The sequence below is a fragment of the Hemibagrus wyckioides genome, linkage group LG05 (genome assembly GCF_019097595.1).
Source record: "Hemibagrus wyckioides isolate EC202008001 linkage group LG05, SWU_Hwy_1.0, whole genome shotgun sequence".
In the NCBI taxonomy this organism is placed as follows: domain Eukaryota; kingdom Metazoa; phylum Chordata; class Actinopteri; order Siluriformes; family Bagridae; genus Hemibagrus; species Hemibagrus wyckioides.
The window spans coordinates 5,754,415-5,826,503 of NC_080714.1; the positions used below are offsets into that span (position 1 = coordinate 5,754,415).

Below are 72,089 nucleotides of genomic sequence, written 5' to 3' on the forward strand. Positions count from 1 at the left end.
TGTACACCCTATACACTCTGTACACTTTATACACTCTGTACACTCTATACACTCTGTACACTTTATACACTCTGTACACTTTATACACTCTGTACACTCTGTACACCCTATACACTCTGTACACTTTATACACTCTGTACACCCTATACACTCTGTACACCCTATACACTCTGTACACTTTATACACTCTGTACACTCTGTACACCCTATACACTCTGTGCACTCTATACACTCTGTACACTCTATACACTCTGTACACCCTATACACTCTGTACACTCTATACACTCTGTACACTTTATACACTCTGTACACTTTATACACTCTGTACACTCTGTACACCCTATACACTCTATACACTCTGTACACTCTATACACTCTGTACACCCTATACACTCTGTACACTTTATACACTCTGTACACTCTATACACTCTGTACACCCTATACACTCTGTACACTCTATACACTCTGTACACTTTATACACTCTGTACACTTTATACACTCTGTACACTCTGTACACCCTATACACTCTGTACACTTTATACACTCTGTACACCCTATACACTCTGTACACCCTATACACTCTGTACACTTTATACACTCTGTACACTCTGTACACCCTATACACTCTGTACACCTTATACACTGTGTACACTCTGTACACTCTGTACACCCTATACACTCTATACATCCTATACACTCTGTACACTCTGTACACCCTATACACCCTATACACCCTATACACTCTGTACACCTTATACACTCTGTACACTCTGTACACCCTATACACTCTATACACCCTATACACTCTGTACACCCTATACACCCTATACACCCTATACACCCTATACACTCTGTACACTCTGTACACCCTATACACCCTATACACTCTATACACCCTATACACTCTGTACACCCTATACACCCTATACACCCTATACACTCTGTACACCCTATACACCCTATACACTCTATACACCCTATACACTCTGTACACCCTATACACCCTATACACCCTATACACTCTGTACACTCTGTACACCCTATACACCCTATACACTCTGTACACTCTGTACACTCTATACACTCTATACACTCTGTACACTCTGTACACTCTGTACACTCTGTGGGATTTGTTACAAATACACTTACACATAAAAAACACTCATGAACATCTGACCTAACACTTCAGCCTCCAGATATAGATTAGAGAGCAGAGCTGCAATAATCAGGAAAATGTCCAGCTCAGCACTGAGACCAACCGGAGCAGAGTCCAGATCAATACCACACACTGCCACCGGCCTCAACTATCAACATACACACTTTCTCAGTCTCACACATCTCTCTCTCTCTCTCTCTCTCTCTCTTTCTCCCTCTCTCTATCTCTCTTTCTTTTTGTTTGTTTGCTTGTTTCTTTATTTATTTTTCCTTGGTTGTTATTTGTTTAATTTATTCATTCATTTATTTTATTGTTTTAATAAATTTCATTCATTCATTGATTTTTCTTTGCTTGTTTTGTTTTTCATTATTTCTTTCTTTCACCTCTTTCTTTCGTTCACCTCCTTCTTTCTTTCACCTCTTCCTTCCTTCCTTTATTCCTTCCTTCCTTTTTCACCCCCCCCATCCTTTCCTTTCCTGTCTTGTCTTGTCTTGTCCTGTCCCTTTGATACCTTTCCTTTCCTTTCCTTTCCTTTCCTTCTGTTGTCCTTTCCTCTCCTCTCCTCTCCTCTCCTCTCCTCTCCCCCCTTCCTTCCTTCATAGCTTTATTGCTTTATATTTCAGTGAAGTTCAGACTCACAGATACTGCAGGTGCGAGAGGCCAGCAAAGGCATCATCAGCAATCACAGTGAAAGTGTTGGAATTCAGCAAACTGCAGGAAAGAAGGAGAGAGAGAGAGAGAGAGAGAGAGAGAGAGAGAGAGAGAATAGGCACTGGAATTAGAACAGATCTTTTATAGGTCCTGTCCCACATGGCACCCGGAGCCCTGCTGACCCTGTAGCTGCAACTCATTCAACTGATTAACAACTTCTTTACTGTTGCTTGTTATAATATAACATAGCTGAATCCTGCTCACCTTGATCTCAACAAATCCATCACACACACACACACACACACACACTTGTAGCCTGAACAGACCAGCTATTGTTGGTTGAGTATGAGGAGTGTGTAGAGGGAAGGCTGCTGGCTGTGTTGAGTGTAGAAATGACGCTGACCCTGTCACTGATACACACCACACTCCGCACACACACACACACACACACACATACACACAGAGAGAGACTCCCAATTATGCAATGAAGTAAACATTTTGTAGTCTGGAATATAGTTAAATCTAGAAAAGAAAAGCTAATAAAGAAAACAAATCAATATCTGATACCATGTGATACTATATGATGTCTCTAGTGTTTTTTTTTTATTTTTTGAACAAACCCGAAATGGTACTGAGGTTATTTCCCATGAAAACAAAGACTGTACACTGCAAACAGTGAGCTGTGAAATATATCGAGACGTGAAAGCGCAAAATCTCAGAACAATCTATTTAAGCTGATTACAAAAATCTTTATGGTGTTTAAATGACGTCTCAGGGATATGATCAGTGATCAGACGATAGCGTCTCAGTGTTTTTGCATCATTAGGGATGAATAAAAATCTTGTAATTTCTTCCTTGAATTTCTATATTCCCATAAAGCTGCTTTGTCCACGGTTAAAAGCGCTGTACAAATAAAATTGAATAGAATTGAATTGAATTAAAATCTTTTATAAAGAGTATGGAGGCGAACGATATGAGTGTGCAGGTTGTGTGTGAGAGAGAGAGAAAAAGAGAGAGAGAGAGAGAGAGAGAGAGAGAGAGAGAGAGAGAGAGAGAGAGAAATGGAAGAGACAGTGAGTGAGTGAGTGAGTGAGTGAGAGAGAGAGAGAGAAAGAGAGATATGGAGAGAGAGAAAGGGAGTGGGTGAGTGAGTGAGTGAGTGAGTGAGAGATTTTGAGAGAGAGAGAGAGAGAGAGAGAGAGAGAGAGAGATACTCATCATACTCATCCCCGATCTCACTGATCATATCAATCATTACTAATAACAGCAACATCCTTTAGGTTCCAGCCTCATCCCATCCGGCTGCTCGAACCCCTGAGCTCTATTGGCATTTCTCTGTATTATTTGCAGTGTTTTTCTTTTTCCTTCTATTTCTCACTCCAGCAAAAGAATGTTGCAGGGAGAGGAATCTCAGGACCTCAGGATATGTAGGATGTGTAGGATATGTAGGACATGTGGGATATGTAGGATATGTGGTATATGTAGGATATGTGGTACTTACAGGAACTGCAGCAAGTGGAGGTGAGAGAACGCTCCCTCTGGGATCTCAGTGAAGCCTGTGTTCACCATCGTCCTACAAAAAAACAAAAGAACAACATTATATAAAGCATACAGTCAGTGTAAAGCAGTGTATATTTAATATATTGGGCATGATTTTTATAACTGTGCTTTTGCTTTGCACGAGTCAGGTAGTGACTTAAAGACAGATATATATATATACATAATTTTGATAATTTTGTCATTTCAGTTTTATAATTCGTTTTTAATAAATAAATAAAAATAAATTAAATTAAATTAAAAATAAATAAAACTTCTCAGAAATCTCTGTAAACAAATGCTAAAAATAAATAAATAAAAAAAATACTTTCATAAATCAATTCTGTTAATGCAATAAATAAAGTAAAAAACAGATATATAAATATATTTATATTAAATATAATAAATTAAAATTTTAGAAAATAGTTTTTATTGTCTCAGTGTTTCATCAGTATTTTTTTCTTCTTCTTTTTCTGTTATAATATAGAAACATCCCATGTCCTCATTTTCTTTCCCTGAAAAATCTAAAATCTGGATCCTTGTGCTAAACTGTACATCATGATGTGTTTATATATATTACAAATAATAATAATAATAATAATAATAATAATCCACCAGCCACGACTTCCACCCACTCTAGTAATTATTCAAATAGACGAATGCTAGGTTGCTTTGAGGAAGGATTTTAATCTCAGAAGTAGGCCATGCACTCTGCTTACGTACGTCTTTTAGTCTTCGGTATGTGTGGGGGAAAAAAAAAATCTGGACATCTGAACTATATACGTTTTAATTAACGCCAGGATACGGATTGTTCTGCTGATCTCAGACACTGATATATGATAAAGAGACGATGAGATGCTACCGTGATTCGAGGTTTCTTTGGTCAACAGACGCGAAGCATCTACTCATTGTCTTGTGGAGTGGATATAATTTAAACAACGCATTATGGTTTGTGTATTAAGTACATTATACAAGTTGTTAGAGTTCTGTACTAAAGTGCGTGAGGTCATGAGGTTAATCTATCATAATGCATAATGCTGGGAACAACATGTCAAGTGCCTTTCTGTGAGAGAGAGAGAGAGAGAGAGAGAGAGAGAGAGAGAAAGAAAGAAAGAAAGAAAGAAAGAAAGAAAGAAAGAAAGAAAGAAAGAAAGAAAGAAAGAAAGAAAGAAAAGGAGAGTGAGTGAGTGAGACATGAGACAGAGACAGACAGAGAGAGAGAGAGAGCGAAAGACTGAGTGAGTGAGTAGTGAGTGTGTGTGTGTGTGTGTGTGTGTGTGTGTGAGAGAGAGAGAGACACAGACAGACAGACAGAGAGAGCTCTTCATTTCTGCGAGCACTGAGCTGATCATTTTTTAAAGCCCACTCTGTCATACTGCTCTGTGTTTCTGTTAACCCTACTAAATAATTACTCATCACTATAGCTATCACACTCATCCCCGATCTCACTGATCATATCCATCACAACATCGGCTCTTTAACAAACAATTAAAAATCTACTTTACAATACTAACAATTTACACTTGTCTTGTGGAGTAGATCTATTTTAAGCAACACATTATGGTTTTTGTGTATTAAGTACATTATATATGTTGTTATATTTAAGTGGAAAGTTATGGAAAGTCTGTGAACAAAAGCCTTTTTATCAGAAGCTAGTCTGATAATTGAATGATGTTGTTAATCTTTCAGCTGCTCCCTACATGTGTGAGGGGTCACCAGAGCAGACCAACTGGACCACACAACAATTTGGCACAGGTTTTATGCTTTTATCCAGGCTTGGGACCAGCACTGGATCCAGTGGCTGGGAATTGAACCCAGGCCCTCTGCATAGCAGGCAAGAAACCTACCACTGAGCCACCAGCACCCTTGATAGTTGACTGATAAGCAATACAATACAATACAATACAATACAATACAATACAATAAAATAAAATAAAATAAAATAAAATAAAATAAAATAAAATAAAATAAAATAAAATAAAATAAAATAAAATAAAATAAAATAAAATAAAATAAAATAAAATAAAATAAAATAAAATAAAATGAAATGAAATGAAATGAAATGAAATGAAATAAAATAAATAAAATAAAAAATAAAAAATAAAAAATAAAATAAAATAAAATAAAATAAAATAAAATAAAATAAAATAAAATAAAATAAAATAAAATAAAATGAAATGAAATAAAATCAATTAATAAAAAAAAACACCTAAAGTCGTCTCTCCTAATTGAAAACTAAGTGCTGACACTGGAGACTCCTTCCATAATTGTCTCATTGCAGTAAAATCCACACGTTTTTTTTAAATTAATTTTTATTTATTATTTAATCATAAACAGAGAAAAAAGAGACAGAAACAGAAAACAAACACCAATAACAACGCTTCACGATTGACCGAAAGGGGGGTCAAAGGATTAATAGTTACACAATGGACATACCAAACTGACCACTTGAGTTATACAGTTGGACTATAGCAGCTGTCCAGTTATTAATTTTACAAGAAATTTCTAGATAATCTTTTCAGATGCAGTCTGTACCATCACTGATGTTATATTCTGCTGTAAACTAAACGCTATACCTGGATAATCTATTAAAGAAAGTAAACCTGGGCGTAAAGGCATATCGAAAATTCGCAGTATGGAAAGAATATGAGCCACATACATCCAAAATCTCAGGGAAAATAACAGGTTTCGAATCCATTTACTATTAAACGTCAATCACGTGAACCCTCTGGTGTTCAAATCCCTGTTTACGTTGTTACTATAGAAACCATAATGGGTTTTTTCTTATGAACCTTAGATCTGGAACTACTGCTATAGAAAATTAACCAACACCTTCTGACCAATCAGAATTAAGAATGGTATAACATCACCATGGTTGTATAAATATGACTGAAACACAATTTTGTAACGTTGTTTGTTTAGTAAAGTTCTAGTCATGACTTTGTTATGAGTCTTTAGGTATCACGATAAAGCGATAATGGAAGAAAGTCCACTAAAACTCTCAGCTGACTTCAGTGTACACGGTCCACTGTGTGTGTGTGTGTTTACTCACAGTGAAATGATGCCAGGCGGGAAGCTCTTGGGGATGGCTTTAGTGTCCACGCAGAAGGCGCTGTCTTTGGTGCAAGAGCAGGTCGCTGGACAGCGAGGAATTTTGGTGACTCTGCGTCCCTCGGCCGTTCCCTGCGAACACACCAGAAGAATAAAGAGAGAGGCAGCTGCTGATTTGATCCATCTCAACCACCTCTGTGCACTCCTGCGCTCTGATGTGGACATCTTCTCCAGGTCAAGGATGGAGCTTCTTCGAGCAAGTGCAGGAAAAGACTGAGGCGGTCTAGAAAAAGTGGGAGAGAGACGAGGAGGAGAGGAATTCTTTTGGAGGAGAGGAAAGAAAGAAAGAGAGCTGGAGTGAGGCAGAGCCTGACAGTGAGAGAGAGAGAGAGAGAGTGATGCCGTAAGCAAATGACATGCACTCACTGAGATGTAGCGAGAGAGAGAAAGAGTGTGTGTGTGTGTGTGTGTGTGTGTATACGTAGTGAGTGCGTACTCTGCAGCACCACCGGATCTCCCTCTTCTTCCTCTCAGTGGTGCAGTTGTGTTAGCAGGGACTGCAGGACGCTGTGTGAGCCAGCAATTCTGTACACACACACACACACACACTCACGATGACCTACACATTAAATTATTAACAAACATTTAAGAGCACTTCAGCAGCATGGAGCATATGTGTGAGCTAAAACAGTACAAATTTTATGATCTCATATCCCATAGCCATGACTTACAGTCCAGCTTGAGTCCAGAGAGAGTTTGGTCATTTCTTCGCCTCAGATCTGTAGCATGATGTGTGAATTCCCGCTCACAGCATTAGTGAGAAGGCAAATCTGCCTCAGATATAGCAAGCTTTTTAATTTATTATATGTGTATCAGGCTGGGAACATATTTCACATCAAGAATCTTCTATTGTTTTAGAGCTATGTTTTTAAAACAGTGTCTATGGCACATATCCAGCGCTGCATTATTTTTATCTTCCATTACATTGTTGGAAACAACAAATGATTAAAGTTATTAGATGTATTATTGAGATCAATTAAAAAGAAAGTTCTAGCATTTTAAAATCTGGCCACCATTGATCACTGATCACCATTGTTCCAAACAACCAATCACTGATCACCATTGTTCCAAACAACCAATCACTGATCACCATTGTTCCAAACAACCAATCAGTGAGCACTATTGCTCCCAAGGTCCAATCACTGATCAAAATAGTTTCCTAATGACCAATCACTGATTACCATTGCTCTTAACAACTAATCACTGATCACCATTTTCCTAATGTCCAATCACTGATCAACATTGTTCCAAACAACCAATCACTGATCACCATTTTTTTCAAATGACCAATCACTAACCACTGTTGTTCCTACTGACCAATCACTTCATCACCATTGTTCCTAATGACCAATCACTGATCACCATTGTTCCTACTGACCAATCACTGATCACCATTGTTCCTACTGACCAATCACCTATCACCATTATCCTAACAGCCAATCACTGATCACCATTTTTCTCATAACACAATCACTGATCACCATTGTTCATACTGACCAATCATCTATCACCAATTTCCTAACAGCCAATCACTCATCACCATTTTTTCCCAAAACACAATCACTGATCACCATTTTCCCTAATGACCAATCACTCATCACCATTGTTCCCAATGGTCAAGCACCAATCAACAACCAATTTGTCCAACCCCTCACACTTTTTTTTGTTCTCTGTTTTAAAGTCTCTGCTTAAAGATACTTCTTGACAGAAAGTAATTGCATTAATTTAGTTATTAGAACTTTATTCTTTATTCCACATTATTACATTCTATTACATTCAAAATAGTATTCCAGTTATATTATAAATAAATATATTATATTATATATGAATATGCAAATTTGATCTATGACGTCATCTAACGACCAGTCTAGTGTGTTTTAGCTACTTTCTTCTAATTGGTAATTGTGTACACAACTGCAAAACTCTTTACTGCCTGAGACAGAGACGCAGCATCCGTCAGCTAAAGCTAGTCAAATCCTGGTGGTTCGTCTTAACCTCTGAAGATCATAGCATCATTTTTTACAGGAGTTCACTTTAAAGCAAATTATTTATGGTGCTTTGTATTTAAGTCAGATTTAAATTTAAGCAGAGAACCAGGGTTTTAATCAACATCTCTCTAAGGATTTGAACTTTCAACCATCTCTAGCAAAAAACATTAACTGGTGAGTGACCAGTTTATAACACAGAGCTAATGCTAGTAAACACACCCTATTTCTCACTCAGGTAAAAGTTCAGTTACTCATCTGGTAAACAAAGTCGAGATGTGGGAAAACATTAGCTAAGGCTAACTAACAGATTTGTTGCTAAGCTAGCGTGATATCTTATCCCAGACAAACTAGCTAAGTGCTAATAGCGGTCTGTCTTGTCTGAAGACAAAAAGCCTCACATCTGTGATTTGTTATGAATTTCATTTCACTGCTTTTGGGGTGGTAAAGGGTTACATTATGTCTTTATATACATATGATTGTAGAGAAATGTAGTGATGACTGAAAATATAGTAAAGAGGAAATGTAAATTAAAGTAAAAATGCTGGAAGCTAAACAGAGGACCGACGCCATACTGTTAAAAACGGTGCAGTACACAAACGACCACCAGGGGGCAGTAGAATACAACGGTCATATTAGCTTGGCTGTATATACTGACTCATTTCTTTACACACTCTCTCTCTCTTTCTGACTCACACGCACCCCTCACACTGACTCACTCACACACTCACTTTCTCATGTACACCCACACACCCAACCAACCACACACACACACACAGCACTTTCTCTCACTGTGTGTCTCTCTCTCTCTCACACACACACACACACACACAATAGCACACTGGTATCAGGCACAGCCAGTTCCCTGATGTAAGTCCATGAGTGTCACCAGCTGTCTTTTTTACACACACACACACACACACACACAAACACACACATACACACACATACACACACAGGTATTGAAACAGAACTTTACCATTCTCTCACACATTATGTCCCAACAATGGATGACGGATGATGTACGTAATGGATGAAGATGCAATATAGACAGTAAATACATTAAGGAAGGAGGAATCGGAGGACAGAGAGACTTTCTATGAGCCGTACTTGCTCTCTGCAAAGTCAGCACTTTTCCCACAGGCATAGTATTACCAGCTGCGCTCTTGGAGCCGGGCCTCGTGATTCCCAAATCTGCCTTTCCTCCAACATTTTGGGTGCCAAGGATTTTATGCTCCTTTCTGAAAAATTGGCTGAAGCAATGCCACTGGGTAAAGGGCTGCGTCCTTCCAAAAAGGTACTCGCTTTAACTATATATCATAAAACGGCTTTTCATCTATCACCTTCTCCATAAATCTATCTAAAGCGGGTGTAGGTCTGTATATTTATCTTGCTTTCTTGTTCGTCTCCTTTGGCTCCTGTTGATCGCAGGTGTATCCTAAATCACTCTCCTTTCTGACTGCTTTGGAAATCTTCCCATCTTGACTTCCGTTTCGTTCGACGTTCTAGGCCTCCGGCTGCTCCACATCACTGCTGTGCTTCGTACATGCTTATTTGCTGAAAAACAGCAAAATATGGATTCCAGTTTCCAGCCCAAAGCCACTTCCCGACTCGAATCCGAAGCCAGGCACTCTGAAAGACTTTCTCTGTGTGTCTTTCGCACATCTGTTTGAGTTTTTCTGCCTTTCTCCGGGTTTTGGCCTTGCTCGCTGCTGAAACAGGAAGCTCGACGTCTCCCTCCTCTCCTCAGGTGCCACGTTAATGGGAAATTCCACACGCAGTGGCGACTGGACCATGTGCTCGGATGGTGTGAGGGTCATGGAAATGGCACAATACCTGAGTTACCTGAATGTTTCAGAGCAAATATGGCACACAAGGCGCAGGGTGAATGTGTAGTGGTCACAAATGTCTTCGCTATAAGCAGACATATTTAAGCAATTTGGAACCTGGGCCTAGCTGGCTCAGTTTCAGGAATATGGGGGGTAAAAAGTGTAGAAATTTACTTCTTACAGTACTTCTTACTTCTTATTCTGTCAGCTCCTGAAGGAATTCTGACTAATTCCGTCTGCTCCTGAAGCAATTCTGACCAATTCTGTCTGCTCCCAAAGGAATTCTGACTAATTCTGTCAGATCATGAAGCAATTCAAACCAGTTGTCTGCTCCCAAAGGAATTCTGACCAATTATGTCTGCATCTGAAGGAATTCTTACCAATTATGTCTGCGCCTGAAAAAATTCCTATCAATTCTGTCTGTGAATGAAGGAATTCCGACCAATTCTGTCTGTGAATGAAGGAATTCCAACCAATTTTGTCTGCTCCTGAAGGAATTCTGACCAATTCTGTCTGCTCCTGAAGGAATTCTGACCAATTCTGAATGCTCCTGAAGGAATTATGACCAATCCTGTATGCTCCTGAAGGAATTCTGACCAATCCTGTATGCTCCTGAAGGAATTCCAACCAATTCTGTCTGTGAATGAAGGAATTCTGACCAATTCTGTCTGCTCCTGAAGGAATTCCAACCAATTCTGTCTGTGAATGAAGGAATTCTGACCAATTCTGTCTGCTCCTGAAGGAATTCCAACCAATTCTGTCTGCTCCTGAAGGAATTCTGACCAAGTCTGTCTGCTCCTGAAGGAATTCTGACCAAATCTGTAAGCTCCTAAAGGAATTCCAACCGATTCTGTCTGCTCCTGAAGCAATTTCGACCATTTCTGTCTGTGAATGAAGAAATTCCAACCTATTCTGTTTGCTCCTGAAGGAATTCCGACTAATTCTGTCAGCTCCTGAAGCAATTATTTTATTTTATTGTGATATTTTCTAACTTAGTTGATGCCAAAACATACACAAATGAATGAACCAGTTACTGAATCTGAAAGAATGGAGTTGCTAAATAGTTCAAATATCATCGCATGAGCACCCAGTACTCTCCCATGTTAATAAACCTGGCCTTTCATTGTCCCAAGAGCTTCATATCTGACCACATGAAAGTAAAAACCATCGACTCCTGCAGCTCTTTTTGTTGTGTCCCATGGGATCCCAGTCTGGATGCATGTCTCTAGAGGGAAGCGTTGCTACCTCAGTGCTCCAGGGTCCGAGTTTCGATCCTGAGCTTGGGTTATTGTCTGTGCTGAGTTTCGTTTTGTTCAGTAGCTGTCTGGGCTTTCCTCCAGAAACTCAGAGCTTCTTCTTACCCTCTAAAAATATGGTAGATTGGTGACTTTGCACCTAGGTATAAATAATTATATAGACGTCTGAGATGTTCCCAGGATAGACTTCGAAGTCTTTCCCTTAATCTCAAGTATGTATTAAGGATTCTAAGCTGATAGTGTCTATTTTCCTGAATGATAAACCTTTACTGTCTGAATGACGCGAGATTATGGATTAGGTTTAAGTTTAAACAATCAGCTTGGTCTCACAGTTTCATCTGGTCAATTCAATTTAAGCGAGACCGTAGACACATGGCTGTGATTAAAAAGCCGCAGTCAGACGTCTACTGTCTCACATCAGACTCCATGACAAAAGCCGACCATTATCCTCGCTGATGATCCCGCCACATACTTAATCTTATTTAAGCTTATTCATCTTCAGCCTAAATGGCGATCCGGATTCGTAATATACGTCAGGAATATCGGCATTGCGGTTCTAACCGTTTGGTAAATGAGCTCTGTGAAATAAGCAGACCACTAATGGTATTTGCACAGAAAGTAGTTTATTAACTCCACACACACTTATTAACTGTGACAGAAATCAGAAGCTCGATTCATCACACCATATACTAACTATGTGTATGTAAATAAACCCGAAAGAATAAAATAGTGCAATCAAAACGGTGGAATAGATCAGAGAGTCAGTATTGAGGGCTTATAGGGTTTATAGTGTGAGTCCTAACATTATAATGGGAGTCACCTTGAGGAAAATCACACACTCAAGGTCTGATTTCTATTAGTTTCGGCTGACTTGCTGAGCAAAAACACCGCTTTCGGAAAAGAAAGTGTTTACATGGCATCTGCTGTGAGTTTGGCTGAACAGCGAGGACAAAATGAAATCTCTAAAACATTTCCTAACCCAGGATTTGCTACCAGAAAAAAAACAAAAAACGTCTTCGTACAAACTAGGCAATCGCATTTATGATGCTGTACTCACTATTGTTCTCACTATTTGCAGCTTTAAAAGCAAAAGGAAGATGTAGAACATGCCTTGAGCTAAAAAGCTGTGCATGTAAAGCGAGACTGTGACTTTTTTTTGTAAAGGCTGTCTGTTCACACATAATACTAACTTCGCCCGGGGGCTAATACTATTAAGCAAGCTGACAGGCCAAGGCTGCTGAGACTCACCTGTGTGTGTGTGTGTGTGTGTGAGACTCACCTGTGGAGGGAATCTGATCCAGAAAGAGAAAGGGGCGGGGCATTGCCGCACTGCCTGTGGGCCACAGGTGCATTGTGGGGGCTGTACACAGGATGTCTGGAAGCAACATGCTCACACTTTTTCATCTATAGGTCCTTTTTTTGGCATTATGGCGCACACACACACACGCTCCATATAGCTCTAATAAGCACTTTCTACAGTATAAATAATGATTAAATGGTACTTCAGGAAGAAAGATCCACTAGGAAAACCTTACATTAAGTTTTACACACCAGACCAGAACCTGTGCTATGTGAATATTCATTTCATTTCATTTACTTCAAATTAATTTGTATATTAAATTTTTTTTTATTTATTTAAGGAATACAACACATGGGGACACGTGTTACTCATAAAATAATTTTTGGACCATTCAGAAGGCCATTTTTGTCTGATAAAAAGCTCACCAGAAAGTATTTTGTGTCTCTTGTGCTACAGCCAATAAAAAAAACGCATAAACAAATACACATAATACAATAAATACTTAAAAAAATTATTTACATATAGTTTCATATATATAAAATAATAAATAAATAACAAATAAATAAATAATAATTTTTAAGTATTTATTGTATTATGTTTATATGTACCGCATGCATAAAAATGCTCTAATTATCAAATGTAGGAAGTTTTACTAATATTATTCATTTTAATCAGCTATTTTTGGGTTAAAGGATTCATAAAGTTTCAAATTTAGCCAAATTATTCCTTTCAGTTAAAACTGCCCGACTACGCTCGATATCACACTGAATTAATATGAATTTCATTTAAAAAGGAGTTTGTAAAACATAGGGGTTATACAGATACATATCAGATGTTCTGGAAAGTGTTAGGAAGCCGTGTACACGAGCTGCAGGAGCTCAGGAAAAGGACATGTGTTTTCAGGTCTGCTCTCTCGGTCCTGATCGCTTCACCAGATTCGGTCAACTAAAACGTCAGCACTTTTCAAACAGCGTGTTTGCACCTCGCTCCAAATTCCTCGTCTTTGATTTACAAACCGGACCTGTTCCCTGTTCACAGCATTACAAAAAGACCGTGAAATGTGTCCAGGCCCGAGCAGAAATCTGTTCTCTCATCTTATCCGTGTCACGGTCTCGGGTTCGGTTCGTTCCTTTTCTGTCTAATGATTTCTTAAGATTTACGATTTTCTCTCTGGTGAAGGAGAAGTATTAGAATAGAGGGTGTAAAAGGCAGGAAATAAACAATGTAGGAGTCTGAGATTGATTGATGGAGGATGACCTTCAGGTGACCTTGCTCTCCGTTCTACCCTGATGATCCAACCCCATGAAAAACCCTGCCACACACACACACACAGCCGGTGACCCTGAACAGGTCAGAAACTCTTCGTGTCTGTTTGCGTCAGTCACATAAACGTCGTGGTTCATCCCTTAAAGAAAAACCACAAACAACTCCAAACCAATGTGACCCTGTGTTTTTTTTCCCCTCACATGCGATTTCCATTTAGAAACTTTCAAAAACATCTCACTACACGTCACTGAAATTGCACATTTTGCCCTAAAGTAAACAAAGTGCATCATATAAACAATATCTGATAATGAAGAGAAAATGAATTGAAATAATGAAATAAACGAATTGTGTGTAAAAGAAATCAGTGATGAAATAAATGAACCATGTGTAAAAAAAAATATATATATATATATAATCACATGAAATACCACACATAAATAAAATAAAAGTAAATGATTCATGTAAAAAAAAAATAATTTGTAGAATTAAATTAAAAATAAAAAAAATATTCACTTGAAATTAAAACAGTATTGCACTGCAAAAAATGCTACTATTTGGATTTAACATACATCAAAAAGAAGATTTCCAGCCTTTAAAATGTATTTATTTATCTAATTTTATTTAAATTCATTTAATTGTATTTTATTTGTATTTAATTTTATTTAATTGTATTTTATTTGTATTTAATTCAATTTAATTTTATTAAATTTTATTTACTTATTTCAAGCAGGAAATCATCTTGTTCTACTGCCAGATAATTTAGTTAATTTTTTTTTGCATTTGTTATTAAAAATAAATAGAATAGTATAGAACAGAAATAAATGGAATTTGCCAATACAATAAAATCATTTTTAAGCCTGAAATTAGTGGGAAAATATCTAGAAGGATATTTTAATAATCCATCCATTTTTCGTACCACTTATCCTACACAGGGTCACAGGGAATCTGGACTCTCAGTTCTCAGAGGACTCGGGGCACAAGGCGGGGGTACCAATCCATCACAGGGCATAAACTCACACTCACACGAGAGACCATTCAGAAATGCCATTCAGGCTACAACACATATCGTTGGACTGGGGGAGGAAACTGGACACAGGGTACACATGGTAGAGGCAGGAATCATCAAACCCCCAGTCCTGGAGATAAACATGCTCACCAGTAAGCCATTAATTATAACCTAATAATAGAAAATAATAGGAAATAATGAATATCTAAGCCGCTGTATCTAAAAGCCCTGTGAGTCACATGATTATTCACACTTGAAGTTTTATATAAGAAGGATTTCTTGTTAATGTTCAAAATCCTTAAACACGAAGCAGTGACAGAGCAAAACATGACAGAGCTTCCTCCCTCGGTGAAAACATTTCAGCTCGCGGTCACATCGATGTCCATTTCATAAAGAGCAGCGATCCTGAAAAGCCCTAACGCGACAACGTAAACACGGCGGTTGGAAAGTACTTGCGCCACAACCATTTTCCTCTACAGCATATAATGAGCTGCAACCACTAACTGGAACTTTATTCCAAACAAAGAAATGACACGTTTCCTAAAATGGCTGAGCTTGGGAGAAACAAAAGCACCAAAATAAATGCTGGGGGTTTTTATTTTGCAGCGTTTCGAGGTATTTGTTGCAGGGGATTTGTTGAAACATTTCAGTTGAACCACAGTGTTGTGCAAGATGAGATTTTTGTGACTTTAAGAAAACTGAATTCTACAGCATTTAGAGCTTTCTGAAAGTCCAACAGTTACACCTGAGTGATTGGGTCATTACTTAAAGGTTCATTAGACTTTAACTAGTGACACAGACACGAAACGGACAAAGACACACAGGTTTACTCCTTGAAGTAGAAAATAAGAATAAGAATAATTCTTTGTCCAGTCGTCTTTAAACATTCCGTTTCTGTTATTGACTTCTTCTTCTTCTTCAAATAAAACACGTTGTCAGGTCACTAATCAAATCAGACAAAGAAACTGAAGAGATTCATTTGATTTTATCTGCTGAAGTACTTTGCTTGGACTACACACAGACCTAGATCTGATCTAATTCTATTGACATTACAATGACCAGGCATAACATTATGTCTACCTGTCTAATATTGTGTTGGTCCCCCGTTTGCAGCTAAAACAGCCCTGACCCCTCATGAACTGTGACACCTTTCTATCAGAACCAGCATTAACTTCTTCAGCAATTTGAGCAACAGTAGCTCATCTGTTGGATCGGATCACACGGGCCAGCCTTCACTCCCCACGTGCATCAATGAGCCTTGGCCGCCCATGACCCTGTCACCGGTTCACCACTGTTCCTTCTTTGGACCACTTTTGATAGACACTGACCACTGCAGACCGGGAACACCCCACAAGAGCTGCAGTTTTGGAGATGCTCTGATCCAGTGGTCTAGCCATCACAATTTGGCCCTTCGTCAAACTCGCTCAAATCCTTACGCTTGTCCATTTTTCCTGCTTCTAACACATCAACTTTGAGGACCAAATGTTGACTTGCTGCCTAATATATCCCACCCACTAACAGGTGCCATGATGAGGAGATCATCAGTCTTATTCACGTCACCTGTCTGTGGTTATAATGTTATGCCTGATCGCTGTATATAAAAATACATGTTTTTTTTCCACATGTGATTATGTGAGTAACATGCAAAAACATGTGAGAGTGTTTTTCATCATGTTAAAGCCCTGAAATTGCACGTGATTAATGTGATAAATAAAGACACGGAGTCGTACACGAGAATGTGATTGAACTAGAGGAAAAAAAATCGATCGTGTGTGGAAAAAAAAAAAAAAACACAAGTGGAAAAATGACTCATAGATGACAAAAGATTAGAGAAAAAGAAAGAAATGAATCATGTAAAATAAAATCTCATCTTTAAATAAGTGAATCAAGCACAAAGTATAAATTAATCATGAGGGAAAATGGCATGAAAAAATAAAAATAAACTGTGTACAAGTCATATAAAAATAATGAAATGTGTGGGGGAAAAAATCATAAATGAATCAAAAAGAATTGTTAAAGTAATGTTTATAAAGAATAAGAGTAATAAAGAATTGTTTCATGTGGAAATAAATTAATAAATTAATCTGGGAGACAAAAAAATTGCATGTAAGATTAAATAGATTCTGTGTAAAAAAAAAAAACAAATAATCATATGAAGAAAAAAAAAAAACTAATAATGTGGGAGAAAGAAAATACATGTGAAATGAAATAAAGCCTTTGTTTAAAAACAAAAAAACTAAAATGTTTTCCATCCTTCAAAAATTCACATGATTTTCCTGAAGGAAAAAAGCTTCTAAAGGCCAAATTGAAGCGACATGTTCACTTTATCTTCAAAGCGGCTTTCTAAAGACTGGAGATATCCAAGAATAACCACACAAACACAGACACCATGAGGCCTTGAAGACCATCTCTTATAGCAAGACAGATAACAGATACTCCTCTGCTTATTTCAAAGTTTTTCCCAACCGCTTAGTCTGATGGGGAAAGTCTGTGTGTGTGTGTATGTGTGTGTGTGTGTGTGTTGCTGTTACAGTTTATACTCGTCCTGCCAATGATAATGACAATGCTCTTTCCAGTTATCCTGAAGGAAGGAGTTGCATTCTTGTGCCAGGAGTTATCTCAAAACACACACACAAACATACGCACATGCACACACACACACACAACAATGCATGCAGATGTGAGACTAACTCTGACAGGCAGTGTGTGTCTTTGAGGTGAAGGGCAAATGTTCTGGCAGCTACAGCTGGATGAGTGATGGAGAACGCACAGAGTGACACACACACACACACACACACACACACACACACACACTGAGAGGAGCTGCCAAATTAATCAGACTGGCTTGGAGAAATAAGAGGATTGGGCAATGAATCAGCTCCAGCAATGAAAGACGCACAAGATGCAAATGGCAAACAACTCAAAACCTCATTACTGAATATTTCCACGAATTAATCGATAAATACTTTAAATATGTAGAGGCAGGTTTTGGATATGATGAGGAAGTAAATGAATCCCTAAAGGACACAAAAAGGCATATCAGACCTTGGAAGTTGGAAGGAAGACCTTGTGTTGACATCTCATGTTTCGGATCTTCAATAAAGCTTGCAGCACAAGATCGGTGAGTGTGGTGTTTAAAACAGTGAGGGCTTGCAGAAATGAAGTGCACTGAGCATGAAGATCGTGTTAAACATAATCTATCCATCTCAGGGGACTCGAGGTACAAGGTGGGGGGACGTGCTGGATAGAGAACAATCACACACACACACACACTCTACACACTTCGGACTCGGGGAGGAAACTGGGGAACCCGGAGGAAACCCCTGAAGCGTAGGGAGAACATACAAACTCCTAACATGCAGGTTGGAGGTGGGAATTAAAACCCAGGGGTGCGAGGCACAATGCAAGCAGCATGAAGAGAGCAAAGCAAAATGGAAGACGGTGTAGTTCATCCTCCTTGATATTTTCACAGAGCAAAATGTCAGTAGTGACCAGTGGCTTTCTTCCACATGTGACTATTTCCGCAGGATTCGTTTAACTTTGCTAAGTGTGTTTATTGCTCTAGGAAATGAATCATGAGGAAACAGTCACATGGAAATAAATAAATCATGTGGAAAATGAACCGCGGAAATAATCATAGGTGGAAATAAACGGATCACGCGGAAATAGTTACATGTGGAATGAAATGGGGAAATGGATCGTTTGGAAATAAATGAATCATTTGGAAAATGGATCGAGTGGAAACAGTCACATGTGGAAATAAATGAATCATTTGGAAAAAAGAGTCAAGTGGAAATAGTCACATTTGGAAAAATGAAGAAATGAATCATGTAGAAATAGTCACGTGGAATGAAATGAAGAAATGAATAGTGTGGAAAGAAATAAATCGTGGAAAAATGAATCGTTTAAAAATAAATGAATAATTTGGAAAATGAATCATGTGGAAATAGTTAAGAAATAAAGAAATGGAGAAATGAAAATTAAATTATGTAGAAATAGTCACATGTGCAAATAAATGAATCAGGTGGAAATAGTTGCATAAAGAAAGAAATTAAGAAATGAGTCATGTGGGAATCATGTGGAAATAAATGAATCATTTAGAAATAAATTCATAATTTGGAAAGTGATTCAAATGGAAATAGGTACATGTGGAGAATTTTTTTTTTTTTTTTTTTTAAATGGAGAAATGACTCTTGTGGAAAAACAAATTATGTAGAAATAGTCACATGTGAAAATAAATGAATCAGGTGGAATCAGGTTGCCTGAGGAATGAAATGAAGAAATTAAGAAATGAATCATGTGGAAATTAATGAATCATGTAGAGATAGTCATGTGGAAATAGGCACATGTGAAATAAAATGAAGAAATGAATCATGGAAAAAATGAATCATTTAGAAATAAATTAATAATTTGAAAAATTAATTGAGTGGAAATAGTCACATGTGAAATGAAATAAAGAAATGAAGTAATCTGGAAAATGAATCAAGTGGAAAAAGTCACAAAATAAATTGTGTGGAAATAGTTGCATCAAGTGACAACAAATGAAGAAATGAATCATGGAAAAATGAATCATTCAGAAAAATAAATGAATCATTTGGAAAACAAATCATGTGGCAATAGTCACATGTAGAAATAAATAAATAAATCATGTGGAAAATATTTAATGAGTTTTAGAATGAAGAATTTAAACTTACCCGTCCCTCACTTTCTGGCATGCGCAATAACACTCGTAGCATCCTACTCTTATATTCTACTCTTCCATTAGTCTTACAGTTTCTCTCCCTTGCCTGCTACACAAACCTGTTTCTGTCAGAAGACAAACAGCCATTTAACATTCCAGGTTACCAAGGAATACAGGAACCCAGTGTAAGAGGCAGGAGGAGAAAACAGCACCAAAGCTGGAACTGAAGACTAGATGCTTAAAGGAAAGCCATAGCCGTGTTTTGTGAATCTGGTGCTTTTAACAGTTCGGTTGATCCAAATGATGAGATGTTCGTAGAGGACATTGTTCTTGCTAGCACCGGTCACAGTGAAGTACGATCTGCGACAGAATAAAAATGACTAAAGCACTGCCGCATCACTCTCTTTATTTATAGACAAAGCAACGACTACAGCAGGGGGTCAGGCAGCATTGTGGGTAATGTATGAAACCCTAAGCGCCTATAAAAGATGTTCAACTTACAAAAAACTCCAGTCAGAATTTTATTACAAGTTAATGAACAGGTTAATTATATACACGGTGGATTGGTCCTTTAAAAGAAAACTTTTTTTGACACTGAGCGATGTCGAGAGCAACCTCGACATGCATCCTTTTTATAATCTCCCTCAACTCACCGGCCAACAATCCCACAGAGAGCTACTCCGATTTTATGACTATAGATTATATTATACAGCCGGCGTCCAATAAAAGACGCTTGTATTTGAACCTCACAAGGATTGACACATTAAATTTAAAGGCACTTGTTCAACCTTCATCCGAATCCTTACAAGCAAATAGATCAAGCCTCGGTGGCAGCCCGAAGCATCCGAGGCTGTAAAAGTTACTGTGGACAACGGGGCAGGAGCGTGGCGCGAGGCTGAGGTGCGTCGGCGCGTTGCTAAGGATGGAAGCAGTGCATCAGGGGCTGGTAGGGAGCCAGTCGTCACCGGTAAAAGGGCCCTCTGATTGATGGATGTGCAGAAGAACAGCAGTTATCCGACGTGCTATAAATAAGACGCTAACGGCTAGCGATGATGCCGGCCAAGGAACGACTTTTACATTAACATATTTAATCGTCGTGGCAGATTAAACAAAGACAGGATCGAAGCGGCTGCTTAAGTGTCCCTAATGTAATTTACTGTTGTAAATTCACCCTGGTAACGGATATTTATGAGGTTGTTTATGAAGACTGTTCCGAATTTTAAAGGCTCTGCTTTGCTTCTCCCCCCACCCCAGCTGCATTTATTTTCAGAAGTATTTCTATCAATTTTTTATAAACCTACAACATGGGAGAGATTTCCACTACAACAACCTCTCATCTTGAGAATGTATGCAGTGAATGCAATTCAAATGCTAGCAGCAACCCCAAGCTACACTACCAATTACGCATGTTAATAGAAGTCGTTTCTCAGCCAACGTCATTGCTAGCCGTTAATATTTTATTTATAGCATGGCGAAAAAAACGTGCTATCCGGCTACAGATCCATCAATCGGGGGATCGAAGTGGCCGCTTTAGTGTCCCTAATATAATTTACCCCCTGGTAACGGATATTTATGAGGCGGTTTATGAAGTTCGTTCCAAACTTCGAAGGCTCCGATTCGTTTTTCAATAGCTTTTTATTTAACATAATGCTTTTACAGTGACATAAGTGATCCGCGATTCCTTCCCCTTCGAGGCGGGAACGGCGGCTTTTGCTTTTATACACAGTCAATCTGTTACATGGAACATGGAAGTTCGAAACATCTTACAGTTCCCAAGGCACATCTTAAATTCGCAAATTTCTGGGGTGTGTGTGTGTGTTTTTTTTCTTTTAAATAAACCTCAAGACCATTAAAAGAAGTACCATTCTGTGGCTACTTTTAATACAGAAGCAGCCGTTAACACATGGGAATGATTTCTACTAAAATAGCCTATAATTACGTAGCTTAACTAGTCTTGAGGATGTAGTGAATGCCATTGAAAAGCTAGCAGCGGCCCCGAGCTACATTAGCTTACCACCATTAAGAGTATACAACAAAAAGGAAAAAAAAAAACACAACAACAAAATCAGTACAAAAAAAAAAACTGGCCTGCTATCAATTCATAGAATATTAGCATATATTTTTTTTTTTATGTGGACAAATGCTTTGTCCCTCTTCCAGAAATGCCCCTACATGAACCACTGGACATTGAGATACAAAAAAAAAAAGCCACAAAATCAATTAATGTAATAAAGATAAAAGTAGCGTGTAAATATATATATTCATATTTATAAATTTCTAACTGTATTTACAAGGAAGTCATTTGAACCAAATGACTTTTTGCTATTGTAACAATCCGTCTGTTTGAATACTTTTGGACAGTCCTGTAGATTAAGTACGTTCTCAGAAGGAATTCTTTCTCGACGGAGAGAGACATCCTCGTTCATTTGAAATGAAAAACATGATCCGATGTGTGTAACAGTCAGCGTTTACGTCCCGATTCCACTTCCTTCGCCTTCTTTTTTAGGTCCAGAGATGATGGAAGATGGATCCCCCACCCCCTAAAAAAAACAAGTTCAGTCCCAAGTGCCCTATAGAGTGGGTCTGTTAATAATGAAATGATGAGTCAATGCTGTGAAGTCTTAACATGATCCACGTCCTCATGCACTCTGTAGCCTGCAAATGTCTTTAAGCATTATCTTCTACGGTCCTTGAATGAAGTCCAGCTCAGAAGCAAGCTACGGCAAGTGAAGTGTGCTCAGCGCTTTTTGAACGCCACCATGCGGTTAGGATTTGGGGGAAATTTAGGCAGGCAGGGTTCGTCAGCGCTGGGCTCGTGGGAAAACACAGAGTCTTCCCCGGAGGAACAGGTGGAGCTGCGTGTGTCTGGGAAACTGGGAGAGTACTGGTCCAGACTGACTGACAGGTCCAGATATTCCTGAAACAGAAAGAGTAGAAATGTTCCAATCAAAAAGCACAGTATTTGGCTTTGTTACTTAAAACACTACATTTATCTTGAGGATTTGAGCTGAAAGAAAGGCTAACTAATCACTCTTTACAATCGTGGTGAGCAGAAAAGCATATATAATCCTGCTTTGTCTGTCTATCTGCTTTCTTGTCTGTCTGTCTGTTAACATGTCTATCTGTTTGATGTGTAGTTGCAGTCAGGTAGAAAAAGAGACAAGATTCGTGGCCCCTCATTTATATCTCTTCCCCCTCCCACTTGCTAGATGGGATACTTGGAAAAGAAAGACTGTCTATGGAGACCAGATTTTAAATGACCGAAAAGAAATGTTATTCCCAATACTAGCAGGTGATAGCATCGAAGTCTCACCTGATTCGACGTCATCGAGAGAGTGCGATCCAGGTCTTCCACAAGCTGTTTGAAGGTAGGTCTCTGAGATGGTGCAGCATGCCAGCAGTCCCTCATCATCATATATCTAAACAGAGAATAAGCGAAATAAAGAGAAAGTCACACACATAACGAAAAACAATACCTCTCCAAAACTTCTCAGTCATATAATCTTAAACCCTCACAGCTCGTGGGTGCACGTGGAGGGGCGGTCCATACGGTGACCCTCCTTCAGCAGCTTGAACAGCTCCTCGACAGGGACACCGGGATACGGAGAGCCACCCAGAGTAAAGATCTCCCAGAGCAGCACCCCGAAAGACCACCTAGACCACACAAAGGGAGACGGTACATCATTTTACCATTATACTGCTGTGTCCACTGTGCATACTTAAAGAGTACAAAGCCGTGTGACTTACACATCGCTCTGGTGGGTGTAGATTCGGTCAAACAATGCCTCTGGAGCCATCCATTTTACTGGCAGCCGGCCCTGCGGTGAACAAAAGCCAGACACGTCTTTGAGAGCGGATCAATAATGTTGAACCATGTCTCGGATGCAAATTCTTTTGCTTTCGGATTCACCGCATCATGTGATTAAAAAAAGCATTCGAGAGCAGGGGAAGCAAAAAAAAACTTGTGGTGAATGTGAAGTGATATTCGGACTGAGAAACAGTGCTGTAAGGTAAACTGTTGTTTTTCTACAAGAACAAATAGCATCGTCTAGACAGTAACGTGAGAGACGCTCGGATGTCTGAATCCTGTGGCTGAATTCTGGAACACAGCCAAAAGTGGTTTTTATTTACTTTCTAACTTCACCTTAGCCAACTTCCTTTAAAAAATAAAAACCATCACATTGGTCAAGGAGGGCAGTTTAACAAAACGCAGTGACTAACAATGGCTAAACCCTTGATAGACACTGGATTGCTAAAACGTAGAAAAATCCAATCAGTTAAGTAAAGAAATACCAGCTATCAAGTTGTCATGCGCAAAAATGGAAATTAAATCTTTAAACGTAATTTTCACTTTTAGAATTGTGCAAAGAAATAAAATACAAAAAAAATCCCTCGGGTGAGTAGCAGTTCATGAAAGAGGTCAGAGGTGAATGGACATGCTAGTTTAAGCAGACAGGAAAGCTAATAACTCAAACAACTACTCTTAACAACCACAATGCACAGAAAAGCATCTCAGAACATGCTACATTGTCAAACCACTTCTGTCAGCTCAAGCACTGGAATCCAAGCCTACAGTGGGCACAGGCTTAGTTATATTTTATTGTAACGTCTGTTACATACTATACACCGATCGGGCATAACATTATGACCACCTGCCTAATATTGTGTTGGTCCCCCTTTTGCTGCCAAAACAGCCCTGACCCATCGAGGCATGGACTCCACTAGATCCCTGAAGGTGTGCTGTGGTATCTGGCACCAAGATGTTAGCAGCAGATCCTTTAAATCCTGTAAGTTGTGAGGTGGGGCCTCCATGGATCCCACACTTGCAACTTACAGGACTTAGACACTTGATAGATACTGACCACTGCAGACCGGGAACACCCCACAAGAGCTGCAGTTTTGGAGATGCTCTGATCCTGTGGTCTAGCCATCACAATTTGGCCCTTTGTCAAACTCACTCAAATCCTTACGCTTGTCCATTTTTCCTGCTTCTAACATCAACTTTGAGGACAAAATGTTCGCTTGCTGCCTAATATATCCCACCCACTAACAGGAGATAATCAGTGTTCTTCACTTCACCGGTCATTGCTCATAACGTTATTTGTGTATGTGCTTGAAAATGTCAATATTTGACCGTTTTACGTGTTTTCCCAGCATATAGAAACTGCATGTTTGACCGTGACATGGTCACGTGACTCACATTGGTGGTTTTCTTGTAGTAATCAATATGGTGGATGTCTCTGGCCAAGCCAAAGTCTGCTATCTTCATCACATTGTCCTCAGTCACGAGAACATTACGTGCTGCCAGGTCTCTATGGATACACTGAAAACACACACACACATTAATATAATAGTGTAAAGACAGGAGGGAGAGGCTTTGAATTAGTTGAACTCGATTTAACAGACTTAATGGGACTTATACCTTTTTGGATGCGAGGTACTCCATGCCGCGAGCCACCTGGTAGGCGCAGGACACCAGGTCTTTGATGGACACCGTCTCAACGGGTACCTGGTCTGGGTTGTAGCAATATTCCATACCAGGAGGCCGACGGGCCCTCAGGTACTCGCGCAGGTTCCCTTTTGAGGCGTACTCCACAATGACATAAAGAGGACCTGAAAGAACAGCATGAAATCTGAATCATAAATATCAGACCCTGTTATAGTACACGGTTCAATGCTGATAAAAGATTCAGTCACTGCAATATCCTAGACCCCAGAGGAAACGGAGCATTATTTTGGCATCTACCGCTGATGATTTAATTTTAGTCTTATAAGATAAACAACATGACTCATGTGATAAGATAACATTAAGAGGAAATGGCACCAAAAACCCCATCACAATGTCCATCTCAATTCAGTAAATTGACCATCCCCATTTTGACGCATATGGACTGAGTCACCCGTGATCATGAAATTAAACTCTCTCTCGCTCTCACTCTCTCTTTCTTTCTCTCTCTCTTACCATCCTGTGTGCAGGCCCCCAGCAGGTTGATTATGTTTTTGTGCTTGCCGATTATTTTCATCATCTCCATTTCAGAGATCAGATCGGACAGGTCCTTCTCTGTGGCGTCAGCTGTCAAAAAAGTAAGACAGGAAGAAAAAAAAATAAGAAAGAGTGCCAGTGATTAAAATTTTCATTATAAAGTGACAGGTGGTGCAACATATTTTATCAAAAATATTAAAATATTAAGGGGTTAATATTAAAATAAAAAATATTAAAATATAAAATATTAAGGTGTCGATCATAAGTTATACCAGAGGTGCCAACCTTGCTAACAAACACAAATCTTAGCAATCCTAACCCCTTAGACCCCGCACCGCCAAACTGCCACTGTTGGGCCCTTGAGCAAGGCCCTTAACCCTCTCTGCTCTGGGGGCGATGTTTCATGGCTGACCCTGCGCTTTGACCCTAATCACCAAGAATGGGATATGCGAAGAAAGGCTATTTCTATTTTTTCTATTTCCTAGCAGAAAGAAAGAGCTAGCATTGTGCCAAGAGGCAAAAGTCAAATGTGATACTACTTATACGAAGCTCCGCCCCTTTTCTTACCAACCACAGTACCATCTTAAAGTTTTTTACTGCCTCACAAAACAGAATAGTGAATTAACAGGCCAAGGATCAACTAGCTTTCAGGTTTCTCTCATATCATTGTAGCAACAGGGTGAAGCTACTAGTAATCTGTAAATCATAGTATTTTTTAAAATGAAGGAACTTAATAAATACTTCATTCATTTCATCCCTGCTCGCGCACAACATAAGGATTCGCATTATATGAATTGACTTTTTTCCTTGCTTTTTATAAAGCCAGGCATATGTCAAAGCCTTTGTAAAAAAAAAAATAATAATAAAAAAAATCCACCTCTCTTTCCCCAGGGCACCGAGCCAAAAGCAGGCCAGGACATGATGTGCATAAAGCAGATCTAAAGCTGGAATGAGATTCTAATGCATGAGGATTAGGGCCGATATCCGAAGGTGGATATCAATTCTCTCACAGCAGTTCATCAGCGGAAGCCTTTTTACGTCGCTACCATTACAATTCTGTTTTGCAATGTGAAGGGACGGTCTTCAGCTCTGCATGCAGAAAGTAGTAACTAATGAGCGTGTCCTGAGGTCTGGCCATTATCAAGATAAAAAAATGTAAATTAGCATGGGTGTCCTCGAGGGTGAGGGGTATTCAGGATCTGCGAAATCAGCACATAGAGCATAGAGGTGAATGAAAAGATCTTCTTGCACTTGGGAAGAGTGCTAATTAAGTGCATGCCCTCACACCTCATCTAACCGTATGCAGAGGAATGGTATCTGTGCCTCAACATACCCAGACTTCATTTTATTTATACCATGGTGCTGTTTTCTTCTACCAGCATTGTGTTTTATTCCTTCCATAACAGGTCTTAAAAAAAAAAAATCACTCACATTTGAGCATCTTGACAGCCACTTTGGTGACACGGTTGGGTTTGTCTTTGTCCATTCCCAGAACCTCTCCCATAACCACTTGGCCGAAGCATCCTTCTCCCAGAGGCTTCCCAAGCACCAGCCTAAAAGACAAAGAGAAGCTTATGAATATCTGGATTTTATTCGCTTGGATTTTTCATGAAAACAAAATCCAGGATCAGATCTCACACGGCACACAAGTCTCAGGCAGAATATTTCTCAGTTAAAGATAACTGCCAAGGTTTAGAGATGAATGCCGAGTTCCAGACCCGGGGAAATATTTTCTATGAAAGAAGAATCAAGCCCAAAAGATGGGAGTTAAATCAGTCTTGGCAGAATGATATCAATTACATGTTTCATCCATATTGGGGGGTATTTTAGCCTTTGAGGATCTTGGTAGAGTGTAAAAATCTGTAACTCCCCAAAAGGTTTTATCAGACATAGTTACTCTGAGCTCATCTACACACTCGGCTTGAAACACATAACATTCTACATTGAAGTCTACATTAAAAATAGCTTTAAATGAAAAAGTCTATTTGACTGGAATGATGGCATATGAATGTATGTGTGTGTGTGTTTACTTGTCTCGAGGCAGCTCCCAGCGTGGGTCTTGAGGCAGCTCATACTCAGACACTCCAGACAGCATCGGGGAGCCACTTGAGGAGAGACGTGAAGGTCTGACCAGCATCACCCCGGAGTGCATGGACGAGCTCGAGTCCACAGACACCTGCACAGAGAAACTTACAGCTTACTCTCCACTCGCTAGCACAGCATCACAAAGTGTGAACACTGATGTGTGTGTGTGTGTGTGCTAGGTTGTTTTAAAGAGAATTTTCTTTTGTATACTCACAAATACGCTTTTTCAGAGTAATCAAAAACTCTACTGCTACAAAAAAGAAAAGTCCTCCGAATGTTTGAAAGGACAGTAGCTAGAGTCATAAACTAACATTTACACCACAGCACTTCTCAAATCTTCTGAAAGCTTGTTTTTGTATGTGTAGAATAGATCAAACCCCCTATCTACTTTCTGTTACCTGTCTGCGCAGTGGGATGCTCTTGGCCAGCTTGTGCACGGCCATCTGGCTGTTGAAGTCGCTCTTCTTGGCTGAGCTGTGCATCTTGACCAGCACAGCGATCACTATCATGACACAGATGAGGAAGAATCCCACGCAGTAAATCAGCACCTCCAGGTAGGTCTGGCTGGGCAGCGGGGTCGGGGGCAAGGCTGCTCAGGAGAGACGCGTCATGTACAGGCGGCACAAAAAAAACGTGAGACGGGTCTATGGGTGACGGGGGGAGCAGGGAAGATGATATGTGCTTTATCCTTAAACATATCCTAGTTACAATTTAACACACCTCCCAAAAAAAAAAAAAAAAAAAAAAAAAAAACACCACCCAAAAAACAACACTCCACACGCACACAAACAAATGTAGAGCAAACACTGACACACGGCACAGAGCACAATCTCCTATTGTAGCGCCATAATCACGTCTTTCAAGCATCGGGTTTCAGACTGCATTCTTCTGCTTATGTGCTGGGAGACGGAATGAAACTACTGCTTGTGACATTTGGCAGCCTTCACCTACTAAAACGTCCTGCGTTAACGGCCGCATGAGACTCGCATGCTGCGACCGAGGAGGCAGCTTGATTTTAAAGCGAGCAGACTCTAGGGAAATAAACTGCATTTTGTTTGCATGTGTTGGCTGAGAGGAGAGGCTCTGTTCTAGCCCAGATGGTACATGTCAACAGTGCATAATCGGAGAGCTAGGTCATGGGGTAATGTTACAAGATAAATCTGAATGATAAAGCTGTTTCTTACTCTAAGGAAGCAATTTTCTCTAGCCTTAAGGCTCGAGTTATTAGAGTTGGATGCATGCAGTCGGGTGGAGGGGGGGGGGGAGTACAATGAACAAGAAAGATACATTTCTACAACACGTATAGAAATCTGTAAAATAATAATAATAATAATAATAATAATAATAATAATACATTAAAACTGACTGAAATAGTGACTGAATCTTTTTCCTCAATGTGTATATATTTTAATCTAAAGGAATTGTTGAAAACCCTGTGTAAAAGAACAGCGATAAGAGATCTTTCATGCTGAACACCAACACCGAAACCGAACACACACGTTCCAAGACGCCAGTGTTAATGCTTTGATTGACAAGTGACTTGATAAACGCCATCCCTCCAGAGATCGGAGTAGATTTCGGTTTATCAAAGTGATCCCAAAGAGCATGCCAGGAATTCATTTCACTGGAAGAAATGACGCTGGCAAAAGTACACTCTTTGGAAGTCTTGTCAATTTTTTATTTTCGCCCGACACAGATATTAATATGAAACAGATATATTAATGAGTAGAGTAAAGAAAGAGAAGCCAGGGTTAAAAATGGACCGTCCATAGCCTTGTCAAATCACAACCCACCTGTCTACAATTTCCCCTCAAATCTGTTGATTAAACAGCTAAATTAACGTGCTGTAAACTATATGCTTCAATTATAGTAGTCCGTAAACATTAAACCAAACCTCATAAGGAGGAGGTAATTAGAAGCAGCCCTCATACACAATTTTGTTGATTGTGAGGCGTTTGACTTGGCTTTCCACTTCCATTTTAACCCAGAGAAAAAAAAGAAAAAGTGGTTCTCCTTCCTTCTATACATCACGAAGGAGTGAATGAACCACACAGAGGAAGCAGCTTCCACACAGGATGGGATCTTTTCAGCCGCAATAACCACCAGGGATGTTTGCGAAATTTGTGGATTTGGCCAAAAAAAAAAAAAAAAAAAAAAAAAGGGCTATAAACAGTTTACTTTCGGTGACACATGATAAAAACAACCTCTGTCTATTTAAATGTCTTCATTAAAACCGTACAGTAATCAGAATATTCCGGAAAAAACGTTAGGTCCGGATGCTAACAGCCGATATCGATTTATAGTACTGTTTCTTTAGAAGATTCAGTTTACAGCAACGTGATTGCTTGTGGTTGTATCCGGCCAATGGTAACAAATCCCAAGTTTGTGTTTAATTACGGTGAGATCAGTTACAATGTGGTGCGGCTGAACGTGACCCTTTGTGCGAGGGCGAGAGGGGAAAAACCGAAAAATAAAGCACCAAAAGAACCGTAGATACCTTCATAGACAGTCAACCATGCAGAGTGATGGGAATGGCCGATAGAGTTGCCAGCCAAGCACGTGTACACCCCAGCGTCGTCTAAAGACACATTCTTGAGCTGCAGCACCTCCATCTCCTTATCCGTGGTGTTGATGCCTGCCGTCTAGAGACAAGAATCACAGGATGAAGCAGGAGAGCACCGGAAATAAACCCAGAGGAGATAGAGAGAGAGTGGTTTATAACATGAGAGAACAGGACAGTTGTTTTTTTTTAATTTTTTGAGAAAGCACCCAGAAGGAAAAACAGATATGAAAATTGATCATGGAAGGAGATAGAGGTCCACATGGCTATCAAACGTTCTTTAGAGAAGAATCAACGGTTGTTCTCGCAGCTCCAGCGATGACCCTGCAGATAAACTGGTGATTAGATCTTTGGTTAGTAGAAGAACAGCGCTCCACCTGCCAGGGAAACCCACACCTGGGGACGAGGAATCAATTTGAGGATGGGGGGTGGCTATTAACCAACCTCTCCACCCTACAGTCCATCTCTACATGCACGAGATGGGCCACATGGAACTCCACCCAGCAGAGAAGGAACTCAGAAAAGAGCTGGACTGATGAACACGAGACAGGCAGTGGAAAATATCACACAAAATTAAAACAGAAAAGGGAGGAGAAGGAAGCACTGAAAAATCAGCAAGAGGGACAGACAGAGGTGGCCAACACTACTGGAATCCTGTGGGCTAAAATTCCTAAGGGAGAGGGGTGGGATAAGTCAGAATTCCTAGAATTCAGGGAGTCGGAAGGATTGGTCAGAATTCTTACAAGAATAAGGAATATTGGGCAGAATTCCTATGGGAGTGGGCAGGATTTATCAGTCGTCCTATGGGACTGGGAAGGGTTGGTCGGAATTTCTTTGGGTTTGGGAAGGATTGGCTGAAATTTATTTAGGGATGGGGCAGGACTGGTCAGAATTCCTACGTGTGTGGATGAAATTGGTCTGAATTCATATGGGGAGGGCAGGATTCATCAGACTTCCTATGGGACTTGTCAGAGTTCCTTCAGGAAAAGGTAGGATTAGTCAAAATTCCTAAGGGATTGGGCAGGATTGGTCAATTATCCTATAGGATTGGTCACAACTCCTTTGGAAGCAGGATTGGGATTTAAAAAATTAACCCCCCTACACACACACACACCTCTAGACAGAGAAGAGAAACAAGACGACAAAGTAAGGAATGAAATAAAATCAGGTAAGCAGCTAAGAGGGGGAAAAAAAACAATGCCTGATAAAGACTGAGGCATGCCTGGTCTCTCGGCTCAGTGGAAAAGCCTTTGAAGACCAGGCAAGCAAAGCTAATTTGACAGAGAGTAAGAAATGTGCCCTTATTAGGAGGGCACAGGGTAATCATGAGGTAGACAGGAGAAAAGGAAGGAGTCCAACGTGAACACTTAAAGCTGGCTCTGCTGGGTTTTTCCATGGCGTCAATAACAGTCCAGGGCACCAAGGAGAGGGGGAGGAAAAGGAGGAGAAGAGGGAGATGTCTAAGAGTTGTTTCCTAACTGCCTGTTAGCTTCTTTGTTTATCCATCTGTATTTCTGCTTTTTATCTCCCCGGGGCTCCTGTAAGTGGTGCGTTACCTGTTAAGGCGTGTTTAGTGACGGTGAGCCACGCTGACTGGTTGGCTTGGCCTATATAATTGGACACTTTACAAATATACTCCCCACTCTCCTCCTCCGTCACGTTGTACAGCGTCAGTACCTGCGTGTCCGAGCTGTTGACCCCAGAGTGCTGCGGAGGTCAAACAGAGGTCAGAGGTCAAAGTGAGGTTGCCTGAGCATACAGAGAGCGCAGCTGTCACGCCGCGAGTTGCCATGGTGACTAAACGGGGATGAGAAGGTACAGATCGGCCGTTTCCGCTGGCAAAGTGAATTATGAAGGACTGGGGTTACATTTTCCTCACACACACTGTTCATGGAGGAAATTTTCACCTCACAATGTTATTTGGCAAAAAAAAAGGGGAGGGGCAATGAAAAACAACAACAGGTCAAAACCAAACAAGTGACAATGGCTGGATCAACAATAAAGATTTCCATGAGTGGTTACTGAAGATTATAATAATAGTTAAAATAGATAAGATGAAACATTCTGATGACAACCTACAATATGATTCGTTATGATACAATATGATACTTTTCCTAATTAGAAGTAACTTTCATGGACTCCATTACTCTGGATTTTTACCTAAAGCATGCTTTTTTTTCTAACCCATGAATTCAATGAAAAACGTCACTGCTTAAGGGTACGAGGGGTCGATGGTTACCTTTAAGACTTTGACGTAGGGCAGACCGTCATCTCCAACTTTACTGCCGTTGACCTCGATGTGTTTGAGCCACTGGATGTGTGGTTGCGGGTCACTAAAGACTTTGCACTCGAATTCCACATCGCTGCCCACCACTGCTGTTCGATTAGCAGGCAGACCGGCTTGGAGGATGGGCCTGTGAGGTGAACGTTCTGGAGAAGGGGAAAAAACCAAAAAAAAAACCCAACATGCACACTGAGAAAAGAGAAAAACTGAGAAGCTGAGAAACACTCATTAGTAAGGATGTGAATCTCCTTCTTTCAGACAGTATGATACACATGATACACATAATGCTTCTAGGGCAACTTGAGAACTTCTGTTAAATCTGGGCTGTAAGGAGGAGGTGGTCACGTTAACAATACCGAGCACACCAGTCCCTGCTTCCTTTAGCCATACGTTACGCTAACCGCTCATCTTATGATAATCTTATCAAGCAAAACGTCCAGACTGTAACTGTAGGGAGTCGAACAAAGTTGACGAGCACAGCTTGTGCTGAAGGAGGGGCAGCTAATGAAGCGCTGCGTCTGGAGCGAATGCGTGCCAGCATGGGATAAGAGCGCCTGTTCACACTCTCGCTGAGTACGGTGGCGCCGAGGATTAGTCTCGAGGCACAACCCGAGTGCTTATAGAAATGTCACTGAATCAGAAGGGGTGTACGAGTGTGTGTCTCCATGCTAGGCTATTTGTGTCGGATGATCCCGTGCTGAATGAAGTCTTCACTGGGTTGTGGCTTTGATTTATAAACTGCTTGCTCCGTGTGTAAATACCGTCCACGCTAGCCAATCGGCAGCTTCGTACTAATTTATTCCAAAAAGCTCTGACTTCATCGCGAGAGCGCATTTCACACACAGACGATTTAATAAACACTTTCCAGTCCCTCATCAATAAAGAAGTGTCTGTTCTTGACAGCTACATGGCGTTTGCACCATTTACTTCAACACAGCAGGGTATTGAACCAAAACCCAACATTTGCATATGATTAAATCCAGTTCATGTAAAGTGTATACATTCTCAGCCGTTTCTTCAAAAAACCACACAGGAAATAACAAGATTAAACATAATTACAAGCTTATAGTGAGTACCTCATTAATCCTGCAGCAGGTATGTACAAAATAAACCAAACTAAACAAGGAAATGAAAGGCAGCGAATAGATGCAAGCTTACCAACAACGTCCAGCTGATAGGTGTGGTTGATGCTGCCGTACTTATTTTCCACCACACAGGTGTAGTTGCCTTTGTCTGAGGGCACCACCGAGTCCATTATGATCGCCCACAAGCTCTCTCGCACCTGCGTGTAAAGAAAGCCATTTATTTCTTTCGCGCTCACAGCTTATTATTTGCGACTTTAATCTCCGTGAACTTTTCACAGACTGAGCCAAAAAGAACACCTCTGTGTATATGCTTTCATACGCCGTTATTTACGTCGAGCTTTTAGAAAAATCCCAGAACGAACTTGAAAGGAAAGGGTTTAGCACAAGAGCTGTCGGAAAGGCTGGAGAAATCAGCGAGCGGAGATACTGCGAACGATAGAACATGACAAATAGACAGGAACAACCCTAGGCAGAAAGGGAATATGTTTAACAGGAGGACATTGGCAGTAGACCTTGATGCAGTCAGTTTAACATCCGACAAACAGCACATGCCTAAACTACACTACACTGGAAAAATCATTTCTACAGACACAGAAGTCTATTCAAATTCAGAAGAAGAACATTTATTATTTCAGATGTTACGGCACTCACTGGCTGCTTTAATAGGAACACCTGTATTCCTGCTCTCTATCCTGAGTAATTATCCAGCACTACACAACACAATGCATGCAGGTCAGGATCAGAATCTTCCAGTATATTCATGCACAACACTATCAAAATTGTTGCAAAACAAAAGAAAAATCCAAAAGAGAAGCAGATTTGAGAGAGAGCAAAACACTTTATATGAGTTCATGAGTTCTTGTCAGCTCCACCTCTACTCACTAATCACTTGTTACAAACATGGTGAGCAGAAAAGCATCCCGATACATTAAAAACTAATAATAATGACATGGTCTTTTGCTCTCGTCTCCCATCTGCCCTAAGGTTCGAATGTGCTCATGTTTGTACAGCCTGGTCATTTGAGTTGCCATAGATTTCTTGAACCAGTCCACATGCCGCATGACTGGCTGATTGGATAATCGCATGAATAAGCATGGGGACCGGGTATTCTTATTAAACTGGCCGGCGAGTGCATAACGTCTGTTAATTATCCTACTAGCCGTTTCAAAGTGGTGGCAAAGATCAGATCTGCAGAGCGAAAAAGGAAATTTATGACTTTCTGTTCTCGTTACCGAGTACTTAAAGGGAAGAAAGATAAAGGGTTCTTTTTCTTTTTTTTTTTTTTTGAGGGTTCTGTTTAAATGGGAGTTCCAGCTGCAGGATCCCAGATGTGGTCTGTTGCACAAACACACGCACACATGGTCTGCCTAACTTCCTCTCAACATATGCTTAATGTAATTGAACAATGAAGCTGGACTCTTGTTAAAACCAGAAGAAAAGGGAGGCAACTAGAAGAAACGGCGTGTGTGTGTGGGGGGGGTTCATTCATAAAAGCAAACTGCCTCCCCGAGCGGCGCCCCTGCCGCCAAACATCTTCAAAAAGTGCACATGGTTGTCGTTGCGAGATGAAAACGCATGCATACGTCTATTAAGGTATATGCCGCATAAGTATGTGCGTAAAAATCCAGGAGTGTGTATGCGCATGTGTGAGAAGGTGAGCGTTTGTGTGATGGACTGTGGCAGGCTGAAACACTCTCCAGATGGTAAAGTGTGTATGGTGTGGGGTTGAGCGAGAGAGGAGGAAGAGGCCTAATGCCTCCCAGCTGGGGAACACCTCAATGAGAAACAGAGGCACGCCAAGTCCGCTATAATGCGGCACCACCATCGAGCCAGGCTTCTGATTGGGCTAAACGGAGGAGCAGCCGTAATGTTCCTGATTAAAACGAGACCCCGATCTCGCTCCAACTCTACCCAGTGGAAAACATGACTAATGTCTGACTGACTATTTTATAAGGGACTTTAATAAAACTGTGTGGGATCTTCGTTGCTTTCAATAATGTGGTTTTCAATAATAACAACAACAACAACAGTGAAATGATGCCATTTTCAGGGACATTTCAAAGTTGTCCCTTACAGCCACCCAGAATCCGACACGGAATTATGAATCGCAAGAAAAATAGTATTGCAATTTCAGTTTATTTCTCAAAGCAAACTGATTGCGTAGCATTTTTGCACAGGGGAACGACTGCCTAGAACACTTCTCCTCCTCCTCCTCCTCCTCCTTTACCTTATTTGACCAGTGGCCATAGATGTACCACATAATCTCACACACATACGCATGGAAAGCTGTGACTGAGAAGGAACAAATTTGACCTAAACAGACGATGCGATGAATATTAAAATGCCGTGAAATGAAATGAATTAAATGAGGAGAGCGAGTCCTGGTGCCTGGTGATGCATTACACATCGAGAGCTGTTCTCATAGTCTTATCTCATTACACTTTTGTGCTACTGGTAGAAGAACAAACATTGCCGTAATTACTTCCGTTCGAGTGAGCTTCAGGCACACGAATATGATTACACTTTTACGGTAAAGAGGATTCTCGCTAGAGGATTCTGAGGGTTTTCTAAATATATATAAATGTACCTCTCTGTGTTGAAATGGAAAAGCAGTAATTACGGAATTAGAAAATGAGCCCAAACACCATGGCAAGCAGCAGAAAAATTGGTGACTTAATACCAAAAAATATTAAAGTGTATTGTTTATTTGCGCTGGTTTCGACCTTAAGCACAGCACATTCAAATGAAACAAAAGAAAACATTCACACATCCTTAATTCGCTGTAAGGAAGCAATTGAAATAATACCTTAAAGCCTCCGATGCGCTGGTCTTTCTTAAACTCCTTGCCGTTCTTCAGCCACTTGAGCGTGGGAGTCGGGTTACCGTTGGCCGGGCAGCGGAATCGGACGGTCCTGCTGGCTGGAACCGCGTGGAGCTTCTTCTCCATCTTATCAGGATGAGCCCACTCCGGTGCTGTGGCTGAAAAAGGAGAAGGGGAGAGATACAATGAAATGAAGCCGAAAGAATATTCGCAAGAATGTGAGGCACATTGTGTGCTGTTTAGGAAAATAGTCAATGGGGTGAAGAAGCAGCTTGCAAATTTTCCCGTTGTTTGGACGAACGCAAAGTCATGGCGTGTTTTGACCAATCATAAGGGAGAATCAGCAAGCAAATCAGTGGATTAAATCAATGTCAACATACAAAACCAATGCATCATCTGCACCAGCAGCGCACGATTTATGATACGTAATGACCATTAGAGCTGGGCGATTAATCGTTATTATCAATTAATTCGAATTTATGGTTTATGTCGATGTTGAAAAGCAGACTTCGGCTCCTCCTCGTCTTTCAGCGCGTTCTTCAATCCGACTGAAGAAACCGCGGCGTCGCAGAGCGAGGATCAGAGGACAAGTGTGTGTGTTTTCATGTTGTACTGATTATTGTTTTTCTAAAATAACAAAAAAAAAAACTTGTCAGCGAAAGTAATTTTGCACTTTTAGTCCAAATTAGCAGTTCATATGTTCATATTGTTTTTGCTCAAATTAAAAAATTAAAAAAATCTATTCTATAGTCTCTAGTGTTTTATTAAATAAAAATAATCGTTTTAAAATCGAAAATAGAATTTTGTTTTAAACAATCGGAGATTCAATTTTTTGGCCATACCGCCCAGCTCTAATGACCATCCTTCAGCACATCAAGACCAATCCACCAAATGGAAGGAAACCCTAGACTAGAGACTAGAGCTATGGCTTGATTGGTCTAGTGCATTCCACAGACCTGCTATAAGCATCTGAGGTGAAATATCCTGCTGGAATACTTCAGGACTGCTTAGAGGACGAGTCCATGAGTTTCCACAATTACATTATTACTTGCCTGACTGAAAAATACTCCATGCGAAGAGCTTAGCAAGCGGTGTAAATGCATCGCCCAGGCTCAGTAAATCAGCTTTAGAGTTCATTCATGTTACAGTGTAGATATTTATGGGTCTACAGAGGCGACAGGCACACTCACGCGATAGCTCTTGGCTGTTAGAGAGTAACTTCTGGCTGCTGGACTGCTTCGTTTCCTCTGAAGAAGACTCGTCGTCGTCGTCATCTTCAGATGAAGCCAGGGCATCTAAAACAAAACAAGAAAAATTAGGCAAATGAGTTGCTTCGTTATATGACAAAACTGGCCATATTTACTTTGATCTGGAATTTTTTTTTACCGCTGTCTTGCTTACAAGTGACATTGACGTTAAAATACTCCGTGTGGTTGCCTAAAGGGCTTCGGGAGAAGCAGCCATAAAGGCCTGAGTCAGCTAGTTCCACTCCTTCGATCTCCAGCTGACCGTTGCGTAGACGAGTGTGTTCCCCGTCAGCGAGGGAAACTTGGTCCTTGGTCCAGCTCACCTCCTGAGGCTCTTCTTTACACCTACACTTCAGCTCCAGCTTATCTCCTTCGTACAGGGTGTACACTGCGGTTTCCAACAGGGCGACTGCACAAAACACACAAGTGGACATATAAAACGGTGAACATTGAAGAGGAGAAGGGAAAAAAAGCCAGCATGACAGGGAAACTAGACCTTCTTTTCGTTTGTAGGGATGAACAGATCTGAGCAAAACCACTCTAATGGAATTTTCACAGGAGTACGATTAAGCCCAGAACGATTTCAAACCGCACTTGGGACATTATCTTGGCACGGTTAGCTAGACATAAAAATTTCACAAACCCTTTCCACTGGACGCCGTAAATCATACGAAAGCACCTTCTGTTTGTTGGCAAAGAGATGTGAGAGCACTGAAAACCCTTACCTTGTAATAAGCTTCTTTTGTAAATACGTTACGTTTGTAATCTCTGAGCATGTTTATAACTAACATACATGAAAGCTCTCAAATGTAAATACAAACTGGGGGGGGGGGGATAAGGAACAAGATCATAAGGAAAAGTTGTATTCTATATAAGAATGAAAACCAATTAGAGATTTTTGCTTCCATTGGTGTGTTATATATATATATATATATATATATATTTATTTTCTTTATAATACTGATCTTTGTAAACTGGGTTATTATACATGCAGCAAACATTTCAAACTCCAAAACCTCTAATCATTCAAAAAAGTGGAAAAGAAGCTTCTGTGAGCGAACTACTTATAAAAGAGTCGCAGGTTCCTGCTTCAATTCTAAGCACATATCATATGGAAACTTTTAGTAAGAGTCATATGCTTTTATTTTTCTATATCTAGCTCTTCATAAGAATTCCATACACAAGATTAATCCAAAACACCAGGTCCTCACACAACACCGACTTCCTTGTGATAGAGGAAATCTAATAAAATATACATTGTTTTGGTTCTACACATCCTCCTGATCTTTTATCAAATCCCACATTGTTGGGTTTCCTGCCATCAAAACTTTACTCGATGCTCTGATCCAGCACAATCAAATCCCAGCTTGAATTAGTCAACGGCCAATTGTCAGGTCAATCATGAGAGGGAGCTGAAATTGAATTGTGGGCTGGATGTGTATGAGGAGGGGGGAAAAAATCACGGCCACCTGAGCCCCTGTCGCTTGTGACGACGGTGAGTGGAAGAGGAGTGAGATTTTCCACTTTTCATGTGGATGGTAAACACAACACCGATTCAACAACAAGCTATTTTTTCCCTTCCAAATCTCTCTGGCTAGTGAGGCGATCCAGGGGGGGTTGGGTGTTGATGAGGCAAATGGTCCTTGCAGGGGTACCTGGCAGGAGGTCTTCTGGTTCGGTGCTCTTTATAAAAGTCTAACTTGTAAACTAGAGTCACATGCTAATTGTTCCGCCTTGAATCACAATAGGCCAAGGTGAGATCTCAGAAGAGCTCAGATGCCAAATGGTTTGGTATTGAAATGGAAATTTTAATACTTTTTTTTTTTAATTCAATTGCGGTGCCTTGAGTTTGTTGAATGTAGTTAATGAGTTACAAAAGGGACAGAGCTCGCATTGTGAGTTGACGTTTCTTCAGAAATGCCCGCAAAACTGCTAAGGAAGGCAACGTTAAACCGAGTTAATAGGATGATGTTTATGATGAAAAGAGGCTTTCCCTTCTCCCTAACGACACGTTGCAGAGCTTGTACTTTTTCAACATATGTCAGGTCGAGTCCGATGAAAGACGACGTCACGCCTACGAATCCAGAATTCCCTGCTGGCTAGTGACAATGCAGCGGTCCTGCCCCCTCAGTCAGTACTATTAACGCTGCAAACAAAGCGTGCAAAGGGTGAGTGCGAGCAAAGCAGACAGACTGAGAGAGAAAAGTCTAGAGGCCTGTAGCGGCAGGTTCTCGGGCAAAGTAACCATGGTGACCCCAGTAAGGCCCGGTTAAGGTATTTCCTGCTTGTTGAACAGTCTACTAATCCTTACAGGAACAGAATGGTTATGGGGCTCAACTTCACCCTGGAAAAACACCAGAGACGGGGAGAAAGGGGGAAGAAGAAGAAGAAAAAAAAAGTGAGGACACTCAGGAGCTGAAGCTGAATGACGGATCAAGATTGTGTTGTGTTGACTCCATCGCTCGTAACTTTCTTTAAAAATGTTTCATTCCATCCCTCTTTCCTTTTAATAACCTTTTTTTTTTCCTCCCTCCCTTCAGTTGATAAGCCTATGTCAACATTCATGCTATTACTCCAGGTCACAGGCAGGCCATAAAAGAGTCGCTGTAAAAAGCAGTGTCACTTTGAAGTGCTGCAGAACCCAGCCACTGTGGTTTAGTTCTCCATTTTGCCCTACACACACACACACACACACACACACACAAACCGACTGCTAGCAGCCGCAAATTCCTCTCACCGTACACATTTCCATCACAGTGCCACAATGAGGATCTCTCTCACTTCTTTATAAGGTCAATTACTAAGCACTCAAGAAATGCCCCATAGCGCTATCAGTAGCCATGTGGGCAATAACCGAGGACGCAATAACCCTCACACGAGAGATTTTCATATTCGGTCATCCTGATGGACGCACGGGCGTTTTATTGACACAGGAAACTATACGGTCAACTAATGACCTTTGTGCCAGAGCTGCAGAAATGAAAACGTTATGAGCAGGAGAGCAGCTGATAAGTGAGCGTTAACAGATACGCTTCCTTCCTGGATCTCAACGCAAATATAATAACACGAGAAACAACCCGGTATGAAACAAGGTAATATAGTACAAGCGTCACCAGACAGATGTCGCTAACTTTACATTACTAGCTAAACCAATAAAGGAAAGGAGATTGCTGGAAATCTTAAACACTCCTCGCTGTGTGTTCTGGATCTCAAACAATAACTGATTATAACACTGTAATGGAAAAACTGACTTTTTGGAGATTCTCTTCTTCTTTCTCCAAGGCCCTTTCCGAGCTGCATGTCTTCTCCCTGACTTAACCGATCCTCCAGATTCCACCGCAGGATTAAGTCGGATCAAAGGCCATATTTTCAGGGAAAAAAAAGCTCGACGGGAACGGCCGATCTCCTCGTTCCCACTTCAGTGACTGAATAAACGATATCCAATCACGACGGGAAGGGTTTTTTTTCTCGTGTATATTATATTATTTTGCTTGAAGTACATCAAAAGGTTCAGAGAACTTTTCAGCATTACAGGCTTGATTGGTGTCCGAATAGGAAGCAATAGCACAAAGAACACGAGCAAAGGGATTTCCTTTAGGAAGCTGAACTCGTTGCCAAAAGACAAGGAAGGAAAAGGATACAAACAAGACACCAAGAAATAGAGAGATGCCTCTTATTTGAGTCTGGTGATGGACTGGACTTAATGATGCACTGGGTTAGAAAGCCTGGCTTTTGAATATTATATCAGTAGAAAAATAATTTGATTCACGACTGATTCGAATCGATTCAGCACATATGATTCAATTCATGATCGGTCCAAAATGATTCAGTTCTGTTAAAAAGAACATGCACTGACTTTTGATTCGGACAGATGGACTCATTTTGTTTCAGATTTTCATTATACTGCTAAAAACGAATCATGAAACAAGAATGAAAGCATGTCTATGTGAATTCGATTAGCAATTCTGATCATCTCCACAGGTCCACCTATCACTTGCTTTGATTAGTGGAGATCTCTTCTCACCATGAGACAATAAAGCAAATGGGGGCGAAGGCTCTCCCAGCCCCCGTTTGCTCATGCTCCCTCACACACACACACACACACCTCTCCATCAAGCCATAGATGCTAATGACATTTGTTCACAATGGCTGCAGTTCTACAAACAATCACAACCCAAGCACGCACCAGCACACACACACCAGTGCGCACACACACAGGGTAAAAGGGGTATGGGGGGGGTGAGATCAGCCTGTCCTGCTGAATCACACCTATTGTTCCCTCGGTCTCCACCCGTCCCCATCTCCATAGAGGCCGAGAGACTGTGTGTATTAGAAAGAGAGAGAGAGAGATATAAAGAGAGGGATAATTCCAAATAAAGGGGGAATAGTGGAAAGGAATGTAAGCAGGTCGCTATGCACAAATATGGATGAGCCCCACACACATACACACACTCTCTCACACACTCACAAAACATTCCATACACCGCTGCCAAATCAGGCATCAGTTTTCTACACTGAACTGCCATCTTCAACTAATCTGTTCCAGAATTAAAAACAAAATGAAAGCAGGACCATCGTAACAGTCCGAGCAAAAGCAACTACCTGTTGCTTCGAAGATATTTATGCGGAGTTAGACTGAATACTCGGAAGTGAGAGATTTCTTGTGTCATTTTAAGCTTCTGCATGTTTACAAGTTAAGAAGTGTATACGGGTTCAGTAAAAACACGGCCAAAGAACTAGCGGCAAGTTAAAGTTAGCTAATGTTAGTGAGAAGTGAGTACTGTGGTGCAGGACAGGGCGAGGTGTATTGTGCATTTTGTAACTGTTCACAAGATCACGTTTCGTTGTTGTGATATCGTATTACTACACTTGTATTTATTTATTTATTTTATTATATACTCGCTGGAATCAGTGGATATAAAACAAAAATATTTAATTAATAAAATAAAATAAATGAATAAATCCTAAAATAAATAAACTTAAAAATGTATATATTTTTCCTTATTTCAGTGTTGAATTATTTGTAATTTTGTTAATTTTTATATTTCCATTCTTTATAATTTATAACATAATTTAACAATTTAAACATTCTTTATAACATAGTTTTCAATATTTTTAAAGAGAGGTAAATACATTTTGTAGCCATTAAATATTCATCGTTAAATGATTTTGATTTTTATGACTAGTATATTGTGCATGTCACAGATTTAACCAAGTGTCCGCTTGGTAAATTAATAATGAACATTGATCTTAAATCAGTTTAAACTCAAAATCATAGTTGTTATTGCATAAGTTGTGCTTCTCACGAAGCATCTGTGAGCATCCGTGTTGATGTAACGTCCTGTGAATAACTCGGGGTTGATGCCCATTCCTGACATTCAGTCTAGCAATTCCACACTGAGACGGTGTTTAATTTTGTGTTCCCCCCCCCCTCTGGTCGGGATTGGAAATTCTGAGCTGTGAGCTTTAGCTAAACAGCGCGTTAGTCAAATCAGTTAAAGGAGCAAACCGGAGACAAGCAGGCTTCTCATTACTAGCTCTTAACTCTACTCTTCAACCTTCAGGAAAGTCAGTTTAAGCCAGCATCCACACAATCATCCTCCTGAACCGCCAGGAAAACTCATACAGGAGTGTTAGGAGTGAGGCGAGCAAAAAAAAAAATATTGATGTTCCTGGATGTTTAGGAAACACTGAAAAAGCCTGTTGACGTACAGGACGGCTAAGCCCACGGTAAACTGTTGAAAAGCCGCGTTGTCTTTTCGTTAATTCACATCACCGTCACCACAACGGAAACACAAACACGCCATAAGCCCTGCGACGGCTAATCCCTCCACTTCTTCCTCCTTCCTTTGACTGAGCTCCAGTCTCAGAAGGAGTAAGCCGAGATTCAAAGCAACCTATAGGGGATTGATCCTCAAATGCTGTTGAGATGCAGTAGACCCTGTATACATGCACGGCTCCGCCGGCCCACGTAAAGTGGCTCCGAATCTTTCATCTGTGGAAGGGTTAAAGCCTGCACACACCAAACCTCATCTACAAATGTAAACCATTTACATAAGCACAGGTTTCAAAGGTTAAAAAAAACCCTAGAAATCGAAGTAAACTTCAAATTCAAGATTCTTCTGCCGATAGAAAGAAATGGATTTTCTGGATATTTTCCATTTATTTTCCAAAGGAAATGAAAAGCACAAGCTGCTAAGATTACAACTGCTGATTGCTTGAAGATGGTATTTCGACGGCACTTGCCGAGGTCCTAGTGTTTGGTTTCGTTTGTTTTTTCCTGGAGAGGAGACGGACAAGCCGCACAAATGCCGCAGCGTCAGGCCACTCGTCGACAGCTGAAACTATCATTCACTCCACAGGAAACGAGGGGATGGGGAGGCGGGGGGTGGGGTGTATGGGGGATCGGGAGAGGAGCGGGACGAGACTGCCATTTACCGTGACGGGAGAAAGAAGGGAGGAGAAGAGAGGAAAAGGGGCAAGAGGGCCCCTCAGCACGCCTGACCATTTGGTGATGGAGTAGCAGAGAAGGTTAAAAGCTAATCTGTCACATTCAGACTCTTCTTCTAGCTTTTCTACTCCTTCTTCCTTTTTTTTTGAGTCCCCGAAGGCGCTGGACAATCAGCAAGAGCAAGACCCTCATCACGCTGAATATATTTCGGCTTTTATTTTCTCGTTGGCTGACCCAGCGTTAACCCTACCTGGACTTCCTGAAATGTCCTCGGTGTGTTCAGAGGATATATCTAGGCCTCGCTTATTCATATATCTCTCTGCTGCGTATCAGAAAGAAAATTGGGTCGTCTTTCCCAGAAACACGATCTCCGCTGTGGAATACCGCCACAGGGTGGAGTGCTCGCTGTCTCCTCTCCTTTTTTAAAAAAAAAAAATGCAGTAATTTATAGCTTTCCTGGTAGTCGAGTCTTCCCTTGACAACAAATACCTTTTCATTACAAAAGGAGTACAGAGAGACAAAAAGGCGAGGGGGAGAGATATTTTTGCGTACCTGGAGGCTAGAGATGGCAACAACTACACGCCCCTGTATACTGGCTCCCTCCCAAACCTGGGTTATTTAAAGCCAGACAGAAGAGGCAGCGAGACAGATAGACAGATAGAGAGTTAGATACACAGACGAGTGAGAGAAAGAGAGATATACTGCACTTTATCACAGTATGGCAATAGTAACGTGTGGTGTTTGTCTTGCCCCAGGGCCACACTGGTTTTCCCAAACAGAAGTGCAAAGGTGGAGCACGTTTAAACCTGCGAGCGAGACAGCAGCCCTCACCACCGTGGAATGTTGCCAAGAGACACATTTTTCAGGATTTTATTTCATGGTGCTCGCGCTCTCTCCCTCTCTCTCTCTCGCCCCCTCCCTCGTTCACTTCTCTAGCACCGTCTTTGTGTGAAGTTTGGAGTTTAGGTTTAACCTGCTCCTTCTTTCAGGGATCCACACAGGTCTTGTTTTGGAAAAGCACATAAAGACACAAATCATGCTCTCTGGACATTTCAACTTGAATGATGTCCTCACATAAATTGGTAGATATTCTTTAAACCTAATAAAAAAGAGTATTAGATGTGAATTTCTAGTGGCTTGCTATTCACTAATGGACATGAAAATGACTATAAGACATGAAATTCCATCGGTGACTCGCTCGCTGTTCCACTTGCTATTCAACTCCCTACAGTCAAATGATGTCTGGACCTCAATAAAAACAAGTATTAGACTTGAACTAAACATTGAACTCAGTGGCTCGTCACCGATTTACTAACACACCGATTATGCTTTCGGAGCCTGACAGCGAGTATTAGATGTAAACTTTACTCGTCATTCGATTCATTAGTACATGGCTCTTTAAACCTTAAGGAATTAGACACAAAGTTCCTTTAGTGTCTTCTCTACGTGACTCACTCAAAGAGGAGCTCTACCTTAAAACTGTATTTTATTTTTACTAATTGACTCATCAAAATGATTCACTATATGACTCACTATTTGATTCCATGCATTTTTAAAGAGCCCATGGCTACTTTTTTTTTGTAATAGCCGGGACTACTAATCCCAACCCAGTGCTGCTGAAAAGGCATGTCTATTGTGTTGTCCGTTCCTTTTCTGTGTTAATAATGAAGTAAACATATACAGGAATAGAAGAAACTGCTCAGGAGCACTGCAAGTTTGGCTGTAAGGAAAAAAAAAACAACAACCCGCAAACAACCTTGTAAAGACTTTCCTCATATCCAAAATGGCCGAAACGTGTCGGAAATCCGAGGCTCGGATCTGCCGACTGTCCGGAAAACTTTCCAAACCGAAGTTTAAATAAGGCTATAGTCTGTCATTTAGATTTTAAAGTGGTCATTTAGCTCAACTGTTTCTTTGCTGTTCTTCACAAGAACACTATGTGCATGTGGTGAAGAGGCAGCACGTGTATAGAAGAGTAGGGAAAAAAAAAAAGAAAAGAGTAAAGTTTCTCACCTTGCTCTGGGCTGGCCGGCCTGGTGTGGCCCTGCAGAGGCTGGGTTAGAAGAACCGAGAACAGCAGCAGCATGACCTTCATTGTGTTCTTCATCATGCTCCTCTACAGCAGAGCTCGTTGCCTGGTGTAGCTCTCCATACACACAGCTAGGACATCAGGTCTAACACAAACATGCACACACACACACACACTGTATTAGACACTATAGGAGAATTCAATGACACAGCAAACAAGAGTCATTTTTATTAAACACAAGTCACTGGGTGAGTGAGAAAAAAATAAAAATAAAAATGTCCTTCAGTCTGGACAAAAATCCACACTGCCAGCTTGAGCATTTCTCAGCCCGGGCTTGAAGCCAAGACAACAACCACAGTCCTGGAATTCCAGTAAAATCCAAAACCGCTCTTTCGGAAACGGCGCTGTAGCTTTGACGGTGCTTTGAGAACTTTGTGCAGCAGAGACAGAGTGACTGAGCATTTACGATGTGATAAAAAAAAAAAAAGAAAGAAAGAAAAAAAACCTCGTGCAACCTTTACTGCGGCAAAAACAAACTCTTACCGCGTGGCTATATAGAACAACACATCCCTAAAGCTCTCAAGGATTCCAGCTCGCGCTCTGATTTGCTGACGTTCCAGTGACAATAAGAAAAAGGAGTGGGAATTTTTGGTTCTCACGTTGGAAGCTGAAGAGGAGATATTTTGTCTATATAACTAAGTTGCACTAAAGGCTGCAAGTAGGGAATAAAACACCTTGGGACATGCTGTAATGCTGTCCGAGCATCACCTTGGTGAAGCTGGCATTTTTATCAATTTGCCTTAAAATTACAAACAAACAACACCGAGTACTTTTTATCCATTTACAGTTACGTTTATACTAGTCAGTTCTTCTAATTCCTTACAAAACAGAGGCTATAAAATGTTTTTCTTCTCTCTCTCACGATTACATTACATTTGCAAAGCAAAACACGCCTCTGTCCTAAAGCCTCATGTGCTGGAAAAAAAAAACAATGTTCTGAAGCTCCCACAAAAGCCTTATGTAAACGTCTACTTGTATCAATACGCGTGTTTTTAAATAGGTTTAGATTACCTGAAGCATCAGCTATACGAGTCCCTGTGAATTAGCTGTTACTATAGATACAATTACATACTAGAATAAGTGCCACATCAGAGCTTACAGAAAATTATCCAACACCTTCTGACCAATCACAATTGGAGAAAAGAGCAAACTCGACCACCTTTATAAGATGACGAGAAGTTGAACGTTACAGTAAAAGTGTATGACTAAGGTTTCCTACATGCTGACTCAAAACCGAACACAGACAGAGACACAAAGACACCCAGTGCTAGAGTGCATCCCATCCCCGCATGAACCCAACACACCATTTGTCCTATTGATTGCCGGAGCTCATTCACCAAATGTTACTCACTCTTATACTAACACACCCATTAACTTGGAGGAAGGGTGGAGAGAGAGAGAGAGAGAGGGAGGGAGAGAGGGAGAGAGCGAGAGCGAGAGAGTGAGAGAGTTCTGTGCTCGAATCTGATCGTGCTCTAAGGCAGCTGAAAGTCTCATGTTGTCCTTTAAGCAATCCCAAATTACTCTGGAAACCAAAAGCCCCAATTTTGTATGCGGCAAAAGTCATTTGTGTATTAATCACTGCCTTGGAGTTTATGCAAATTCTCTCCGTCGGGCATTTCGTCACCTTTCCAGCTGCTCCTCACCGGGACTGGGAGGACAATGCTGGCGAACAAATGCTACGACTGCAGGAGAATGAAAGAAGAGGGGGAAAAAAAAAAAAAAATAATGGCACCCTACAGGGTTTGCCAAAGCACCCTCTGTGAGCCTGAGGGTCAAACGACTGAACGCAGGAGCCTAGAGAGAGAGAGAGAGAGAGAGAGAGAGAGTAAAAGGATGGTCCCTACAGGAAAGTGTGTGTGTGTCTGTGTAAATCAGAGAATGAACTTCCTTTCCAGCAGCTCCTGTCTGCTGCCAGACACTCGGAAGTGAGAGGAGCTTACGGCCAGTCACGTTCGCACCATCTCAGCCAAACACACACACACACACATACACAGCACAGCTAAGGACAGCTAACCCTAACCCAACAGGCAGCATTTTGACCATCAGGTCTGATATGCATCATGTAATTTCTTTCCTCTCCAAAACAAATTTGCTCTAATTTTCTGTTCCAATATGAACATATTTTACTCCGAATCGAAGCTCAAATCTGACACGGATTTTCTCCGTGCCTCTAAAAACACCCCGAAGGCTCAAAAAAATACGGATGTTTTCCGACCTAAACATTTTAAAGGTATTTGGGGATTAGACAGAGAACATGATTATTCTACAAGAGCCAAGACAGGAGACTGCAGAAAAAGTGTGTGTGTGGGGGGGGGAACAAACAAACAAACAAAACTCTACATTATCTTGAAAGCACTGCTGCTTATTTGAAAGAGTTCCCAACACATTCCCTTACACATTAGAAAGCAGTACAGCTGAACACATATTTGTAGGCAACAATCTTTCCATCTTTCCATATCTCGCTTGTTCCTGGCCCACATGCGGAGAAAACTGCAACCGATCTAAACGGGCGCAGTTCGGGTTTCCTGTTACCGTCTGTGTAAACAAACAAGTGGCAACTCCTGCAAGCTGTGGAACAGAGCGGGCTATTCATTAAAAGCACACGCCGATGCAGGATCGGAGCGGAAGAGTGAAAAGCGGAGTGGTTGGACCCCTAATTAAACGGAGCCCAGGATGTCGTCTCACTGTGATCGGCGGAGGGGAACGGGGGCCAAGGCGCACACACCCTCATTATCGCTGCCTACTAGCCGTGCGGAACAGGTTTTTTTGTGTGTGTGTTCCTACAGTGTCCGGCAGCAGTAAAAGTCACGGTCCTGGTGCATTTGCGGCGATGTTCTTGACTTTCACTTTTCTTTCACCTCTCGTGCCTCGTGCATAACTGATTTGCTTTTGAACTATTCCAATAAGTTATTCTGCCACTCCTGTATCAGGCCTGCACTACTGCCATGTGTTTCATTTGCTTAATATCCAAAGCACAGGCTGATCCTCTGGGTCACACGGAGCGCCTGCTATTTACGCGTTGTATCGGAAGAAGGTGGACGTATTTTTAAAGGGTTGCCGGCCGCTCCATTCCCAGGCAGCCCCAGAAATTAGAGGGTGGATCGTTCCTGTCCTATTCTACCACACACTCCATTGCGCGGTTCCACCCAAAAGAATGTTCGGTGGGAACGTGGCCTTCTGGTCAGAATCTCAGACAAGAAGATCTGACAGATATAACCACGGACTATATGAGAAGAGAGACTGGGGCATGAAGTCGTGCAGTAAATGTGGCGCTGCCTGGCAGCTGATCGCACTTGAAGGAGAGCGCTAACGTGAAATTACAGGCACTGTAACTGGCTTGTGCTATGACTGACAAGAAAGGAGGGTCCTTCCCACCCAGAGGGAAGAGCCAATTATGTGGTCTTGGACTCTCAGCCAAATCATAGCCTCATGTTCCCGATGGTAAAGCAACAAGTTGCTTGTGTCATTTCTTTATTTTTTTTTTCTTTCAAAGTTCAACTACACAGAAACGTAACTCTGAGGAAAGCGTCCGTTTATCTACCCTACTACAGGTTCTAGGAGCTCACAGAGAGCTTGTGTTGCTTTGATTGACAGGTGATGACAGTGTACCATCCATTTCACCCAGACAGCATGGCTAAATTTCCTCCACTTTGTGGGATTCAAATATAGCCTCTTGCTGATAGGGTGAATCCTTTTCTAGTGCACCGTTTGGACGCCTCTGTAAATCTTCTCCCGTAAGAACAGATGTTAGACGTCTCATGGATTAGCAAAGCAAGCTAACTGAACTAGCTCAGAGAGCCATACGTTCACGTCACGGCTTGCTGTTTCATAGATCTCAGAATTATTTAGAACTGTTCTGTTCTGTTCTGAGACTGCACAAATAACAAATAACTAAAGGCTCGAGTGCTACAAAAAATAAACTTATCCGAAAAAAACTGCATCACTTTGTAGCCAATTGTCCTTCCGCACACCAATTAAAAATGAAGCTGGCTAGACCTGATTAGCATCGAGTTTACAGGAAGCTGTACAGTTAGCCTAGCTCTACCCTAAGGTGAATCACGGAGCTGTGGAAAGGCACACCGCGAGTTGCTGCAAGACAAGCTGTTGTGCCCTCTGAAATCCACCCTTCTGCTGAATGTCTGCTATGAATGTAGACAAAGAAGGTGGCCATGATGGATGGCATTTAATTATACACTACCATTGTCCTAATTCTTCTTTGAAAAAAAGAAAAAGACAGTAGAGCTAGACTTTCCTCAATTTCCAGGTCGAGAGCACCGTTTCGGTGCAGCGCCTGTGAACTTCTGACCCGCTTTGAAGGTGCCGCTGAAGAAACACTGGCCAAATCCTGCAGGACCAGCTAGTGCAGCAATCTGCCCTCCAATTTCACTAATTGATGTAATTATGGCCTTAAACGGCTGTGTTTTTACAAGGCTAGCTCCAGTTCTCGGTTTCAAAGGTCAAGATAGAAAAACAACAAAAAAAGAAACAGTCGAAACTGCCGAAAGAATTGAAGGTCATTAAAAAATATCAGATATTGAAAACTTTTCATCTGCCCTTCGTGACTCAGATAAACTGAAGCAGACAAATGGCAACTAGTTTAGATGCTGATGATTGTTTGTGGTAGATGTAAGAGCTGTTAACACCATCTTGGAAAACAATCAACAATTAGTGTGGAGGTATGATATAGCCTGATATCATGCTAGATTACTGCGACACCACAAAGCTGATTAGTTACTTTTAGTAACTAATAGCTGATTAGCTTTCCTCCTTTTACACCACAGCAGTTTGGCAGTCTTTTAATGAACTCATACTTTTTATCCATTCACAGCATGTTGATTTATCGGATCACAAGATAGCAGTTATAGACGCAGACAGACTCTGATCTTTGCTTAAAGTTAATAAGCAAAAAATATGTAGCTTACACAAGAGTCTTGAAGGCCAGAAACGCGTACGCTCTTTCCATATACGCAAGAATTAAATATTTTTGAGGCAGAAATGTATTTTGCATGGATCAGATCACATGCATTAAGAGATTGGGATTTGAATCACAGCCAAAACTTCGGTCAAGCACCTTCTGCTTCGACTGACAAAAATAATGCCGATTTTCTGCGCACTCTGTCTTTCGGCCCTTCTTTGCATTAGATTGAGATCACGTCTGGGGGCGTTCAAGCTGTTTTGCTTCCGAGGCACAAGGTGGAAATTGACCATGAACGCTTTTACTGCGCATTTCAATGGACACTCATCGGCAGCCAAAGTTTTTAAGGACACTGAATGGGGAGATGGGGGAGGGTGTATGTGTGTGTGTGGTAGTGAGGGAGTAAGTGTGGGCACATAAGGGAGGGAGATGATAGTTTGAAAATGCACAGCCTTTAACAGAATTAATCCGAGATGAATGTGGATGAATTACAGGTTGCGTTCTGTGACATGTGGAAGTCTACAAGTCTCTGCAGGCCTTCAAATAAACACGGCGGCGTCTCTGTAGCCGTCGCAAAAAACGCACACAGACGGGGGGAAAAAAACAAACCACTCTAGCGTGAGAAAGTTTAGCCCGGTCGCACTGTCTGTATAATACGCCGCCATTAAGGGAAGAACACTTAAACCACATGTCGGATCTCAATGAACGAAATATCCATGTAGAAAATGTTTACTTATGTACATGGTATAATTAGTTGAGAACAAATTGATGGAGGTAAATGGAAACCAAAATCATCAACTCACTGAGAGCTGAATTCAGAAAAAAAAATATATAAAAAAATAAAAAAAATAAATAAAAAATATATATATATAAATTACAGGCTGATCCAACTTGCATGGATTTCATCAAGGTGACTCAGTAGTGTGCATGGCCCCCATGTGCCTGTGGACAACGTCTGGGCATGCTCCTGACCAGATGGCAGAGGGTATTCTGGGGGATCTCCTCCCACACCTGGAACAGGGCATCAGTGAGCTCCTGGTGCTACTCAGTGGCTTTGGATGCTCTGATACAAAACTTCCCAGAGGTTCTTAATTATATTCAGTTCTGGGGAACATGAGGGCATCAATGTCTTCATTATCCAGAAATTGCCTACATACTCCAGCCACATGAGGTTGGGCATTAGCATGCGCCAGGAGGAGCCCTCACACTGGTCATGCTGGATGGTGTTGCATGTAGCTTAATGTTCCCCAGGACAAATCCAGATATGCCACACGTGCTCCCATCCGTAAAGAGAACGAGATGCGAATGTCAAACCTGGCAATTCTGGTGCTCTCTGGCACATACCATTTAGTATCATCATGGTGCTAAGCTGTGAGGGCATGAGTCTGTTTCTGACATTTTTGGTCAGAACCAAGCACACCACTACTATACGTTCTCCTCCTGTTGCTCCTTACACAAAAAAACAGATACCGGTCTTGCTTCTGGGCTGTTGCCCTTCTACAGCCCTGTGTAATTGCCCATCTCCTGGTATCTCCTCCATGCTCCTGTAACTGTGATGGGAAACACACCAAACCTCCTGGAGGATCTGGACTACCACTGTGAGCAGGTACTGCCTTATGGTACAAGTAGTCCCAAGGACCCTAACAAAACTCAAAACTGAAGACAAATCAGTCAGTAACGATAAGGAGAGAGGAATTATCTGTGCCTGCAAACCCGTTCCCTTTTAGAAAGTGGTCTTGCTGTTGTCTCTCCAGTACACCTGCTGTCACTCTCATTTGCACCAAACTGTTTCACAAATCACATCATGCTTCCAAACTACACAGACTGACGATGGCTCTATTATCTGGACGGCGAGAGCACTACCTAATCTAAACAAGAAAAGGTACTAAACTCCGATATCCACGGCTGCGTTCTGTACCTGAGGGATTTTATCTGTGGATGCTTGAAAACTAATCCAAGACCTGAAGCAGTTGTTCATCACGACTTTTGTCAAAGTACGAGGGTGAACTGGACTCCAAATAACAAATGCAACATTCGTTCAATATTCAGGACCAAACCAGAGTCGTGCTACAGAACATTCCAGACAGCAAGCTTAGAGAGAGACACTCTGTATTAAAAATCCCAGCATAAACATGAAGAATAACCACATCTATGGAGATCATCATCATCATCAGCATCAAGTGTGCAACAAAGTTAGTAACATTCTGTTTAGAACTCCAAAGGATGCACAAAGGCTTGGGAATGGAAATGTATTTGCTTCAAAAAAGGTAAATAAACAAAACAAAAAAAAAACTTCCCAAACATTTAACAATGCCAGTGAAATATTACTTTAGCTGATTTGTTCTGGCATAATGAAATAAAGAAAAATACGTTCATAGATTTTTATAGACCTCCAGCCTGAGGGGGAGAAAATTTAGAAAAATTAGCTCAAGTTCTGGCAGCGTTTCCTTTCGAGTCTGAGTCTAAACTACTCTCTATAGCACAAAGGAGATGAAGTAAACACACACACACACACACACACACACAAGCCCGTGCTCATTTTTCTACTTCACCAAACGCCACATGACAGTTTGTGCACTGAAAATGTATCTCTCGGGCATGAAAACTAACCAAAAACAACAGTATTGCATCAAATAAATAAATAAATAAAAACAAAAACAAACCCAGAGCATTTAATTAGTATAAACATGTCCCGTGGGGTACTCACCTTTCCCTGGAAGGTAATAATTTTTTTTCCTTCACCGGCGTTGTTGATAAATAGTTGAAGTGACTTATTTCCGTATTACTTTTTGTTCTCTATTCGGTTTCGAAGCAAAAAAACAAATAAACAAACAAAACCCCGCTCCACAACACCAGTGCGTTGTGTATCTGTTTTCAGAAACTCTCTCAAGCAAAAGAGCTGAGACTGAAGGAGAGAGAGAGAGAGGGAGAGAAAATTCTTATCGCAAATCCAGAGTTTTTGGATTTAGAGACTGGTTTAAGATTTCCCAACAGGAGTCTCGCGCCGCCAGGTTATACCTTTCCACTGCTAAGAATTCCACCCGTGCTTTTTTTTTTCTTCCTTCCTCTTTTCTTTTCTTTTTTGCTCTGAGTTCAGGACGCGGTTTGCTCTCCGCGCGAGAAGGCGAGAGAAAAGGAGGAGGAGGAGAAAAAAGAAAAAAAAAAACTTTTACCGCTTCTTTGATCGTAAATCCGCTTCAAAGTATCCGGTTTTAAAACTAGTACGCAGATACATTAAAAAAAAAAATAATAATAATAATGATAATAATAATGATAAAGAAAAGTCTTCTTTTCCGTGTTCGGTGAGACTGGAGAAAGCGAAAAACTCTCACGTTTGCATCCCGGAGTGCTCTCGTGCTCTCTCTCTCTCTCTCTTTTGCGTTACTTTCCTCCTGTCCGCGTTCCTCCCCCACCGCGGTGCGAAAAGAGGGGAGAGGGGGGGGGGATGGTGGGGGGTTAGACGGCAAGAAGGAAGGAGGAGATTCCAGAGTCGCGCGTGCGGCTCCACTACGGCGCTGGGAAGAAGAAGCTATAGAGCGCGCGCGCACGCCCGCCCGCTCGCTCACCCGCTCGCACGCACGCGCGCGCGTTTGCTTTTGCAAAGCTTTGATTTAAAAACCTACGCCCCCCACCACCACCACCACCCTCCTCCGTCACACTAACCCCAACCCTTCCCTCACCTCAGCGCTTTTTCTTCACCGGCACAGGAGGTGCATTATGGGATTGTAGTTTTGTAGTTGTAACACTGTGTGGTATTTCGCGGGCATTTGATTATACAGATACGGTGCTAATGTTAAATGTGGAATAATGCGCATATTACATGAATGTTTTGTCCATTTTAAATCTGCTGTTGTTGTTGTTGTTTTTCCTGGGAAGGTAATCATCAACATTAGAGATGTTTCTAAAGCTTACTGTAAACTAGCCTAGTCGCTATTGTCAGCTGCTGTTCAGTAATGTGTTGCGAACGGGTTTTAAGTTAGTAGAACAGCTTTAAGTAGCTTTGTGTGAAATATGAAATTTGACCGAAGTATGACGAAACGTATATTATTTATACGGCAGGTATTTATAATACTGTCCTTATAATACTACTAATAATATAATGGGTTGTTTCGCACATGCGCAGTACAAATCTTGTCTCCGGTAGGGATCGAGTGGTGACACACTTTGACAGAGCAAGCTAGTCATATTCCAAATTCAGTTCAGTTCAGTTCAGTTTATTTGTATATTGTCTCAAAGCAGCTTTACAGAAGTATAGAAACATATAATAAATATGATAAATTATCCCTAATGAGGAAGGCTGTGGCGAAATGACGTCATCACACCTGGCAAAATACCACTTTCAAGGAAGCACCAGGGAGGCAGCGTTTATATACTGATGCAAATACAAATGTAATGTTTTAGGGGTTTTAACCCAGAAAGCTTGCCAAAAAGCAACATGCCATCTGGTTGAGATCAGAGGTGTGCATCAGGACCGATATCCAAAAAAGTCACACTAGCAGGGAGGTTTTTATTTTCATGCAGCACAAACAAGCAGGTCCTTAGTAACTGGCTAGTTAGAGTTGAACCGGTTTAAATTAAATTAGTGGTTTGTTTATATTTTGGAGATATAGCTCGGGGTTAACAGTGCTGACTTTTCTTCATTTCTAGAGTTTTCTTGCAGCACAGTTGTCTGTTCCTGTTTAGGCCACACCCACTTTGGGTTTGAAATCCAAATCCAAATATCTAGAGCAGTAAATAAACACAGATACAGGTAGTGGCATTGTGGTACAAAGCTATTAGAAACCACGGGGCATGTTATCCAGCTACACTGAATCATAGAGGTGTGTTAACAGTGTGCAAAAATAAATAAAACGAAAGACATCCTTGTTGAGGCGGCTTGCTTGTTTCTTTACTGGCTTTCCTAAAGTCAACTCCAAGAAATCCTTGTTGAGGCAGCTGGCTTGTTTCTTCACTGGCTATCCTAAAGTCAACTCCAAAATTATTCACAGCCTTCATGAAGATTACCAAAACTGTTTATTACACACTAATTCTAAAGTTTCCCTCAAAAAACATGCAGGATCTCTCAAACAACAAACAATTCTTTCATAAACGAAGGTGTCAAGAATGTGTTTTTGCCCTAAATCAGCAATAACTTGTCATATAATATATACGATGAAGCTCCTCTAACGGTAGACCCGTGACTACATACAATAGCCAGATTCTGCTTACGTCTTTAATCGACGGTTGTTGCTTTTGATTCAAGGTAAAGGTTAGACAAATGTAAACTCTTTATCAGATTTATAGACACGTAGCTGTTGACCTGCAGAATTCAGGATATTAAAAAAAAAAGGCATAAGCATGAGCATATTGAGTAAAGAAAATGAACAGTGTATGCTCTAACAAATTGAACAGATCTTACATGTGTAAAACCCAAGAATATAAAAAAGCTTATTTGTGCTTTAGCTTAAAACCTTCAGATACTAGACATTTCCAGGAAGAGGGTCAAGCCAACAAAGCCGTGTCAGATCTCCAGCAGATGTAGCCCCATGTTTTTGTTTCAGACACCAATCAGACTTGGCTTGAGCCCAAACATGGATGTAGTTTGCAATCATAGTCTGAACCATCAAGAGAAGCTTTAATCATTCGCCGCTAGGCATTTTGGTACGTAAACTCTTACTAGTTTGGATGCTTGTCATGAAGTCACGTACACGATCGTTCCTCATTTTGTCGTTTTAATTAGCCAGCAAATGTTCTCAGCCCTCTAAGTCTGCGAATCTGGATTACAGTAAAGGTTGAAATTGTAGCCGTAATGCCTTTCTGGGTTCGTGAATATTTTCCAGCGTTGGGAGAGCAGCACTTACGACAAGCTGTAGATCGCCCTTGGATTAGATGTTTGCCAAATGGGAGCCGGATAATTGGCAGTAGTGTTCCAAGCTGCATATTGTCATTAGGAAATGGGACTAAGATGACCTTGCCAACATACACAAGCAGGAGGAAAGTGATATTGTAATTAATAGACATGGACATTTTAAATACTGATGAAGGTTATGGTGTAATTGGTGCTATTTGTTGCCTGGATTCCTTATCAGATGAACAAAGTTATTTCATGTGTGTGTGTGTGTGTACGAATTCAACACATCCCTAATTCAGTTTGTGTTCACATCATAAAAGTTCTAAAAGCTATTAAACCCACACTGGTGTCTGAACAAATTGCGCATCTTGCCCCGGGTTTATAATGGATTTCAGGCATTTTACATCGAACGAATGGTGTGTTTAATGCTAAAAACACTCTCACAACAAGTCGTTAAACAGGAAGTATGAAGCCCACCCGCAAGACAGAGAAAAACAGGTTGTTTTTCTCTACTCAAACATTATTTATTTGTTTTCCACGCTTTTTCGTGACATCACAGGCTTTCTGGATTTGGCGCTCACAACCCAATTAAAACTCAGCTGACATCAAATTTACCTCCCGGACAACACCGTAAAAAGCAGAAAGAAGGAGTCTGCCATCATACAAGCAAAGCTGTGTAACACTTTACTCACACCTTAAAAGAAAAAGCCTAGGGGCTTGTTTACTCAGAAACGGAAACGCAAGGATTTCCAGGCAAGACTTTCAATTATTTAAACCAAATTGTTCCCTAGAGGTGTAAACAATTGTAATTTTATTTTATTTTTTAAAGCAGCTCAAACCATTTTGTGATAACACACAAGCTGAAAGCAACCCCCATACACCCCCACCCCCCACCCCGCTTTAACACATGACCAGATGCTTGACAAGCCCAAAAGGTGCATTTTCTAAGAAGAGGAAGTGGTTCCTGCAGCTTATTATGTCGAATGGCAGAGCCTTGGAATAAATCTAACTAATTGTCCATTAGCAAGAGTCTTAGTCTTTGGGGAGCAAGCAGGCGGACCAAAAAGGGTCCCATTGACCCTCTAAGGGGGCTTATCGCCAAATACAGGAGTGAATAGAAGTGGCAATGAGGTGTGAACCAGCCTTACAGGAGACTAATGAGGGACAGGCTGGAAAACAGAAGAGATGGATGAGGTTAGAGAAATGGAAAACTAAAGTTTTCGGTTGTTTGGGTTAAATTGTCTCCAGTTAAACCTGGCTGCAAAGTTTAAAGGCGATGCTTTTTGTTTAATTTGGCACAAGAACACCTCGGCGAAGCCTGATTCGGTCATCCCATCGGATCAAAGGGAATCGTCTGGGTTATGTTGTCATTCCTAATCCCGTCAAGATGAAGATCACACGAACGTTTTCTGAATCTGAGCGGTCTCATCTGTTCAGCATATTAGCCTGTGAATCATATGATCCATGAAGCCATTGAGAAATTCTGGAGTTCAGCACTTTGATGCTGAACCCCAGAAAGGACTGTATCATCTTTGAATATGTGTATAGAGCAGCGAGCATTACACGCGTCGTGTTGTGATGTCGCACAATGACGACTGACGATCTCTCAATTAAATGTTGCCTGGGTTCTGTCGTCATTCACAGCTTTCGAAAACCGCCTCAATAAGTTCGGTTTCTGAAGTTCTCTGAAGCCGTTTCTAAGGCCGATGTGGCTTACATTTGGTGTACGGCATCATTCTGCTGATCTATAAGTAGATTCCAAGTTATGAGTGGATTATAATGATCGCAATATGGCCACCATCAGCCAGTCGGTGTTCTACTACAAGTTTAGCTCTAAACTACAGTCTCAAACCTTGAACAATATGGTTATCTATAGACTCTCTGCCATTCTATATACATATTCCTGTGTGTATTGGCAAGAACTGACCACTGAGTGAGCTATTTTTAACAAGTGCCACTTAAGCCTTTATATTTATTCTCATCCTTATGTACTTTGCCACGTTTTTAAAAAGACAAACAAAAGTGAAATAGAGTAAAGACTGTTTGTTTTGAATGCCAAATGGTTGAGAACTCTTCCTGCTACAGGAGACCATTTGTTTCTCACCCTTCTCACACTAAAACACACTGAATTGCCATTAGCTGATTGGGTGATCTATTAAAAGGTGCTTGGACCCCACAGATCACTGAGTGTTGCTATATTTTGTATAGTATGTTATGATGAATGGAGTCAATATGGTGCAAATGGTGCAATTTAAGGGCTGTTGTATATGTTAATACCTAAATATGAAATCTTTGCTGATTTGCTTCATCGCACCATTTAATTATTTAGGTTCAGGTTTTATGTCTGCACTTGCAAGGCGTTTTTGTGTGTGTGTGTGCCTAAGATAAAGACTGTATTAGACACCCATGAGAGAATTTCATTTGTTCCACAACACAGATCGATCGAGTGTATCGATCTCCACATGATCAGTGTAAAAGCAAAAGCATGTCTGAACTGACGTTCGGGTCTCGGCTCTGCTGTAACGACACGGCAGAGGAGTCAAAGAGCTTTCCAAGGTCAAGCTAAATCATTTTAACAGCTTTGATGTGAATATATGGGTGCATTAAATGCATCATATTGTCAATTAATGCAGACAAAAGATCGTATTAGCTTCACTTCAATGCGATTATATTCTGTCACAAAGTGCCTTTGCAGAAAAATACTTATACTTAGATCGCTAAAAAGCAAGCCAGAGGTGACAAACTGCCTGAAAAAAACACAATGAAGAATCCATGAAAGGGAAGCCATCCTCTATTGTGTATCTATAGTGAAGAATAACAAGACTATATGTTAAGGATGTTCAGTTGAATCAATAATGTTAGGAGAAGTAGGGATCATTTTCAGCACTGTGTCCTGAATCACAGGCCTAATGATTTAATCTCATTGTCATACAGCTGGTAGAAGACCATGAATCAGATTCTGCTTTGTCACCAGATGTCACAGTAGTGATTCATCGGTAGGAAATGACTAGCTCTGGAATACGTATCTCCAAATAAAGACTTCAAAAAGTTGCAATCACGAGACATACACAAGACTATCATTTGTCCAAATGTGTGTAATAAAGGTGGTGGTGGTGGGAGGGGGCTTGTGTGTGGAATCTGACTCTGGGTTTATGTATAACTATTCAGAGAAGATCCAAAGCCAAATGCTTGCTCTCTGTGAGTCATCTCCTTACGCTTTGGTCTTCGGGGTCAAGAGTACATTCTTTTGGAATGAGTAAAATTGCATCGTTGCTCCTGACCTAGTGACTTGCGGATAGAAAGTGAATGGTGACATGGCCACTGTGAGAGTGTTAAGCCAGATGTTTAGCCGAGACAAAACAAGCCACGAAGCATCGCTGGCTAAGAGTAAATAATCTCAGACTGATTAGACTCGAACCAGCACATGGGGGAGAATGGGGGTAGGTAATACAATGCTCGCACCAGGTGTGTGTGCATGGACGAATGACCAGGACCATGGGGGTGCCATGTCAACAATAATGAGAGTGTTCTGGGTGGCACAATGAAGCGATGGGGAATTTTCTGGAAGGAAACAAAGAGCACAAGGGGGTCTTTACGAGACGATGTGGAGGGGGCCGTTAATCAGAGATGCTGGTGAATTCGCAAAGCTGACTGGTTAAAAATTGATGTTTAATATTCTATAGCAGCAATTCTGGTGGGGGTTCAAAGCACAGGTTTATTTTAACGGACTCTGAGTTGATATTTGACTAAAAAAAAACTATACTCACGTCCACTTTATTAAGAACACATGTACACAGATTTATGCAATGCTTCAATCAGGCAATCATCTACCAGTGGAGCAGGAAACAAAATCATGAAGGTACCGGTCAAGAGCTAGAGCTAATGTTCACATCAAACATCAGAATGGGAATCTCAATATATAGAATATTTCATTTATATTTTATTTATACTCTTGTGTAATCTGAAGTCTCTGGCAAAAGAATTTCCTTCGGAATTAATAGAAAGTTCTATCTCATCTCATCTCATCTCATCTCATCTCATCTCATCTCATCTCATCTCATCTCATCTCATCTCATCTCATCTCATCTCATCTCATCTTTGACCAAAGCATGGTTGCTGGTGTCAGTCTGGCTGGTTCGAGTATGTTTTTCACAACGAACTGTTTATAGACACTAAAATGTGCACAAAAAAACAGCTAATGAGAAGCAGTTCTCAGATGGAAACATTTTTTTGATGAGAAAAGTCAACTTCTGGTTCAAGGTAACAGGAAGGTTATGGTAGTATAAATAACTACTCTTTACAGCCGTGGTGAGCAGAAAAGCATCTCAGAATGCACATCACATCAATATGAGGTGGACGTCAGCTAAGAACAGGGGCATGAGGCTACAGTGAGCACTGACCAAACTTTCTGAAACCATATTTGGACTTATCACATGCTCAAGAAACAGATGTTGTGTTAACAAATGAGTCTGATTAATGACAGTAAACTCCAACTGACATGTCCTAGGATCATGATGTCAGCAGATAGAGCTGATTCATATATAAACAATTATTGAAAATACACTATGTTGCCAAAAGTTTTGGGACATCTGCCTTTACATGCACATGAATGCATTATGGAGTTGGCCTGCCCTTCAACTTCAACTCTTCTGGGAAGGCTTTCCACAAGGTTTAGGAGTGTGTTTATGGGAATTTTTGACCATTCCTCTAGAATGCACATTTGTGAGGTCAGGCACTGATGTTGAACAAGAAGGCCTGGCTCGCAGTCTCTGTTCTAATTCACCCCAAATTTGTTCTATCAGATTTAGGTCAGTCAAGTTCCTCCACACCAAACTCACTCATCCATGTCTTTATGGACCTTGCTTTGGTCACTGGTGTGCAGTCATGTTGGAACAGGAAGGGGTCATCCCCAAACTGTTCCCATAAAGTTGGGAACATGAAATTGTCCAAAATGTCTTGGTATGCTGAAACATTAAGAGTTCCTTCCACTGGAACTAAGGGGCCGAGCCCAACCCCTGAAAAACAACACCTGAATTCAATGATTTGGAGGGGTGTCCCAAAACTTTTGGCAATATAGTGTATATAAGTGTCTATTACCTACTTACATGATAAAGAATGTATTCTGTAATTAAAATCGTCTGAGCCAAGATTGACGTCATTACCTTTCCACTGACGAACACCTGTCACTAAACGACCGAGTGACTATCAGCATGTCTTTTACCTCACTTTCTTTTTTTTAAAAAAAAATCGGTCTGTTGACTTTGCTTTGCCTCATAATACCTCCAGCTGGAGAGCTACCTTTTCATTTTCAGCGTGAGGACATTCTCCGGATGCTAGTAGAGGCAGGAAAGCTCTCATCTGTGGCGAGAGAAAGAAGGGAAAAGCCACACTCTGTGAGAAGCACAAACAGGCAGGCCCATAACGCCTCTCGTGAACAATGCTGCTGCGGGACTGCAATTTGCATGACGATTTTCATACTTTGCTTTAGTGAGCAACTGCTTTCTCGCTTTCTCCTTCTGCTCCCAGTGTAACAAAGTGCGTAGGCATCAGGAGCTTTTGGCTGAGATCCTACTCTCACTTTCTTTTTTATTTAATATTAGAATGGGTTGCCTCGGAGCGCCATACTGTTGGCGAATAGTTCCCGTGGATCAGGATGAGGTTCTTCTAACGTCTGCTCGCCAAGTTCCATCTACAGCCAAGCTAATCACTTCCTTCTCACTGAATCTTGCTTGGGTTTTCCATTTTGTTCCGCTGGTCAGATGCTAATTGGGAGATTTGATTAAATTAAACTGAAATATGTCCGGGACAGTGGATAGCCTTGTCGGCTCACAGTTCGAGGAAGGGTTTGATCTGGAGCTCAGGTTACTGTCTGTGTAGAATTTCTCATGTTTTCCTTATGGCTTTTTTCCAGTGAGTTTCCTCCAATTTCCAGAAAAAACATTAGAACTTCAACTCTACTGGGAAGGCTTTCCAACAGATTTGGGATTTGTGTTTATTTAGTTGCAAGAGCATTCGTGAGATCACTAACTGGGATGTTGAGGAGGTCTAGTGGTCCAAGTTCATCGAAAAGGTGTTCAGTGGGGTTGAGTCAGGGTCACTGCTTTGACTTGAGTTCTTCCATTCCAACCTTAACACACCATGTCTTCATGAAGTGTGCTCTGTGCAGGGGTTTGAGTCTCTCAGTTCCACTGAATGATACACTACATTGCCAAAAGTTTTGGGACACCCCTCCAAATTACTGAATTCAGGTGTTGTTTTTCAGGGCTTGGGCTTGGCCCCTTAGTTCCAGTGAAAGGAACTCTTAATGCTTCAGAATACTAAGCATTCCATGTCTTTATGGACCTTCAGCATTCCATGTCTTTATGGACCTTCAGCATTCCATGTCTTTATGGACCTTGCTATGTGCACTGGTGTGCAGTCATGTTGGAACAGGAAGGGGCCATCCCCAAACTTCAGAGTAAAGTTCAGAGTATGAAATTGTCCAAAATGTCACATTAAGAGTTCCTTTTCCTGGAACTAAGGGGCCGAGCCAAAACCCCTGAAAAACAACACCTGAATTCAATGATTTGATGGGGTGTCCCAAAACTTTTGACAATATAGTGTATGTTCCTACTTCACATCTTGAATAAATATCTTGAATTTGGGCAACTAAATCAAATATTATATTATTCAGTCTATACATTCATACATTTTCGCTGTAGAATTTATTTCATGTGTTTGGAAATAAATGCTTAAAATCATGCCTCAGAAAATGATTGGTCAATGGAACAAAACAATTTCAAGCCTGAAAATTCTAGAAAGAGTTTTAAAAATCATGTATTTGGTTCATTGTAATTTTAAAGGAAACACGTAAACTAAGATATAATAATAATTTTAATTATTATTATTAATTATTAATTAGTATACTTATTATTATTATTTAAAAAATGTATGCACTATTTACATATTTCATTTTAGATTAAAAGGAAGAAAAGTAATTATTATATACTAATAACTCAGTGTTAAATATCATCATCCTTTAATGCCTGGAACTTCATATTCACTCGATTAGTATTGATTTTCATTCAGTTCTTATCATTCATACAGCATTTAGTCAATAAAAGCAATTTATCAAAATGATGTAAATGACGAATGCTACAGTCATGTTCAGGAAATTCTGTGTAATTCCAAAAATACCAGAATAATTAGAGTGTAATTTCTTAATTGGAGTTTAAATAAACATTGAATCTGTGTTTAAGTTTCACTCCTGATAAGGTTTCGTTTGCTGGCAGGCTGCTTTCTGCTCTTAAATAAGTAACAGGGTTGATTTTTGTAGCACAGAATTACACAAAATGTGCTTCACTGGCATCCATTTTATTAGCATAAGGACATTAAAAACATTCTATTGATTTATAATTTGTCATTTTTAAATCAATGATTTACATGAAATCTAGAATTTGATGAAACTTTCGAAGTCAGTCATCACTCAAGCTTACAACATCATAATAAAAAATGAGAGAGCTTTTTTTCTTATCGGGATCTTTAGGAAATTTGGATGATCAGCTTCCAGTTGAACATGTAGAACAGCCTATATATTTCATGTGGCGTGGATTTATTCAGAAACGAGGTATTTTTTCTAATCTGTAATGGATGGCACATGGAAATGAATGCTTGAAGCTGGAGAATGCATTTGAAATGGATTCACATGGATTTTACTGATTATATTACAAAGGAAAGACTAGATTCAAGATTCAAGAAGCTTTTATTGTCATTTCAACCACATACAGCTGGCGCAGTACATAGTGAAATGAAACAACGTTTCTCCAGGACCTGGTGCTACATAAACATACAACAACAAGTTCAATACAAAACAACAAACAACACCACAGAGCTAGGACAGAAGTTTGTCTTAGCCACGTAAAGTGCACAGTGTGCAGCTAGGTGCAAACAGAGCATAGACAAGACAGTGCAAAAAAGACAATAAATACAATAAAGACAACACAAAAGAACACAGGACACTGAAAAGAAATAAAAGAACGTGTACTGGAATGTAAGTGAAATAAAATAGATAAAGTGAAATGATGTAAAAAAAAAAGTATTGTGCAAAAATACACAGCAGCGGTTGAGGTAGTGCAAATAGAATAGACATAAATATAACTATAGCAGCGGATGACAGGTAGAGGTAGTGCAGATGTGCAGACTAGTTATAGTTATAGTGGATGGGTAGTGGATCTGGTTTGTTATGATGTTTATTATTATATAAACTTTATACATCGATCAAGCATAACATTATGACCACTGAGAGGTGAAGTGAATAAGACTGATGATCTCCTCATCATGGCACCTGTTAGTGGGTGGGGTATATTAGGCAGCAAGTGAACATTTTGTCCTCAAAGTTGATGTGTTAGAAGCAGGAAAAATGGACATGCGTAAGGATTTGAGTGAGTTTGACGAAGGGCCAAATTGTGATGGCTAGACCACTGGATCAGAGCATCTCCAAAACTGCAGCTCTTGTGGGGTGTTCCTGATCTGCAGTGGTCAGTTTATATCAAAAGTGGTCCAAGGAAGGAACTTTGGTGAACCGACGGGAGGGTCATGGGTGGCTAAGGCTCATTGATGCTCGTGTAACTGTTGCTCAAATTGCTGAAGAAGTTAATGCTGGTTCTGATAGAAAGGTGTCAGAATACACAGTGCATGACGGGTCAGGGCTGTTTTGGCCCAAAAGGGGAACCAACACAAAATTAGGCATAATATTGGTCATAATGTTATGCCTGATCGGTGTATATATATATATATATACCACCATAAAAATATATAAAAGGTTGAACAGTAAATGTTTCTTAAAAGTACTCCCAATATCTGAGTGTCTGAGTGAACTTTTTATAGTCTAAAGAACATTTTGTGCAATGGAAATGTTCCAAGAAAATTTCCAAGAAAGAATTTCCATAATCTTTGCTGGATGTAAATGAAAGCTTGAAGGTTAATGCATTCACCTTGATTTTAATGATTATATTACAAGGAAAAGTCTAGTTATGATGGACAGGGATCTGGTTGGGGGTAAAATACCTGCAAACTTAAAAATAAAGCTACCAAGGGTTTTTGCAGCAGTCTCTTGGAAGGTACCAAAACATACACTCTTACATATAAATCTTATTAAATGGTTCTTTGTCCAGTTGTATGATTCAGTGAAGAACATTAAACATCTGTGAATGCACAAACAGTCCTTTAGTCTTGAAAAGACTATAAAAATGTCCTTTATGGCAAAAAAGTGGATCGTGTACCGAAAGGTTCTTTGGGAAACCAAAAATGGTTCTTAAAAGAACCTCTTTTTTCTGTCTATTATAGCCTATTGGTGCAAAAGAAATGTTCCACAGTTCTTTAAGATCCTTCATAGAACCATACACCCTGACAAAGACAAATTTTCAAGAGTGATTTGTTCCAAAATGTCTTCGCTATATATATGTATTGTGTATATAATGCGATATCAGTGGCTTCATTCCACAATCATAGACTCACCCCCTAAAAAGTACTTGACATGGACTCTGCTGCTCTGTATTTCCAGTGCAGGTGATAATTTGTGGGATTATAGTCATACAAGCTGGGGCAGGCTCAATAATATCCCATCTTCCTAACAGCTCAGGGTGTGGGCCACTGTCTGAGTTTAGCAGCAGGAAAATGATAGGGGGGGACTTTATACCATAGCCCCGGGTAGACGCTTTCAAAAGAGGGAGGGGCTTTGCAGAAATGAAAATGCCTGAAACGCACCCTTTGTCATCGTCTTTATATATTTCGTCGGAGAATTGAATTCGACGAGTGAGCTCTGTGACACGTAGGGAGGCCAGGCGAATTAATCACTGCGTAGGAGTTAAAATAATCATTTAAATAAAACCCTGTAGCTTAGAAGAGGGAATGCAATAAACATTATCGTGGGGCGTGTTTGAAGTTTTCTGTCAACACAATCATTTGGAGCTAGTGTTTCTATTCTAAATATTTATGAGGCAAGTACATCTCACCGCACGTGTGTGTGTGTGTTAGTGTGTTATCCATATTCCTTTACCCCTCGTTGTGAAGTTTTGCTCGAAGACAACCCGTTTTTATGATCCGCATGAAACTTATCAGTGAGAAAGTGACAAACACAAACCGAATTCAGAAGAAGCAAGCAGTAGAAAATGCAACCTGAAGGGAAAAAGTGCACAATGTGTGGAATTTCCCTTCAAGAAAAGTAACAATGCTTTGTAGCAAAGCCCTGTATAATTCCAGACTACAAATCTGCTTGACTTCATGATCGACCTCAAGGTGCTGATGTTAACACATCCTAAACTGGCAAAACAACGAGCTTTTACGTGCAGATTTAGATCAGACTGCTCTGGGCAGAAAACGCCCTTTCGGCTTCGCTCGGCTAATTACTCCCAGACTATTGTATGGCATTTCACAAACAACACGCTAACTACTTCAAGACACAGGCAGACATCACAAGCTAAGCTAGCAGCACAATGTTTAAAAAAAACCAAATCTATATTTATTTTTACGAGATTTATTTGTTTTTGTTGTTTGTCTGGAGTTTAAAAAAAAAGTTTTATTTCAATTGGGTTCTGAAATCCCCATCGTTATAAGATGGTGACTTAACCTGAAATCTTTTCAAGCCGTCTTTTCAAGCCGTTGTGTAGCTAATAGAACTGAGAAAATAACCCTAACCCTAACCCTAACCCTAACCCAAACTGAGTAGGGTTTATTAACTGATAAACACAAATAATTGCCACCTTCTGGGAGAATTTTGTTCAAAAAGCAAGATTTCATACAATGGTATTCACTTTACATTCTAAGGAAAAAATATTATCTCTACTTAATTTAGCCATTGCAAAAAAAATTATTTTTATTTTATATTAGTAAATATATATAAAAGAAATCAACAGAAAGCTAATTTTGTGTATCGAAAAAGTTATATTTTACGAAAATGGCACATACAGTGCTTCAGATTTAATTCCTGCTGCTTTTTTCTGGCTTATGGTGTCTTCCTAAATAATCAAGTCACAATGCTTTAAATAAATCAATAATCCTTTCTAAAGTTTTTAATTTTTTTATTATTTGCTAATATACTATTTGTCTTAAAGCTTCTCTACTGACTACAGTCACGACTCACATAATCTTATTAAATGCACAATATATTTAGGATTGCTTGTGATAAAGTGTAATGTTGAAAAACAAACAAACAATAATAACAACAACAATAGTAACAACAACAACAGCAATGATAACAACAAGAACAACAATAATAGTAACCACAACAGCAATAATAGCAACAACAATAATAGTAACAACAAAAACAACAATAATGTTAACAACAACAATAGTAACAACAAAAAACAACAATAATATTAACAACAATAGTAACAACAACAATAATAATAGTAACAACAACAATAGTAACAACAATAATAATAGTAACAAAAAGAACAACAATGATAATATTAAAAACAATAACAACAATAATAGTAACAAGAACAACAACAATAATAATATTAACAACAATAGTAACAACAACAGTAATAATAGTAACAACAACAAAAGTAACAAAAACAACAATAATAATAGTAACAACTAGAATGACAACAATAATAGTAACAACAACAACAATAATAACAAAGAAAACACCAATAAAAATAACACTAATAATAATAACAACATTAATTTAACAGCGGTAATAACAACAAGAAAATAAACAAAAATAATAACATTTTTAACAGTACTATTACTACTTCTACTACTAATAATAACAGTCAATTTAGCGATTCTTCTTTAAAAGATCTTCTAATTAAAACATGTTTTAAAATGTCTTTTGCTCTCTATCTTAGAATTACCAATCAACCTAATGTACATGTTTTTGGACTGTGGGAGGAAACTGGAGTACCCAGAGTAAACCCACACAGGCACGGGGAGAACATGCAAACTCCACACAGAAAGGCCCCCTGCCTGTTCAAACCCGGGATTCAAACCCAGGATCTTTTTGCTTTGAGGCAACATTGCTGCCCACTAAAGCCACTGTGCTGCCCACCCATTTACATCATCCAAGGCTAAAAAAGTAAACTGTATTGATGATATGTTGAACGTTTGTGTAAGAAGATGTTTATGCAACATTTATGGAAGGAGTCTCCAGTGTCAGCACTGTATTTTTTTTTTTTAACAGTGAGGAGTTTATCTTCCAGCTTCAGGACAGGTTTCTCAGTAACATGACAATCTAATGTGGGTTCTTTATTTTCTTATTGACTTTAAGAGAGAAAAAAAGAGAGTCTGGTGAGAGAACGGCAGCTTAATGGTTTTATGATGTCAGTGATGACAGGAACTTGTCTTGTTTTACTATGATATCAGAGAAATAACACAGTCACGGCTTTTGGCCTAATGCTTACTATTTATTTTCCTCTACTAATCAACACTCTAAGCAAACTTAGGAGATCCCAGAGATCCCAAAATTCCTATTTGCAGAAACAACCCCAGACATGCACGAGTGTTTTGTCTCAAAATGACTATCATTAGTGGTTTCCTAGATTAAATTCGGCCTATCGTGTTGAGAAAGCCTGAGATTTATGTTGCCATTAGAAAGGAGAAGACAATAAGCTGGATGAAGAGTAATGTCTCTTTCCCACACAGATTTGTCCAGCTAGAATAGAAGCAGGGATTAAAATAAGACTTAAGTAATACTCTTTCCCACTGAAATGTTTGTGCTAATCATTTTCAACTCTATCGTCTTTCTTTTTTCCTTTATGGATAACAAAGAAATCGACATAACAACAATTATAAAGGTGAGAGAAATACACGTGATTAATTTTCTCAGGGAAAAATGTAGTCTTTTAATGTAAGGCTAGAAATAAAACAGGGAAAACTGAGGAAAAACATCTATGCTAGTCTCTAAGACTTTAGCTGACATGACATAACTCTGAGACGTGAGCTAGCAAGATAATAACGCTGAAAATAATCTAGCTAATCATGAGTCTTAAAATAGTCTAGCTAAGGTGCTAATCTTTGATAAAATGGCTAGCATGAGACTGCAAATAATCTAGCTAAGTTCCAAATCTCTGTGACATTAACTAGCATGACTTAACTCAAAAGTAACCTGAGATCCTAATCTCTAAGAAAATAATCCACCCGAGATCCTAAACTCCGAAACACTAGCTAGCAAAATAATCTAGCTAAAGTCAGCTAACATGAAATAACTCTGAGATCTAGCTAAAGTTCTTATTTATTTTCAAATCATAACTCAATAAGAATCTAATCTCTGAGACCTTAGCTAACATGAGATAACTCTGAAAATAGCCCAGCTAACAGTCTACTCTATGAGATTGTTAGCTAGCATGAAATAACTCTAGGCAAGATCCTAATTCATGAGACATTAGCTTGCAAAATCATGAGCTAGCATTAACTAGCGTGACACATCTGTCTGATATATCCTAATCTTTGAGGCATTAGCTAGCAAAATAATAACCCAGAATATAATCTAGCTAAAGTTCTAATAGCTGAGGCATTAGCCAGCACAGGATAACTCTGTGCTGGCTAATAGCAAAAAAAAATGAATTAGCATGCTAATAGTTAGATGTTTGCAATAGTTAATTCCACACTGGTGAGAAAGAATACACAATGTAGCTATTGGCAATCAAGCTTGTTTGTATTTTCAGAATTATTATTATGCTAACATTTCATTTTATCATGCTAATATTTTGCGTAGTTCTTTAAATTGCACTGATTTTGTGTTTTTGTCAGTAAATCAGAACACCTCTTGCCAAAGACAGCTGGAATGTCAGCGAACAATCCACTCCAACCTCACCTCAGGTTATGTCAATCTCTGAAGCGCTAGCGAGCGTGAATATTAACACAAACTAGCGTGCAAGCTGATAGCTTGCCGTCATGATCTAGCTTTGGGAAAACTAGCTTTGGGTCTTGTATCTTTCTCTTATCTCTTATTTTTTAGAATTCAAGGGAGATTTTTCGGATGTTTTTCAAACCAGTTTTTATTCAAATGAATCTGATGCAAAACGAGTGACTTTTCTGTTTGTTTTTACTTCATATTTGTATGAATAAGATGACAGGCATACCACACACACAGGTATAATGGCACACATGACAGACATAACATACACATAGCACAGTAAAACACAATACACACACACACCGGGCCTGTGCTTTCAGCGTTTATTCAACGTCGTTCTTGTCTCTCGGTTTTTGTCAGTTAGACAACAATGTGAGGTTTTTCCATTCATAATCCTTTCTCGTGCCAAAGTTGTCCTCGTCCTCTTTTATTTACATGTGCACTTTAAAAAGCCGCCCAAGAATGTAGGCGAGGCCAATCAAAAAGCCTGAATGCGTGCCATTTATTCTCTGTCACACGTCCATGCTAGCTAGCTGACTAGCGTAGTTACTTGTAGCAGATTAAGATGTATCGGCGGCACCACAGGGCTGGTTTTCTGCCTCTGTGCTCACACACGTCTCATTCACTGGCTTCTGCTTTCTTCCCTTCTCTTCTTTTTCTTCTATGAGGGTTATTTCTGGTTAATATACTACAGTGTGTGAATGCATGTCACTCAGGTGCATTCCTCACAAGTCTGAACAGGTCCAAAGAAAACATTATATTATACAGCCGCTGCACAACAGAGCCGACGCGTAGGCCCGGTTTCAATGCTGCTGTCAACACGCCCTTGCTGACTCGTCCTCCAAGACTCGGAAGTGCATCACCTGCATCGCCGTGAGGCTGCTTTTACAAAGAGAGTGTGACGGAGGGAAGGGTTTTATTTTAAAAATTGTGCTTGGGGAAAATAAAGAAATGTATGCGTAGGTCATAGCAAGGTGAAGTGGCATCGTGGAGAGGGGTGTGTCTCAATCAGCTTCCTGGTTCAATTCAGTTCAGCTTTATTTGAATAGCACTTTTAATGAATGCTGGACGTTGTCTGAAAAACAAAATGCAGGTTTATTAGTAATTCGGAATAAAAAG

The 72,089-nt window shown here is 40.3% G+C and overlaps 2 protein-coding genes across 9 annotated transcripts in view; both read right to left on the reverse strand.

The window, feature by feature from the left end:
* Positions 1–6,827, reverse strand: part of lgi3 (leucine-rich repeat LGI family, member 3) — a 22,682-nt gene extending 15,855 nt beyond the window's left edge. The window contains exons 1-3 of the mRNA XM_058388915.1: positions 6,399–6,827; positions 3,312–3,383; positions 1,799–1,870 (exon numbers count right to left, since the gene is read on the reverse strand). Of these exons, the coding sequence (XP_058244898.1) occupies positions 1,799–1,870; positions 3,312–3,383; positions 6,399–6,622 (368 nt within the window). The 5' untranslated portion in view covers positions 6,623–6,827. The remainder of the gene's footprint in view (positions 1–1,798; positions 1,871–3,311; positions 3,384–6,398) is intronic.
* Positions 6,828–21,396: 14,569 nt separating this feature from the next.
* On the reverse strand, positions 21,397–54,857 carry fgfr1a (fibroblast growth factor receptor 1a). 8 transcript variants are annotated; one of them, XM_058389067.1, is made up of 18 exons: positions 54,011–54,857; positions 46,310–46,470; positions 37,985–38,254; positions 37,789–37,893; positions 36,584–36,756; positions 33,851–33,974; positions 32,648–32,838; positions 31,965–32,115; positions 28,240–28,437; positions 27,794–27,938; positions 27,195–27,316; positions 25,743–25,853; positions 25,203–25,393; positions 24,981–25,103; positions 23,528–23,598; positions 23,297–23,434; positions 23,094–23,199; positions 21,397–22,697 (listed from the first exon to the last, which is right to left on the reverse strand). In XM_058389067.1, exons 2-18 carry the CDS (start codon positions 46,404–46,406, stop codon positions 22,518–22,520), a joined length of 2,496 nt encoding a protein of 831 aa, XP_058245050.1. In that variant the 5' UTR covers positions 46,407–46,470; positions 54,011–54,857; the 3' UTR covers positions 21,397–22,517. The 8 variants fall into 8 exon arrangements, with proteins under 8 accessions (XP_058245050.1, XP_058245054.1, XP_058245051.1 ...); XM_058389071.1 differs by having other exon boundaries at positions 38,000–38,254; positions 54,011–54,856; XM_058389068.1 differs by having other exon boundaries at positions 27,794–27,939; positions 28,247–28,437; positions 54,011–54,856.
* Positions 54,858–72,089: the final 17,232 nt, after the last annotated feature.

What these genes read in the sequence shown, in the direction of transcription:
- fgfr1a (XM_058389067.1), bottom strand. Translation starts at nt 46,406, where the DNA reads ATGATGAAGAACACAATGAAGGTCATGCTGCTGCTGTTCTCGGTTCTT. An exon ending in TAACAGCCAAGAGCTATCGC is followed by an intron (nt 36,757 to 37,788) that starts GTGAGTGTGCCT and finishes CTCCTTTTTCAG; the next exon opens with CCACAGCACCGGAGTGGGCT. An exon ending in GGCTGTCAAGATGCTCAAAT is followed by an intron (nt 25,854 to 27,194) that starts GTGAGTGATTTT and finishes CTTTTTTGACAG; the next exon opens with CTGACGCCACAGAGAAGGAC.